The following is a 72089-nucleotide window of genomic DNA, read 5'->3' on the forward strand; positions in this document are numbered from 1 at the left end:
TTCTGGACTCCCCCACCATCGGGAACATCCTTCTGCATCTACCCTGTCTAGTCCTGTTAGAATTTTATAGTTTACTATGAGATTCCCCCTCATTCTTCTGAACTCCACCGAATATAATCCTAAACGAATCAATCTCTCCTCATATGTCAGTCCTGCCATCCCAAGAATCAGTCTGGTAAACCTTCACTGCACTCCCTTTATAGCAAGAACATCCTTCCTCAGATAAGGAGACCAAAACTGCACACAATATTCCAAGTGTGGTTTCACCAAAGCCCTGTATAATTGCAGCAAGACATCCCTGCTCCTGTACTCGAATCCTCTCGCTATGAAGGCCAACATACCATTTGCCTTCTTTACCACTTGCTGCCCTTGCATGCTTACCTTCAGTGATTGGTGTATGAGGACACCCAGGTCTCGTTTTACATTCCCCTCTCTCAATTGATAGCCATTAAGATAATAATCTGCCTTCCTGTTTTTGCTACCAAAGTGGATAACCTCACATTTATCCACATTATACTGCATCTGCCATACATTTGCCCACTCACTCAGCTTGTCCAAATCACACTGAAGCGTTGCTGCGTCCTCCTCAAGCTCACTCTCCCACCCAGCTTTGTGTCATCTGCAAATATGGAGATATTACATTTAGTTCCCTCATTTAATCAGTAATATATATTGTGAATAGCTGGGATCCCAGCACTGATCCCTATAGTACCTCACTAGTCCTTGCCTGCCATTCGGATAAAGACCCATTTATTCCTACTCTTTGTTGCCTGTCTGCCAACCAGTTTTCTATCCAAATCAATACACTACCCTCAATTCCATGTGCTTTAATTTTACACGCTAATCTCTTATGTGGGACTTTGTCAAAAGCCTTCTAAAAGCCCAAATAAACCACATCCACTGGCTCCCTCTCATCAACTCGACGAGTTACATCCTCGAAAAATTCCAGTAGATTTTTCAAGCATGATTTCCTTTTCATAAATCCATGCTGACTCTGTCCAATTCTGCCACTGTTTTCCAAGTGCTCATCTATTAAATCTTTTATAATGGACTCAAGAATTTTCCCCACTACTGACGTCAGGGTGATGAGTCTATAATTCCGTGTTTTCTCTTTACCTCCCTTTTTAAATAGTGAGGTTACATTAGCTACCCTCCAATCTGTAGGAACTGTCCAGAGTCTATAGAATCTCGGAAGGTGACCACCAATGCATCCACTATTTCTAGGGCCTGTAGGGGGTGGTGTGTGTGTGTCAGCTTCACTTCTGACTTCTGAGTGGTCCAAATCGCTCCCACTCCCTGGGTTCTAGACCTTGGACTTATTTGGGGGTTGTGACAAAGTGCAGCAGACAAATGGTTTTGGTGCAAGAAAAAAAAACTGAGTTTATTGAAGTCACAAATGAACGTATAACATTAGAATTACACTGAGATTATACAGACCTACAAAGTACACTTAGTTAAGAATGGGGAACACACGACATAACGAGGGAAAATCACGCTACTAATCCCCTTACCCTGGTCCCACCCCCAAAATCTAACTAATTTGATCCAGGAGAGGTCAGGGATCATGCTCACCAACCAGGGTCCCTTGACAGTTCGAAATCCAGCCAGGTAAGCCGATTGCAGTTTTGGGGTACGCTCTTTGTGTCCTCTGGGGCCTGCCGTCCCCACGTGGTCCTGGTCTGTGGAATCTGTGAAGGTTCTTCAGTTGGGTGGAGGGCGCGGTTGTGGGTGGTCGATCTTCGTGGAGGGCTGTGGTTGCGGCCTTGTTGTCTTCGGTTGAGCCTGCCACCCTGTGCCCCTCGCCGTGATGTTGCCTCCAGGCCTGCAAACCTATAGATCTCCTCCCTCCACTTGGCTCAGCTCCCTGCTTAAACTCTGCTTCAACCACTCCCAACTGCCCACTGCCCAAAAACTGCTCACTTCAGATCTGCTGGCCCAGTTATACTGTTTTTTTTTTAATTTCTTATCTCAATCCAAATCAAGGTTAGTCCTTTGTTTGATTTTGGTGGGCTTCCCGAGGTGATTGTTGTCTCATTATTTTTAATGGGCTCGCATGATGTTTATCATTGTCTTCCTGCCCCTGTAACTACTCTTGAACTGAAAGCCATTGTATATGTGAAGTATTGATGGGTTTGCATAATTGCATTTATTGTTGTCTTCCTGTCTTAGTAGTGAGTAGGGATTATTTATGCAAGATTTTGATGGGCTTTAGTTTCGTGTAAGATGAAGTCTTTCTTCGGGTTGATTGTTTTAAAGGGAAGAATGCGTATTCTGTCTCCTCTCGTTGTCTGGTTTCAGGTTCAAAAGTCATATCCTTGTTGATGATATGAAAAATGTGGGAATTTTGAGAACCCTTCAGGCCATTTTCTTAAGTATTCCTGAGCGTAGTCGTCCAGAAAACCATCCCATATACACTCCAGGAATTTCTCCTCTACTATATTGTTACTAATTTGATTTGCCCAATCTATATGCATATTAAAGTCACCCATAATTACAGATAAAAGCAAAAAACTGCGGATGCAGGAAATTCAAAACAAAAACAAAAATACCTGGCAAAACTCATCAGGTCTGGCCACATCTGTGGAGAGGAGCATAGTTAACATTTCGAGTCCACATGACTCTTCAACAGAACTAAGGAAAAATAGAAAAGGGGTGAAATATAAGCTGATTTAAGGGGGGGTGGTGGGACAAGAAGAGCTGGATAGAGGGCCAGTGATAGGTGGAGATAACCAAAAGATATCACAGACAAAAGGACAAAGAGGTGTTGAAGGTGGTGATATTATCTAAAGGAATGAGCTATTAAGGGTAGAAATCAGGATGAGCAAGGTACAGATAGCCCTATTTCTATAATTACAGATGTTCTTTTGTTGCATGCATCTCTAATTTCTTGTTTAGTGCGATTCCCAACATCACCACTACAGTTTGGGGGTCTATATACAACCTCCATTAATGTTTTTTGCCCCTTAATGTTTCTCAGCTCTAGCCAAACAGACTCCACATCATTGGAGCTAATATCTTTCCTCACTATTGCGTTAATTTCCTCTTTAACAAGCAATGCAACTCCACTGCCTTTTCCTTTTTGTCTGTCCTTCCTAAATGTTCAGTTCCCATCCCTGGTCACCCTGTAGCCATGTCTCCGTAATGTCGACTATATCATACTTGTTTACATCTATTTGCGTGGTTAATTCATCTACTTTATTGTGAAAGCTCCTCGCATTAAGGCACAAAGCCTTAAGGCTTGTCTTTTTAACATTACTTGTCCTGTTCCCACTATTTCCCACTGAGGCCCTGTTTGATTCTTGCCCTTGATTTCTCTGCCTATCACTTTTCTTATTCCCCTTTCTGTCGTTTGGTCTTGTCCTTGATTCCCCCTCTTCTGACTCCTTGCATAGGTTCCCATCGCCCTGCCATTTTAGTTTAAACCCTTCCCAACCACTTTAGCAAATATTCCCCCTAGGACATCAGTCCCAGTCCTGCCCAGGTGTAACCCGTCCAGTTTGTACTGGTCCCACCTCCCTCAGAACCAGTCCCAATGTCCCAGGAATCTGAAACCCTACCCCTCACACCATCTCTTCAGCCACGTATTTGTCCGACATATCCTATTTCTACTCTGACTAGCATGTGGCACTGGTAGTAATCCTGAGATCATTACCTTTGAGGTCCTACTTTTCAACTTACTTCCTAACTCTCTATATTCTGCTTTTAGTACCTCATCCCTTTTTTTACCTCTGTCGTTTGTGCCAATGTGTACCACGACCACTGGCTGTTCACCCTCCCCCTTCAGAATGTCCTCTAGCCGCTCTGAGACATCCTTGACCCTAGCAGCAGGGAGGCAACGTACCATTCTGGTTTTTCGTTTGCGGCCACAGGAACGCCTATCTATTCCCCTTACAATTGAATCCGCTATAACTATTGCATTCCCACACTTTTTACCCCTCCCCTGTGCAGCAGAGCCAACCGTGGTGCAACAAATTTGGCTGTTGCTGCTTTCCCCTGAGAGGCCATTCCCCTCAACAGTATCCAAAGCGGTATATCTGTTTTTCAAGGGAATAGCCACAGGGGATTCCTGCCCTGCCTGCCTAGTCCTCTTGCTCTGCCTGGTGGTCACTCATCTGCTTCCTGCCTGTGGACTCTTAGCCTGCCATCTGACCATCTGTCTATAGGTTCTTTCCATGCTATTCTCCGCCACATGGACGTTCCACAGTTTCCCCAGCAACCGCTCCAGCTCTGAAACCTGGGCTTTCAGGAGCTGCAGCTGGAGACACTTCCTATGCACATGCTGGCGCCGGGCACTAGAAATGTTCCCAGCTTCCCACATAAAGCAGAAGGAACACACCGCAGCTTTAAGCTCTCCTGCCATGACTTACCCCTTTAAATTAAACTTTTTGGAAGATGCTAAATATCAAATAATATCAATTACTCTAGGGCCCTTCTTCCCTGCTCCTCGTTGCTACAGAATATAGCCCTTATAAATGATGAACCACAAAATAAGACCTTAAAAACTATAAGCGATAAAAGTAGTAAATACTTACCCAACATACTCGTGGTACTCAAAGGATCACCTCATTCCCTCCTCACCAAACTCCCTCAGTCACCAAACTCCAACTTAAGCACTCTACTGTAGCCCAAAGCAGCTCTCCAGTTTAGACAAAGTCAGCACTGTGAGATGGCCTCTTTTTATACTCTCTGAATCTAGCCTCTGAAAACTTGTTTAAGCCAGTTATCTAATTAACTAGTTGTAGCTATAAGCAGTTGTATAAACCCTGTTTTAAAGCTGGCCTAAAACTCACCTTCTTCCGCTCCATGAACGTGCAGATAGTGTGTGATCACAGGATGCAGATTCTACAAGTCTGTTCAAGATGCCCTGGGAGCTCCCATGATGCTTATATCCTGAGACACTCCCAGGTGCCGAGGCTCTTCAGTGCTCCAGCCTGAATGGATGGATGGCTGCTGGGTGACAATGGCTATCTCTTGAAAAGGTGGCTTATGACGCCTCTCCGCCTCCCAAGAACAGAGGCAGAGCAGTGTTATAATAGGAGCCATGCCTCCACGAGGGCAGTGATAGAGAGGAACAATAGGTTTTCTCAAGGTGCACTTCCCATGCCTGAGCCATTCAGGGGAAGCACTACAATACTGCCCCCCCCACCAAGACCGGGTGTCACTGATAGTAGTTATATACTGTGCTCTCCACAATCTGGCACTGGCAAGGGGGGACCCATTGTAGGAAAAGGATCTTGAGGCAGCTCCACAGGCCACAGAGAATGAATCCAGTATTGGGTCAGAAGAGGAGCACGGTGAGGAGAACACCGAGGGTGTGGAGGTAGACCTCTGTATCTTTCAGATAGGCAGAGATAGCAGGGATGCCTTGATCCAACGCTTCTCCAGCTAGGCTGCCAAAGATCTGCTTCTACCTCTTGCCCAGGGTGTCGCCTCCATCCCGGATGTCTGAAATGACCTTTTCATTTGAATCCAAAGTCCACTCAGTGCTTTCTCAATAAAGTTTCGAGCCACTCACATTCAGCATTACATACTGGCGTACCCTGCACCAAAAAAAAATACACAGGTGAAACATACTCAAGGCCAGTACAACAAAAACAATATTTAAAAGCAAAATGCTGTGGAAGCTGGAAAACTGAAACAAAAACAGAAAGTGCTGGAAAAACTCAACAGGTCTGGCAGCATCAGTGGAGAGAGAAACAGAGTTAATATTATGAGTCCGTATGATCCTTCTTCAGGGCAAAATGTATCTCATTTTAACAATCCAAAAAAATTAACATAACCTCCTCTGCTCTTCATTCTCAGACCAATAAACATAAACAAAACATTACAGGACAGAAGATTACCCGTGACCAGTCTTTCTTGTGCTCATGGTGCCTTAAACTTACGTTTGCGAGTGCTACATCTTGATGCCCCACCTCACTGGCACCAGCATTGGAGGCAGCCTGCTGACTCTGCTATCTTAAACAAAAACAAAAATTGCTGGAAAAACTCAGCAGGTCTGACAGCATCTGTGGAGAGAAAGACAGAGTTAACATTTCAAGTCCATATGACTCTTCTTCAGAACTCTGCTCTGCTGTCTTGTTGGCCTTGATGACCTTGGCGGTTGTCCTCTGGCCAGTGGAGCCTGTGCTGGCCCCGCCTGCGAGGGAGCAGCCAGTGCCACACCTGGCTTCACCCCAGTTGCCACAGCCTCATCAGATGACACGGTTACTGGCAGAGGGGTGGAGGAGCTGCTGCCGTCATCCAGAGCGCCCTGAGAGGAGCCCGCAAAGACAAGCAGCTCTTGCGCCAACTTGAGATTGCTCTGGACCTCCCTGCTCGCCATTGATAGACGGGAAATTAGCTGGGATACTGGGTGCCTCATCCATCTCCCACACTGACACTGACCATCTGAGGTGATTGCCTGTGTGAGGGCTTGCAGGTCCGAGCGCAACCCCAGGAACACCTGATTCTGTCCCTGGAGCTGCCTCTCCATGAGAGTCGTGGCCCACTCCATGGAGGAGGCAGGATGCTCAGCCGCATGCACACCCTCATGGATCTCCACCAGATCCTCCCACACACCCTGCTGGACATCCAGCATCTGCCGTCTAAAGGACAACTCCAGAGGCCGATCATCTACCTTTGACTCAGCATCGTCCTGGTCTGCAGCAGCCCTCCGACTGTCAGTGCCCTGGGAGCTCTCTGACTCTACCTGCTCCTCAGGTGAGTGTGAAGTGCCCTTACCTCTGTGTTCCGACATTCTAGCCAAGGATCCAATGCCCACCGAGGTGCTGGTATCTGCACTAGTGCCTTGTTCAGCGAGTGGGTGTGACACAGGTACAGCTGAAGACCGGTGGTCCTCTGGCATCAGGGTGGCTCTTCGGGGTCCGGGAAATGAACACCTGCTGGTGAATCTAAGGGAGAACAATGACGTGTCATTAGTTAAAGTCATCACACTGTCACTGTGCATGCCAGGCACCCTGGTGATACACTGGAGATCTGCATCATGGTGTCATCTTCCTTCAATGATCAATGGGGACTCCAGTTTTGAAGCCCCATCAAGGATGAGACTACACAAGAATGTTTGCACCATCCGAAACTCTCACCTCAGAGCATTGCACTCTTACCTTCATGTGACACCCCAGCCTCTCAGCAACCGGTTGACCGAGGTGTGTGGTGCCTCTCCAGCTCCAAGGTATCCTGCTCGAATCTGGATAGGATTAGGAGGTTTGGGACCCTCCGCCTGTCTTGCAACCTTTCAATATTGTTATGGGTTGTCTTCCCCTGAAAGGACAGAGGAGCATGGATGAGTCCACTCTGTACCTGCATTGCCATGGTCAACCCCACCTAAGGAACATCTGGCAGGGCACATCCGAGTCGTGACCCTCGAGCCACAAGTCACTCAGTCCAAGCAGCCAGGGCTCACCCCCTTGGTCAGCTCCTGCATCATTGAGAGTTGGCACTCAGGGTCTAACACCCCTGACGGCCAGACCTAAACACTTCACCACACTGATCCATGCCAACATGATACTTACCCTTCCAGAGTACAGCAGGTTGTTAAACGTTTTGCGGCACTGGACCCATGTGCGCCGCACAACGTCATGTCTGCTGACCAGCACTGCCACCTCCTCACAATCTCTTTTTGTCAGGTGCAGTGGCCTCCTCCTTCCATCTCTGGGAATGAGGATGTCCCTCCTGGCAGCCACCTCCTCCAGGAGGACCGTGAGGCACTTATCCGAAAACCGGGATGCCAAATGCCCACCCAACTTGCCCTCCAGCCTGGCGTCTCCAGCCGTACTTGAGGCCATAACCTCGGTGTTCAGAACGCTGCAAATATGTTCTTCCCTGGCAGCCTTCAAGGAGCAGCCTGTGTTGTTTGGCTGACAGGCCCCAGCCCCTGCTCACCCCTTCCTGACCACTGGGAAGAGGCACTTCACGCTGGGCTGGCCTGAATTGGCCAGCCAGCATGAAATCACAGTTCGGGGGCCAATTGCAGACTGATCGGTCCCACCCGCCAAGTGTAAAATTCAGGCCTCTGTGTCTGCTTGGCTTGCAGCATACAAAGCCAGAGCAGAGTAAGAGGGGAAGAAAGGCAAAGGATGAATTGGCAGCGATACCAGAGATACAACAAACAAGATGGATGCTTCAGATACTAAGTGTAGAGGAAAAGCAACAATTATTACATCTGCCAAGTAATAATGCCCAAGCCACTAGCCCTTCATTCCCTACTCCATTCTTCAGATACTGTTCACTGGCCTCCTCAAACAATCTCTGCTTGGTCCCATCCCAACAGTGCTACAAATTTTCAGCATTCCTTCCTGCTCTGTGAAGTGCCTTTGAAAACTTCTTGTTTTAAAGGCATAAGTTGATCGCAAGTTGGCGCTAAAGAAACATGGTGATAGAACATCAGGGGAGGGAGTGAATTACATCAAGACGCCTTCATTTGATCACAGTCCAGCCGGTGGAAAACACCTTGGTGCTACACTCCTACTGAAATGACAGTGGCACATTGGGAAAAGACATCAGTAGGGCCACATAGAAGTGGTCATATTCTAAGTTAGTGTCCTTGTATGGAGTCTTGCCCAGTGGTCGTGCATTTCAGCAAATTACGGATCCGCTGTCACTGATTCTCAGTCCGTTAATCCAGGTTAAGGCCCCCAGAATTTCCCATTATGTGTGAATGGCAGACAACTCCACACCCATAGCCCAACTCATAAATAAAAACAAAAAATGCTGGAAAAACTCAGCAGGTCTGGCAGCATCTGTGGAGAGAGAAACAGTGTTATTGTTTCGAATCCAATATGACTCTTCTTAAGGAACCGAAGAGAAGCAGGAAAGTTCGAAGGCCCAAAGAAGAGTCATACAAACTCGAAACATCATCTCTGTTTCTCTCCCTACAGATGCTGCCAGACCTGCTGAGCGTTTCCAGCATTTTCTGTTTTTATTTCAGCATCCACAGTACTTGGCCTTTGTTTTGGCCAAACTCATAAAATTGGCCCTGCAGCATCCTGTGTCTAGGTATCAACACCATGCTCAGGAGAATCCATAGACACGTCAAAAATGGAGGCAGAAATACACCAGGAACTATTTCACCCACATGACAAGCAGTACCAGAGACTAAAGATTCCTAAATATAATTTTGGCACTTAAATGCTTTAAGCATTCATGTGACTGTTAATTTAAAAGGGTCAGCACCTCTGTTTAACTAGAGATCAAGAGTGCCTTCATAAGATCATAGCTACTCTGATCGCGGTCCTAACTCCATTTTCCTGCCTGCCCTTATAACTCTTGATAACCGCGTCGATCAACAATCAGGCTAACTCAGCCTTACATATATTCAATGACCCAGTCTCCATTGCTCTCTGGGGAAGAGAATTCCAAAGACTAACAACCCTCTGACAGAATAAATTCCTCCTCATCTCCTTCTTAAATGGGAGACCCCTTATTTTTAAACAGTGACCTCTAATTCTAGATTCCCCCACCGGGTAGGGGAACATCCTCCCAACATCTACCCTGTCTAGCACCACCCCCCCACCCCCACCTTCCCCCCAGAATCTTATATGTTTCAATAAGATCACACCTCATTCTTCTAAACTCCAATGAGGATGGCCCAACATACTCAACCTTTCTGCACAGGACAACCCCTTTCATCCCAGGAATCAGCCTAGTGAACCTTCTCTGAACTGTATCCCTAGGCTGCTACCATAAGCCGTATCTTCTACAAGAACAACTTGCATTTATATAGAACTGTTAACATACTAAAGTGTCTCAGGATTATAATTCGAGGAAAATTGACACCAAGCCAATGGAGGAGACAGTAGAATGTGTGACTAAAAGCTTTGTCAAAGAGATAGGTTTTAAGCAGTGGCTTAAAGTGTGAGAAAGAGGTGGAAAGGTTTCTGGAGGGAATTGCAGAAGGTAGGCCTGGGGGGGGGGGGGGGGTGTGAAAGGGCACAGCTGTCGATGGTGAGGTGAAGCTGGGGTTGCACAAGAGGTCAGAGTTGGAGTTCACAGGGAGTTTCAGGGATGGAGGAGACTACAGATATATGGAGGGATAGAGACTTAGATCAGAGACTATAAAAACGTTTAATCAATGTATCAGACCAACAGTAACTGAGCTTATCATTTATAATTAACTCATGGCCTTGCATCACCCCAATCACCTCCAGCCCAAGGTTCCAGCCTGTGTTTCTCAGTCCTAAACTGTATAGAAAATGGATTCAATCTCATGTAATTATAAAGGATTAAGACTAATCACAAGACCAATACAGCTCACCTTAAATTCATTCCTAGCACACGTTATGCAAGTGTTTGCTATATATTTTCCACCTCCTTTCCTATCCGTTTCCAGAACACAGTAACTTGGTCCATGCAACACTGGGCACACTTTATGATGGGCTTCTACGTAGGCTTTTCCGTTCATTCTGGGAACGCGGCCTGACTTAATCTGATGTGAAATCCTTCAGGGGCAGCACTTTGCCTTGGGTAGTTTTATGTGAATGGGCAGAAAGAATCCTGCAAAGTCTGCAGGAATCTGCTCTTTTTGTCACCTCGCTCGGACAATGTCCTGGCCTAATTTTGTATCTCTTCCACCTCTATTGAACACGCTCTACATGGAAGCTAGAATTCAGCTGGTCAGATCAGCTTCAGTAAATCTGCCACTGAAACCTCTTTACTCAAGTAATTAGTTTACCCAATGATTTGCCTGGATTATCTGACTTAAGTGAAAAATAAATTGCAGAAGAACACAGCGTTTCAGCAAGGTTAGGTGTACTATTAATAAAAACAGAAAGTGCTGGAAAACCCATCTGGCAGCGTCTGTGAAGAGAAATAGAGTTAATGTTTCAAGCCCAGTATGACTCTTCTTTGGAACTCAGTTAGTGCGGTTTACTTTTATTTTTGGTGTCCTGTTAAGATTGGAAACTCTGCTATAAGGAGTCAGAAAGAGGGTGCACACGTTTTATGTGGAAGTACATAGGCCGGGATTTTCCGGTCCCACCCGAAATTCCTGCTGAAAGTCAAGGGACATTTTGTTGGGTCGCCAAATTTTCTGTCCCGCCTATGACGGGTCCTGCCACAAGCACCGCCACAGAATTTACAGCACAGGCTCAACAAGTCTGTGCCGGTGTGTTTGCTCCACACAAGCCTCCTCCTCATTTACATCATCAAGCTCTATCAGCATAACCTTCTATCCTTTTCTGCCTGACGCACTTACCTAGCTTCCTGTTAAATACGTCTATGCTAGTTGCTTGAGGTAGCCAGTTCCACAACATCACTTTCTGGATGAAGAGGTAAAGTGCCTCAATATTCTCTCTCCCCAACCATGCCGGGGCCATCTGTTTGTGGCAGAAAGCAAGTAAGCTGCCTTCCTGGGCAAGGCTGATTCATTTATAGACCTCTTACAATGCACAGCCAAAAGTCAACCAGGGCTGCCAGAATCGTCTAGCAGTCTGCCCGTGAAACTCTGTAGCCCTCTAGTACACCCATTCCAGGCAAGGACTAGAAATATAGGAAAGAATCTTCTTCCCTCTCTGGTGGTGAGCTTGGAGGTGTGGGGGAAGGGCATTTACTTAGGTTGGGTGGTGGTGTAATTTTCCTGTGAAATGAGTTCCCAGACTGGTGGTTTGGAGTCACTGAACATTCACCCTAAAGTGAGACGTTCTCTTCAGGAACAATGTTGGTCATAAGTTTAATTCCTGATATTAAAAACAAAAAATGCGAGAAACGCTCAACAGGTTCAGGCAGCATCCATGGAGAGAGAAACAGAGTTAGCAGGCAAAATTTACCGATTGAGGTGTAGGCCCATTGAAGAGCCAGTGGCAACCCCATAGCAGCCATTTCCGGGAGCCCTGTCAAGATTAAATCTGTGCTCCCTCATCCCCTGACTAAAAAAGTTGGTCAAGCCCCCACTCATGATAAAGCCGGCTGCCCAGCAGCCATTTTACGCTCAGCAGGGAATTAATTGGCTCAGGGTGAGACTTCCTACCCCATCTGACAGACCCCAGAGAGGCGGGGGTGGGAACGAGCCAGGTTTGAGAGGCCAGGGGAGAGGGTTAAAGGTTGCTGGGGTTGGGCGGGAGGAGGGGGGCTGGTGGTGGGGTGGTGGTGGTGGGGGGTGGTATGATGTGGGGGGTGGGGGGGGGTGGTGGGGTAAGATGCTTCTGTTAGGTAGAGGAATCCTCAGAAAGGAGGTTCCCCCACATCTTGCCCAACACCAGCTTGCCTGGTAAAAGCTGTTAAGCTACCCACTTGTTGTAGTCTGAGGTGTAATACACCTTTAAGAAAATGTGAGCAGATTGACTGTGTGACTGTAAGACCCAATAGCTGTGTAGCGCAGGTTATCATGTTAATGTTAGAATAGAGTCTGGTTGGAGAAGAACACATCATGTTAGCACTCTGTTGTTTGTGTAAATAAATAGTATGTGCTTTATTTAATATTTGTCTCTGTGTCTGCTGTGTATTGTAATCGACTCACCTGCCAACAGATAAGCGTCAACTGGTTCACGAGCAAAGTGGCCCCACAGTGAAACATAACGACTGGCCGCGAGGCAAAACACAACACACCAAGGAAAGCTGCGAAAACTCAACTGTAGTGAATCAGCCATGCTTGCAGGCTGATTGTAAGTACATTACAATTGTAAGCCCATAGTCGGTGAAGTTAACGCCCTCCAGTGTGCCACAATTTGCCGCATCGAACCATTTGATCAAACCACCGATGACCGGTCACATTATATTGAATGCCTTGAGTTTTTCTTTTTGGCCAATGACATATCGTGGGAGGAGAAGAAGCGAGCGATCCTTTTATCGCCATGTGGCAGTAAAACATACAGCATAATTCATAGTTTAATGGCACCCACCGGCCCAGATTCCAAGAGTTGGTGGATCTAGTGAAAAGCCACTTCCAGCCAAAACCCTCGGTAAGAACGCAGTGTTGTAAATTCAATTTGGGGTGTTGCACCCCTGGATAGACAGGCGCTTGCTACATAGCAGCCTTAAAACAATTGACAGAACATTGTGAGTTCAGGATGTCAATTAATGACATGTTAAGAGACTGATTAGTATGTGGGATTAATGAAAAGGTCATTCAAAAAAGGTTGTTGTCGGAAACAAATTTAGGCTTTAGCAAGGCTGTGGAGTTGGCACTTGCAATGGAAAGCGCAGTCAGGGACTCAGAAGAAATCAAGGCAGCAAAAAATGGAAAAAATGGCACCGTTCTTCTTGTTGGGAGGGAGGTACCGGTGAGAACAAACGCGGAAGTGCAGGGCTCCATGGAAAGGTGGGAAACAGCCACCACCAACAGAGAGCAAAAAGCAATGGCTTAACAGATAGAAACCACATTAATAATAGCAGAGTTTGAACTGGACAGCCTACAAATGAACGACAATTTAAAGAAATAAAAACAGAAAATGCTGGAAAAACTCAGCAGGTCTAACAGCATCTGTGGAGAGAAAAACAGAATTAGCTTTTCGAGTCTGTATTATTCTTCTTCAGACTCTCCTTCTTCACTCTTGTTCAATTTAAAATAACTCAGTGTTTCTACTGCCATTGCAATGGGCACATTATGCAATACTGTAAAGAAAGACTGAAGCCAAATTTCAAACAAAAAGGCAGAAGTTGTGAAATTTATATGATGGAAGAACCAGAAGAAACAGCGTCAGATATTTACTCGCTGCACAACTTAAAAACGGGTAAAACAGGGCCAATCTACGTGACAGTAGAAGTCAACAGAAAACCCATTCGAATGGAGGTGAACAGAGGCGGATCCATGACAGTCATAGGGTAACACACATTTAGATATCTAAATGGAGGAGGCCACTCACTAAAGCCAGAAAACTCAGATGCCAGGCTAAAAACATACACTGGCAAAAACATGTGAGTAAAGGGTATATGCAAGATTCCAGTATAATATGGAAGCCAGTCTGCTAACCTACCTCTGATAGGGGTAGGGAGGGTGGAGAGGGGGTGTCCAACTCTATTTGGTCAGGACTAGCTTAAGGGAATAAAATTGGAGTGGACCAAGGTTTCTCAACTCAGAATGAAAGATCTGCAATAATGATGACAGAAATATGCCCCTGTGTTCAGGGAAGAGCTCGGGAAGCTTCAGGGGCTGCAAGCTAAAATCCACATGGATCCTGGAGCAACCCCCAGGTATTTGCAGGCGAGGCCTGTCTCCTGTGCATTCGGAGAAAATGTAGATATTGGATTGGAAGGGTTGGGAGTCTAACAACCTGTACAATTTTCCAAATGGACTCTGCCCGTAGTTCCAGTACTGAAGCCTGACCAGAGTGTGCGAATATGCAGGGACTACAAGTTGACTGTTAACAAAGTAGCCACACTTGACAGGCATCCTATACCAAAAATTGATGAATTGTACTCCAAGCTGGCAGGGGGATCCACATATACGAAACTCAACATGAGCCACACTTAACAGCAAGTCGAGCTAGAAAAGGCCTCTCGGGATTTTGTGACTATCAACACACATGGGGGTTATACCAGTTTACCTGGTTACCCTTCAGAGTCTCATAGGCTTGTGCCATTTTCCAACGGACTATGGAAAATTTACTCCAAGGTCTACCCCATGTGGTGGTTTATCTGGATGATGTCCTAGTAACAGGACTAGCTGATGAAGAACACCTGGCTAACTTGGAAGAGGGATTGAAGCATTTCTCACAAGCCAGAGTACGTTTGAAAAGAGGAAAATGTATCTTCCAAGCAAAATAAGTGGTTAACCCGGGTCATAGGGTTGACTCACAGGACCTTCACCCAGTAGAAAAAATGGTGAGTTATTAGCGAGGTGCCAGCACTGAAAAATACCACAGAACTCAAGTCCTTCTTGAGAATGGTTAATGATTATGGTCGTTTTCTCCCACATTTGTCAACAGTACTAACTCCATTATACAGGTTACTCAAGAAAAACTACAAGCCCCACATCAACAGGCTTTTACGACAGCAAAGCAGTTATTAAATTCATCGACCCTGTTGGTACATTCAACCCAAAGAAAGAATTAATTGTAACCTGCAGTGCCTCCCCTTACAGAGTGGGGGCAGTACTCTCCCACCAGATGATGGATGGCTCCGAATGGCCCATTGGCTAGGTCCCAAAAGCAATCAGTATGGCAGAATGAAGATACTCACAAATAGAGAAAGAAGGCTTATCCATTGTATTTGGCATTAAGAAATTCCACCAATGCATCCTTGGTCACCACTTCACTATCGTATCCAACCACAGGCCACTACTAGGCTTGTTTGGGGAAGATAAGGCAATTCTCCCAATTGCCTCAGCATGCATCGAAAGGTGGGCACTTACCCTAGTTGCTTATGAGTATACTTTTATCCACCAGCTGGGAAGCCAGATTGCCAATGCTGATGCACTGAGCCGATTACCCCTGGAGGACAGCAATGAGAACATCCCCATTCCTCAAGGTCTTGTCTAGTTATAAAACTTGCTGGATTTATCATCAGTGAATACCAAACAGATCAGAGAATGGACAGACCGCAATCCAGTTTTGTCTCATGTCAGGGAACAAGCCTTACAGGGGTGGTCTAAAGAGCCAAAGTCGAACCACATGAAGCCTTATTTTAACAGGAGATACGAGCTCACCTGCTAGGATGGTATCTTACTGTGGGGAGCGAGAGTCATTGTGCCTCCCAGAGGAAGACAGCCATTATTAATAGAACTGCATAGCGCTCAACCCCAGCATTTCCAGAATGAAGATGTTGATGTGCAGCTAGTTATAGTGGTCAGGGATGGACACTGAGATCGAAAACACGGTCATGAGCTGCATGCAGTGCCAACAGGTGCAGAAATTGTCTCCTTCTGCTCCACTGTATCCTTGGGAATGGCTAGGATGACCATGGGTCCACCTCCACATTGAGTACGTGGGGTCTTTTTTGAGCACAATTTTCCTCTTACTTATCCACACTCACTCCAAATGGATGGATGTATATGAGGTGCGATCACCCACATCTGCTGCCACCATAGACAGATTGCATCAAGAGTTTTGCGATACACGGGTTACCAGAGACAATAATGTCTGATAATGGAACGGCATTCAGTAGCGGGGAGTTCCAAAGATTTACAACTCTCAATGGCATAACACATGTCAAGACCTCGCCACACCACCCTACATCTAATGGGGTGGCTGAGCAGGTAGTCCAGCCCTTTAAAGTCGGAATGAAAAGACTAGAGGGGGACTCCATAGCAAATCAGGCTTCCTGCTCAGCTATAGGACTATGCCACATAAGACCACTGGTATTGCCCCCGCAGAGTCATTAATGAAGAGACATCTCAGGGCACGGTTAAGCCTCATAAGGCCAAATTTAAGGGGGAGGGTAGGGAGAAGTCAGGAGGCCCAGAATAATTAATACGATTACCATGGTCATGAAAGAAACTTCACTGTAGGAGAAGCAGTTTTTGCAAAGAACTTTTGAGATGGGTCCAGATGGCTGTCAAGTGAAGTCAGTGCAGTGATAAGACCCCTGCCCTGGCATATATCGGTTTAATGTCGGATTATCAGAGACATGTAGAGCACTCAGGAAACAGGAAACGGATCCACAAGAAAAGGTGCACCAAACATCCCCTTTGGAGCCTATACCACAGGTAGAAAGAACTCCTCTGGCTTTGGGAGTACCTGCAGGACCTGTTGAGCCTGAGAGAGTTGAAGAGGCAAACTTAGAGGTTCCTACTGGGGAGCCTAGTGGACAGATAACTCCTGAGAGGGAAGCCTCAGATAAACCATCCGAAGTTACAGAACAACGACGGTCAATGTGTTTGAAAAATCCTCTTGAGAGACTGAACTTGTAAATAGTTTATTATGTAAATATATTGTAAAATGTACTTTCAAGTAAAGGGGGAGGGATGTGGTAATCTGAGCTGTAGTACACCTTTAAGAGACTGTGAGCGGATTGATTGTAAGACCCAATAGCTATGTAGTGTGGAGCACCATGTTACTGTTAGTGTAGAGCAGGAGAAGCACACATCATGTTAGCGCTCTGTTGTTTGTGTAAATAAATACTATGTGCTTCATTTCATATTGGTCTCTGCACCTGCAGTGTATTGTAGTCGACTCGCCTGCCGACAGATAAGCGTCAACCGGTTCACGAGCAAAGTGGCCCCACAGTGAAACACAACACCACTTGGCCTGGGCCTCCCCAGTGCCACAGGCAAAATAGTGGAAAAGAAGGGATAAGGCACTTATGGGACCACTTAAGGACTTCAATAGGCCCAGGAGCAAGCGGGCCGGTCAACACCTCCACCATGCTCTGTAAAATGGGAGACAGGTCGGGGATAGGCGGGAAGGCGACAGGCAGGACACATGCTGCACTTTACGAGCCGCGCACCCCCCTCCCCACCACCCACCACTCCACCCCACCCCCAGTCTTCAAACGTGCTGGTGGAGGGCTGTAAAATCCATCCCTATGAGTTTGATTTCCCAAAGAATTTCAAAAATAGGTAAAGCATAAATCTTGGAATATTTTTGAGGTAGGGTGTGATAGGAAAACTATTCGTAAAACATCTTTTATAACCTCAGGGCTTCCCAAAGTGATTTACAGCCGACTAAATACTTTTGAGGCATTGCCATGGCACAAACAGCAGTCCAGATGCTGAGAGTCTGAAGGTGCAAACTGACACCGTAAACAGTATGTGCTTCATTTCATATTGGTCTCTGAGTCTGCAGTATATTATGATTGATTCGCCTGCCAACAGATAAGTGTGCATCCTCTTTGCAAGCAAACTGGCCCCATAGTGGCCCTCATAGGGAGAAGTTTCAGAGTGGAACAAGATCCGTGAAGGAGATCTGTATCACAAGACATTTCAAAGTATTTCACAAGGGGGCAGCGAGCTTGTAAATTTGGGTAATGGCTGAGTTGACAGCTGAGTGTGACTTTGCAGAGAATGGCAGGCCATAGGTTCTGGACCATGATGCTTAGTACAGAACAACAAAGGAGTGAACTTGATCTTGGGTGGCACCACAGAAGAGATGGTAGCCAACCAGCAACTTGCTTTGAACCCCACTTGATCTTATTTCCAATTGACTTCAAAGCCAGGAAAGAAATGGGAAAATAAATCAATTATGTCAGGGCACCAACAATGTCAAAGTATTACTCATACTGAAGGGACCAGGTCCCCCAATACTAGTATCATGAACTGTAAAAATAAAATGGAGAAAGCTCAAGCTGTAAGTGTAAACAAAGCTCTGCTCTACTCAGTTAAAATTCTTTATTTTGATGCACGTCTAATAAAATCTCACTTAAACCTTAGGACAATCTCAGTGTGCAGTGATTTTTTTTTTGTGTGACTTAGAAACTCCTGAACTCTTTATTTTAGTGAACGCTATCACCATGGATTTAACACATTGTTAAATCATGCAAAGAGCACAGTTACATAAGGACACTAACTTGGTTACCACTTGGTTCCAAAGCATCTACTTCACCCTTCATGCCCCCAATACTCTGTTCTTCTCATCACCCTGGAACATTTGGGGTTCCTTCATTTCCTTTAATTTCTTGCAAGCTAAACAGTTCCCTTCTTTTATAAAAGCAAAATACTGCGGGTGCTGGAAATCTGAAACAAAAGCAAAAAATGCTGGAAAAACTCAGCAGGTCTGGCAGCATCTGTAGAGAGAGAAACAGAGTTAACGCTTCAAGTCTGAATGATCCTTCTTCAGAGCTGAGTTCCCTTCCTTAGTTTTGTTTCTCTGACCCAAAGGGAGAATGAGACATATTCATGAAACACAAGGGATTCCTTTTTTTTGTCTGTCTTCTGTTGACCTTCTTAACCCTATTATAGAGTTCTTCCTATAGCCGGTTAAGGGTCCAGCCGAAGTCTCCTAGGACCTCTCAGGCTGGGAAGCAGTGTTTGGTGCACAGAAGGACTTCAGGATGAATAAAATAATAATATGATGGTGGGACAAAAAAAACCTGCAAAATAATAATCCCACATCAACAGAAACTGTTCAAATATTTACCATCTACCTGACGCAGCTTTGTAATCAAATGTCAATAGTGACTGTGTACCAGAACGGTCAGTGATGTGGTGTAACCTTGAAGTGCACATGCCTCACATTTATTGCCTAATGGCCTACTCGTTTCTCGCAAGCAAGCGAGATTTTCTTATTTCCTGTATTAAATTGCACAAATAAGAGGTGGTTCCTGCAAAGAGAATGGAGAACAGACCCATCCCCAGCTGGCCTCAGTGAAGCAATCCGTTTGTTAGTGCCCCTGCCACTGAATGCAATGTCCACCTCCTTTGGCATACTGTGGCTGCAACGTGTACCATCCACCAGATGCACCACAGCAACTCACTGATTTCGACAGTACATCCCAGCCACACCGCCATCTCTATACTCTTGTCTAAATCAAACCCCACCCCGACTTGGACACATGTTGCTGCTCCTTCATCGTCACTGGGTCAAGATCCTGGAATTACCAACTTGATGCCAACACCACCAGGGCTGCTGTTGCTAATGGAGAAAACCCAGTGGGACAGACGCAGTCACAGAACAGAGGGGGCTGAGCAATAAATATAACCTTGTTGGCATCGGGCGTCATGGCGGACACGAGCGGACAATATGGCAAGAAGGCCAAAAATCGGTTTCATGCTGTGGTGAAACCAGTTTGCGATCATCAGCTCCACCTGTCAATGGGGGGTCGAGTTTCCCAATGCAGCACTTCAGGAACATTATTTTAGTTTATTTGCATCTAATTATAAGCCTACTCACTGGAATCATACCCCCATGTCAAATTTACCACCCACATCGGAGGGAAAGCATGCCAGCCCGGAACACGTCTTGACAAGTGTGACATGCAGAAGTCAGGACCTACAGTTAGGACATTGCTCACATCATGGACAACCAACAAGCTGGAGCCCTACAGCTATTGGACTCTGGGGGTGGGGGTTGTAGGTGTGAGTTTGGGAGGGGGAGAACAAAGGTGTCGGCGAGGGCGGTATGAGTTTGGGAGGGAGGGAAACAAAGGTGTTGGAGGGGTGAGGTTTGGGATGGAGGTAGTGTGGGTGGAGTACAGGGGGAGGAGGGTGTAACAGGGAGAATGCTGAAACTAGGAGGATAGAGGTAAGTGGGGGACAAAGGTGTAAGGGAAGGAGTTCGGAGAGGGTAAGGATTTTGGGGGAGGAAGCAGTTCATGGGAAGGAAGGAGTTTTGGGGGGGGCAAGATTTCATGGGGAGGAAGGAGCTTGAAGGGGTTTAGGTCTTCATGGGGAGGAAGGAGATTGGGGCGAGGAAGGAGTAAGAGTGGAGGAGCGAGCAAGGGGTAGATTTCCAGATGAATGTGAAAGGGAAGGGTCTGTGGAATCAATGACTGCCTCCTGGGGAGTAAACTGAGGATGTGCATGTTATAAGGGAATGTTGAGTAAGAGGAGGCAGAGTGAACCAGAAGGGTGGAAGGATGAGAGTGAGATGGTAGCAGTAGAAAGGACAGCGAGGCTGATTGGTGGGGACTCGGAGGCAGACACGAATCCTGGGGGTGAGGAGGAGGAGGTCAGGGAGGGAGAAGACAGCCTCTGAGATTTCTGAGTGGCTGACCCAGGGGTGCTGCTCTTCCTCCCTATGGATGCCTGAGGGTCCCAGCCTGACTCCTTGAGAGGAAGGAGCACCTGAAGGGACGTCAAGGTGCCCCGTTTCCTCTCACGTTGACACTGCAGAAACTCACCCACTGTTACCACAGTGGATTTCAGGTCTGTATGCATCTCAGCATTCTACTGGGCCAAGGTCTCTATGGCGTCTGCCATTCTCCCCATGGTGACCTCAGTATACGTACATTTGGGTACCACTTCATCAGAGATCAGGTGGACGCACTCCTCCAACTCGCACGCCACTCTGTTGAAGGCTTCCAACATTTCTGCATGATGTTCCCCCGCCTTCTGCTGACTCTCCACAATGAATTGGAAGGCCGAATCCAGAGGCTCGTCATCTGACTCAGACCTCACAGATGCCTCTTCCTCAACAGTCATTCAAGTCCTGGGGAGCTCGGCAGAACCTGCCTCCTCCTGCTGCAGACACATGTCCGTGCAGTGGCCACCAGATCGTGAACCCGAGTCTCCTCTAGATCTATGTCCCACCAAGGTGTGTGTCTCTGCGCTGGTGCAGGGTGTGGGTAAGCACTGTGGTGGGTCTTCCAAGCTGCTTATTTCCAGTTGTTCAGTGGAGGGATTGTTCTGGAGGGAGCTGAGGGTTTGGCTGGCTGAGCGTGTCGGTCGCTTGGCAGGAATCCCTGTGAACTAAAGTAGAGATAACTACTGCATGGCAGCAGAGTCAAAAACAGTAGAGAGAACACTCACAGTTGAGTTGAGAGAGGGATGATGTGTTGCACAATCCTCAAATGGGTGTTTGCCACTGACCTCACCGTTGTCGCAGACACAGTACATGTCCTTACCAGTCAGCACAATGGCACAGTCCTCAAAGTGAGTGAGGGGTCTAATGTGGGCCACTCCACCCATGGTCTGGGACCTCTCCCTGCTGCTGTGAACCAGCTTCTCCTGCATGAAAACAGTCAGAGAGTGTGAGCAGGGCACATGGCGCTGCGTGGACTTGTGTGGTGAGCAGAACCATGGATGGGATGAGGACCCGTGCTCCAGAGGATATGGGCCTGATGGAGATGTGAAGATGTGTGTGAGATTTAGTGGTGCTGTCTCTTGAGGTATGAGATCCCTGTGGAAGTGTTTGGAGTGATTGAGTGAGTTGAGAGTGATGAGGTGGTTGACTTACCTTGGTGGTATGGATGAGATCATTCATCCTCTTCCTGCGTTGGGTGGCTGCCCTCTTTTTCAGGGTGTTGGCTCTAACCACCACTGCCACCACCTCCCATGGTGGATTGGTGACCTTGCTTGCTGATCTTCCCCCAGGGCGGGAGTAGAAGAGTTTGTGGAGGGCATCCACTGCATCCAGTAAGTGCTCAAGGGAGGCATTCCTAAGTTTGGGGCAGCAGGTTTCCTCCCTTTTGCAGCCATCAGTTCTCACCAGCTTCCCATCTTTTGAAAAGTCCTAGCGATGTATGGGGACAGCTTTAAACATGGCGCCCATTTACTGAAGGCATGAGGTGACGTAGGGGCAGGCGAATCAGAGGCTGTCCCACCAGCAACCTAGGGTGTTTCCCAGGAATGCATTATTAATGAGGTGGCACGTGCTGGAAATGGGACCATCCAGCACGAAAAGCCGCCATTGCAACCAGCAGGTAAAACGTCCTGTTTCCTGTCTGCTACTGCACCTGGTGAAAATCAGGGATGTTTCCACTCAATACCTTACAACACTGTAGTCATAAAATTGGCCCACTAATGCCAGTAAAAAATATTTCAGCAACTACGTCAGGTTGGCAATTTGTTTTTGCTTCATGCAACGTTTGCATAGAAGAGCTTATTGTGTGTTATGTCAACATTGACAGGAACTGAATGGAGTATGGCCCATTTTTCTAATTCATTAGAGGGGATTACACATGGCCTATAGAAGGACTAGGCATGGTCCCTCTACAAGCTTACTAAATTTTACCTCCACCTCTCCTACAGGCCACTTGTAAGAACATAAAAATAAGACCCAGAATAGGCCATTCAGCCCTTCAAGCCTGCTCAAAAAGATCATGATTTATTTTCTACCTCAATTCCATCTTCTCGTACTATCTCCGTATCCCTTAATTCCCTCTGTCCTGAATAGACTCAATGATTGAGGATCCACAGCTCTCTGGATTACAGGATTCCAAGGATTCACAAATCTTTTAGTCAAGAAATTTTTCCTCATCTCAGTCCTAAGTGTCTGACTCCGTATTCTGAGATTCCCAGTTCCAGTCAGGTGAAACAAAAACAGAAACAGAAATACCTGGAAAAACTTAGCAGGTCTGGCAGCATCGGTGGAGAAGAGCACAGTTGACATTTTGAGTCCTCAAGACCCTTCAACAGAACTAAGTAAAATAGGAAAGGGGGTGAAATATAAGCTGGTTTAAGGGGGAGGGGGGAGTTTTGTTGGGACAAGCAGCCAGTGATAGGTGGAGATAACCAAAAGCTGTCACAGACAAAACAACAAAGAGGTGTTGAAGGTGGTGATATTATTTAAAGGAATGTGCTAATTAAGAGTAGAAGACAGGACAGATAAAGTACAGATAGCTCTAGTGGGGGTGGCGGAATACTGAAAGGTAGAAATAAACAATGAGTGGAAATACATTTAAAAATAATGAAAATAGGTGGGAAAAGAAAAATCTATATAAATTATTGGAAAAAACAAAAAGGAGGGGGAAGAAATGGGAAGATGGTGGGGATGGAGGAGGGAGTTCATGATCTAAAATTGTAAAGCTCAATATTCAGTCCGGAAGGCTGTAAAGTGCCTAGTCGGAAGATGAGATGCTGTTCCTCCAGTTTGCGTTGAGCTTCACTGGAACAATACAGCAAGCCAAGGACAGACATGTGGGCATGAGAGGAGGTTGGAGTGTTGAAATGGCAAGCGACAGGGAGGTCTGGGTAATGCTTGCGGACAGACCGAAGGTGTTCTGCAAAGCGGTCACCCAGTCTGCATTTGGTCTCTCCAATGTAGAAGAAACCACATTGGGAGCAACGAATGCAGTAGACTAAGTTGAGGGAAGTGCAAGTGAAATGCTGCTTCACTTGAAAGGAGTGTTTGGGCCTTGGATGGTGAGGAGAGAGGAAGTGAAGGGGCAGGTGTTGCATCTTCTGCAGTTGCATGGGGACGTGCCGTGGGAGGGGGTTGAGGAGTAGGGGGTGATGGAGGAGTAGACCAGGATGTCACGAAGGGAATGATCCCAACGCAATGCCGCCGGGGGGGGGTGGTGAAGGGAAGATGTGTTTGGTGGTGGCATCATGCTGGAGTTGGCGGAAATGGCAAAAGATGATCCTTTGAATGCGGAGGCTGGTGGGGTGATAAGTGAGGACAAGGGGGACCGTATCATGTTTCTAGGAGGGAGGAGAAGGCGTGAGGGTGGATGTGTGGGAGATGGGCTGGACACGGTTGAGGGCCCTGTCAACTACCGTGGGTGGAAAACCTCGGTTAAGGAGGAAGGAGGACATGTCAGAGGAACTGTTTTTGAAAGTAGCATCATCAAAACAGATGCGACGGAGGTGAAAGAACTGAGAGAATGGGATTGACTCCTTACAGGAAGCGGGGTGTGAGGAGCTGTAGTCGAGGTAACTGTGGGAGTCGGTAGGCTTATAATGGATATTGGTGGACAGTCTATCACCAGAAATTGAGACAGAGAGGTCAAGGAAGGGAAGGGAAGTGCCAGAGACCATGTGAAAATGCTGAAGGGGTGGACATTGGAAGCAAAATTAATAAATTTTTCCAGGTCCCGACGATTATCTAAAGGAATGTATTAATTAAGAGTAGAAGACAGGACGTTATCTAAAGGAATATGCTAATTAAGAGTATTAGCTAAAGGAATGTGCTAATTAAGAGGGTAATGAGGCTAATTAATTTATCACCACCTTCAACACCTCTTTGTTCTTTTGTCTATGACAGCTTTTAATTATCTCCACCTATCACTGGCTGCTTGTCCCAACAAAACCTCCCACCCCCACCTTAAACCAGCTTATATTTCACCCCTTTCCTATTTTTACTTAGTTCTGTTGAAGGGTCATGTGGATTCGAAACGTCAACTGTGCTCTTCTCTGCTGATGCTGCCAGACCTGATGAGTTTTTCCAGGTATTTCTGTTCCCGTTTTTGTTTTGGATTTCCTGCATCCACAGTTTTTTGTTTTATTACTAGTCAGGAGAAACATCCACTGAGAATTTACCTTGACAAGCCCCTTAAGAATTTTATATGTTTCAATAAGATCTGCCCTAATTCTTTTAAACATTGCGGAACATAGCCCTAGTCTACTAAGGGGTGATGATGGCATAGTGGTTTTGTCACTGGGCTAGTATTCCAGAAACTCAGGGTAATTTTTCTGGGAACCTGGGATTGAATCCCACCACAGAAAATACAATAAATATCAGGAATTAAAAGTCTAATGAAGACCACGAAACCATTGTTGATTGATTGTCAGTAAAAATTCACCTGGTACCCTAATATCCTTATTGCTCATGAAAGCAAATTGGCTGCATGTTTACTTTCTATAATTCATCTCAGTAATCATCTCAGGACCAGGATCAAGGTAATGTAGTGTAGTGTCCTAGGCCCGACCATCTTCAGCTGCTTCATGAATGACCTTCCTTCCATCATAAGGTCAGAAGTGGGGATGTTCGCTGATGATTGTACAACATTCAGCACCATTCATGATTTTTTCTTAACTGGTTCATGGGATGTGGACATCACTGCTATTCTCTAATTGTCCTTGTTCAGAGGATATTTAAGATTCAACCACATTGCTGTGGGTCTGGAATCAGCTATGGTTAGCAAATTTCCTTTTGTAAACCAGATGAATTTTTCCAATAATCGACAGTGGTTTCTTGGTCATCACTGGACTTTTTAATTCCAAATTTTTATTAAATTCAAATTCCACCATCCGGCATGCTGGGATTCAAACCCAGGTCCCCAGAGCATTACCCTGGGTCTCTGGATTACTAGTCTAGCAATAATGCCACGACACCATCTTCAGGCTCCCCAGATAATGAGATAGTCCATGTCCAAATTCAACAAGACCAGGACAACATTCAGGCTTGGGCTGATAAACGTCAAATAACATTCACACCACATAAGTGCCAGGCAATGACCATCTCTAACAAGAGAGAATCCAACTATCTCCCCTTGACATTCAATGGCATTACCATTGCTGAATCCCCCACTATCAGCATCATGGGATCCTGGGGGTTACCACTGGCCAGAAACTTAAATGAGCCATCTATATAAACACTGTGGCTACAAGAGCAGGTCAGAGGCTGGGAATTCTGTGGCGAGTAACTCTGTTCCTGGCTCTCCAAAGTCTGTCCACCATTTACAAGGCACAAGTCAGGAGTGTGATGGGATACTCTCCACTTGACTGGATAAGTGCAGCTCCAACAACACTCAAGAAGCTCGCCACCATCCAGAACAAAGCAGCCCACTTGATTGGCATCCCACCCACAACCTTCAACATGTACTCCTTCCACCAACGTTGCACAGTAGCACAGTGTGTACCATCTACCATGTTCACTGCTGCAACTCACCAAGGTTCCTCCAACAGCACCTTCCAAACCCATGACCTCTATCACCTAGAAGGACAAGGCAGCAGATAGGTGAGAACACCATCACCTGGAAGTTCCCCTCCTAGTCACTAGTCATACACTATCCTGACTTGGAAATATATTGCCATTTTCTCACTGTTGCTGCGTCAAACTCCTGGATCTCCCTCCCTAACAGAGTGGGTATACCTACAGAACATGGTCTATAGCAGTTTAAGAAGGTAGCTCACCACCACCTTCTCAAGGGCAATTAGGGAACGGCAATAAAAGTGCTAGTCTAGCCAGTGATGCCCACATCCCATGAAAGAATTGTTTAAAAATGTACAAGGACACCCAGATCCCTCCGAATACAGCGCAAATTTCTCAGTCTCTCACCATCTAAAACATGGTTTGCCTTTTTATTCTTCATATCAGAGAGAATAACTTCACATTTCTCCATATTATATTCACTTGGCCACTTTTCCACAAATTTAACCTGGAAAAATACCAGGGGTAGAATTTTATGTCCCATGGGCAGGCGCGCGCCTGACCCGATCAGATGTAAAATGTGGGGTGAGTGTCCAGACATCATCCCGCGCTCACGAGATATTGTGCTCAGGAGGCGTGTGCAGAAGTCAGAAGTGTGCCTGCCCACAATTAAGAGGGCAATTAAGCCCATTAACAGTGCAATTGTCACTGATTTTTCGTGGTCCATCCAAACTTATAGTTAGCGGACGGGTGAATCGGCCAGGCGGACTTTGCAATTTTCATTAACCTCATCCAAGGGCAGGATGAGGTTTTCATTGTTAAATAAAATAAAACTAAAAATCTGTGGACAGCATTTTTATCATCTGTATGCTCGGATGCCAGATTGTGATGCTTGGACATTTCTTTCCTGATTTTCAAAACTTTATTTCATGGTTTTTGGGCCTCTGCATCCAGGGAGCTTTCTCTCAGCGCTTGCGCGCAGAAACATCATCGCTCACCCTCCTCCCGCCCCGTCCCCGGCAGTGCTGAGCATTTCAATACACATTTCACGCCGGCTGGCCGTTAATTGGCCAACCAGCACAAAATCGCAGTCAGGGGCCAATCACGGTTGGTGATCCTTTTCCCAACCGCACCCAGCCCCACCAATTGTGCCCGCCCACCGAGCTGAAAATTCAGGCCTAGATTTACTATTAGTGAACTGGAAGTTGAGAAAATCAGAATATGATTGGACAGAGGCAATATTGATTTATGAAAGGGAAATCGTCTTTGGCAAAACTGTTGGAGTTTATTTAAGGTTACAAATAGCGGGATAGATAAAGGTGAACAAGTGAATATAGCGTATTTGGATTTTCAAAAAAGCATTTAATAAGATGTGTTACAGCCACGTGAGGAAGGGTAAAATGACTCCCCTATTCCACCACTCCAGGTCTGACCATAACCAGATATTTTTTTGTGAATTTATAAGGATGAAGGTATTAATTCAATGCTTGTCTTAACCATTTATGTGCGGATTGCAAAGATGGCAGTATGCCAGGCATTATTGAGTTAAAAACAAAAAGGAGTTAGTTTTTTTTATTGAGCTAAAAACCTACTCAGGGAAAGATGTAAAGATAGATAAAAAGGTAAACCCATGTCCTGGCATCCGTGGCTGAAGCAGAATTTTCCCAATGTGATCTCAAAACTTCAGTGGAGTTGAAGCCCATGTAATTTGCAATTTCTGGAGACAGTCTCTTTTTAAACGGAATCGGTCTTTTCCAAAAGTGCACTTAATGTTCCTTTCGATTGAATTCTCCATCTTTGTGTTGGATTTCAAAATGTAATAGAGATACGATCTTGAACTTGGAAGAGAGCAGAGACAGATCATTACTGCTCCTTTTATGGCCTACTTTCAGACTTCTGCTTAGCAGCTTGGGGTGTTGTAATAATACATTACAAATTTGTTATTCTAGTTAAATGACCTCTCTCCCCATAATGATTTCAGAAGGTATTTCATTGGCTCATGTCTGGACAAACCATAGTTACTGATTTATGGCCTAGGCGATTAAATTCTGTAATGTCCCAGCAATTAACTCCTGAATGATCCCTCCTTCATCTTGATGATACTTTCTATATTGCTATTGAATTTCTGTCTCTGCTTGAAAGGTAGCTTTATACAAATGCAAATGGTGAGGTCTGGTACATTTTCAGTAAATCTTTTGAAGTAGTTCTTAACATCAGCAGGAGTGAAATTTCATTGGAAGTTGTCTTAATGTGGCTTAATTGTAATTCACATTGGAACCTTCCAGAAACTGGTCAACTTGTAATATCAGGTGTCAAGTGACTTGTGGCAGCCATCTTAAGTCAGTGTCTTTGCTTGCTTTTAATGTCCTTTTTAAAGCAGTTCAATATATGTTTGATCAGCCAATAATAATATTACACATCACATCATTGTGATAGGTGTCACACAAAAGGTTATTACTCATTTAACCTGTATATAACCCTTTGTCACCTCTTTGCGTCTTCCTCACAGCCTACTTTCTCACCACAATCTTGTATTGTCAGCAAAATTGAATAGTTTACACTCAGTCCCCTCACATAAGTTAATGATATAGATTTTAATTAGCAAAGGCTCAAACATTGATCCTTGCAGTACTCCACTAACTACAGCCAAAAATTACCCTTTTATTCCTACTCTTTTTATGCCCATTAACCAATCCTCAATCTGTGTTTATATATTACCCATAATCCCATAAGGCTTAATTTTAAGCACTAACCTTTTGTGTGGAAAGTTATCTTAGTTTTTTGAAAATTCAAATATGCTGGCTATCACTTATCAGTCCTGCTATTTATAACCTCAAAACCTACAATAGATTTGTCAACACATTTTCCTTTTCACAATCCATGTTAACTCTGCCAGTGATAGTATGATTTTCTCAGTGCCCTTTTTTCTAATAATAGGTTTTAGTTTTTTCCCTACCACTGATGTCAAGCTAACTGGCCTGTAGTTCCCCGTTTTCTCTTTCCCTCCTCTCTGGAGGAGCAAGGATACATTTTCCACCTTCCAAATCCTGGGATCATGCTAAAATCCAGGGAATCCTGAAAGATCAAAACCAAGAGTGTATCTTCCACTGGTTTATGAACATGGTTGGCAAGAGAACCTTCAATAATTTGTCCCCATACCTTGGAACTCTCTCACGAATCCCTTCCTACAATTCTTCAAACCTTCAAAACGTTCTTTCCACCAACACCACCACGATCCCACCTACCCCTGTCCCACCCCCCTCGAGTTATACAATCCAGCTCGAGAGGCCACTTTGGATATTCCGCTATGTTAAAATATATCAGTAAATAGAAATTACAGAATGGCAGCAGCAGCCAGCGAGAAGAAACACATCCTCACCCTATCCACAACGAACCTTGAAGAAGCAGAAGACCATTTAGCCACCAGGCCTGCACCATGAAGGAGGGGCTGGTGGCATAATGATAATGGTATAGTTATAATGTCAATGCACTAGTAATCCAGGGGCCCAGGTTAATGCTCTGGAGACATGGGTTCAAATCCATTATGGCAGCTGGTGGAATTTGAATTCAATCAATAAATCTGGAATATAAAGCTGTTCTAAGTGATGGTGACTATGACAATTATCATTAAGCCTTACCCGGTCTGGCATACATGTGACTCCAGACACACTGCAATGTGGTTGACTCTTAACTGCCCTCTGAAATGGCAGAGCAAGTGATTCGGTTCAAGAGCAGTAGGGATGGGCAACAGGTGCTGGATTTGCCAGTGATCCCCTCGTCCCATGAAAGAATAAAAGGGAAACAAAAAAAGATTACTCCACTTCATCTAATGTCACTAATGTCCATTAGGGTGGGAAATCTGCCCTCCGTACCCAGTCTGGACTATGTGTGACTCTAGATCCACAGCAATGTGACCTCTGGAATGACCTAGCAAGCCATTCAGTTGTATCAAACGGTGGGTGCACCTACACCACATGGGTTGCAGCAGTTCAAGAAGGCAGCTCACTACCAGCTTGTATCAGAGTATCTTTACAGTGAAGAAAGAGGCCATTTGGCCTATCAAGTCTGCACTGGCTCTCTGAAACAGAATTCCACCTAGTTCCACTCTCCTGCCTTATCCACGTAACCTTGCACATTCTTTTCAGGTAGCAAGTGAATTCCCTTTTGATACCTCAATCCAACCTGCCTCCACCACCCTTTCAGGAAGTTTTTTCCAGGCTCCAACCACCCTTTGGGTGAAAACATTTTTCCACATATCACATTTACTTTTTTTGCCAATTATTTTGAATCTGTGCCCTCTAGTTCTTGATGTTCTCTTGAATGGGAACGGTTTCTCACTATTTATCCTGTCCATACCCCTCAGGATCTTGAATACCTCTATCAAGTCTCCTCTCAGCCTTCTTTTCCCCAAGGAAAAAAGTCCTAATCTCTCCAGTCTATCCTCATAGCTACAGTTCTTTATCCCTGGAATCATTCTTGTGAATCTCCTCTGTACTCTCTCCAATGCCTTCACATCCTCCCTCAAGTATGGCACCTAGAACTGGACACAATACCCCAGATGAGGCCTAACTAGTGTCTTATACAAGTTCAACATGACCTCCTTACTCTTGTACTCAATGCCCCATTAATCAAGCCTAAGATACTATATGCTTTATTAACTGCTCTTTCAACATGCCCTGCCATCTTCAATGACCTATGCACATACACACTGAGATCCCTGTGTTCCTGCACCTCCTTTAGAGGCTGTCTTTTTATTTTATACTATCTCACCATATCTTTCCAACCAAAACGAATCATCTCACACTTCTCTGCACTAAACTTTGCCTGCCACTTGTCTGCCCAATCCACCAATATGTCTGTCCTTTTGTCAAGGGCAATCATGGATAAATGGATAAAAAAGTTACTCTTATTCCCCAGCTCTCTCCATATACTCTTTTTCCCTCCTTCAGTCCTTTCATAATGCAATGGAAGGGCCACATAGTGTTTGCTAGTTCCATGATTTCTTAAGCTATTATTACATTTTTTTTTTATGCACTTGTTTATGGGATGTAGGTGTTGTTGGCAAGGTGAGCAATTATTGCCCATACCTAACTGCTCTTGGAACATGGTGATGAGCTGCCTTCTAGAACCTTGCGTTCATTTACAGCGAATTCCTTGGAGAATTGGGGAATGGGAACAGAGCTATTTTGAAATGTATTTTAAAGAAAAAACTTGCATTTCTAGAGCAACTTGGATCACATTGCTGAGTAATTCACAGGAAAAAAGTGCCTCTTAGAAATGTAGTCGCTGATATAGATACGAAATTGGCTGAAACATACGAAGCAGAGAGTAAGGTTAATGGATATTTTTCGGGCTGGAGGAAGGTTTGTAGTGGAGTTTCCCAGTATTGGGATCCTTGCTTTTGCTGATATATATTAATGATCTAGATCTTGGTGTGGAGGGGACAATTTCAAAGTTTGCAGATGATACAAAGCTTCGGAGTGTTGTAAACTGTGAGGAGGAAATGTAAATCTTCAAAAGGACATAGAAAAGTTGGTGCAGTGGGCAAATAAGTGGCAGATGAAGTTCAATGTGGAGAAGTGTGAGGTGCTGCCTTTTGGTAGGGAGAACATGGACAGACAATGTAAAATAAAGGGCGAAATTTTGAAGGGGTGTAGGAGCAGAAAGACCTGGGTGTATGTGTGCATAGATAATTGAAGGTGGCAGAACAGATGGACAGAGCAGTTAATAAAGCATATAGTATCCTGGTTTAATTAATAGGGGTATAGAGTACAAGAGCAAGGAAGTTATGCTGAATTTATATAAGGCACTTGGTCGACCTCAGCTGGAGTATTGTATACAGTTCTGGGTGCCACATTATAGGAATGTGAACACATTGGAGAGAGCGCAGAAGAGGTTTACAAGAATGGTTCCAGGGATGAGAAACTTCAGTTACAAAGATAGATTGGAGAAGTTGGGATTGTTCTCCTTGGAGAGAAGAAGGCTAAGAGGAGATTTGATAGAGATGTTCAAGATCATGAGGGCTCTGGACAGTGTAGATAGGGAGAAGCTGTTCCCGCTTGTAAAAGTATCAAGAACAAAAGGGCACAGATTTAAAGTGATTTCAAAACAAGCAAATGTGACGTGAGAACATTTTTTTTCACAGAACAAGTGGTTCGGGTTTGGAATGCACGGCTTGGAGGTGTGGTGGAGGCAGGTTCAATCGAGGCATTCAAGAGGGCATTAGATGATTACTTGAATAGAAACAATGTGCAAATGTACGGAGGAAAGGCAGAGCAATGGCACGAGGTCAGAATGCTCATTTGGGGAGCTGGTGCAGACATGATGGGCCGAATGGCTTCCTCCTGTGCCATTAAAATTCTGTGATTCTGTGATTCAGTGGTATGTAATGTAAGGAATGCGGCAGCTAATATGTGCACAGCCAGCTGCTCCCACAAACAGCAATGTGAACAATGACAAGCTAATCTGTTCTGGTGGTTTTGATGGAAGGATAGCTATTGGCCAGGAAACTGAGGGGAGCTCCTCTGCTCTTCTTTGAACATACTGTTATGGGATCTTTAAAATCTAGCTGAACGGGGAGAAGGAGTTACCTTGCTGGAACAGAATGTGAGCTGCCGTCAAAGCTGAGATGCAGGATTGGAAATCTTCCTTTCGGGCTTTCCAAACCACTGCATAACTTTATTATGGTGAGATATAAGTGCACTGTGTCACTCTCACTTCAGTTAGCAGCACTCTTGTCTCTAAGCCCAAATGACATAGGTTGAAGCCTCACTTCACAGGCCCACAAACAGAATCAAGGCTGACACTCAAGCGCAGCAGTAAGGGGGAGCTGCACAGTTGGGGAAGCTGTTCCTTTGGATATGTTAAGTCAAGGCCTGGTCTGCTCTCTCAACTGGATGTAAATGATTCAATGTCACTATTTTGAAGAAGAGCAGGCGAGTTCTTCCCAATATCCTGGTCAATACTTATCCCTCAACTAACGTCTCTAAAGCAGATTGCCTGGTCATTGATCTCATTGTTGCTTCTGAGAGTTTGTGGTGCCGAAATTGGCCACCATTTTTCATAACAAAACAGTGGCTACATTTCAGGAGGACCTCATTGGATGTGAAGTGCCTTGGGATGTCATGAAATTGAATATATAAATGTATGCTCACACTTTCTCAGTATTGCAAATATGAATGCAAGTAGCATGATTCTCTCATCCCAGTGTGCTGGACACCATTGAAGATTAATAAATCAAATATCTAATTTAGTTGGTTTGCAGGATTGAGGGACTAAAAGTGAAACGAATGAGGGGAATCAGATTGTGCGCAGTAATGTTACGGAAACAAGATGATGGTGCACAGGGACACACAGCTGCATGTGTGTGAAGCCAGTGGCATTGGAAGGTGTGATGGAGTCAATCCACGTTGGAAAAGTGAAAGCTGAGACAGTGGGATTATGTAAGAGGAGACCTTCAAAGAAAAATCAGAAGAACGGAAATGTCAATCACAAAGGTGGTGATGGTATCAGATAAACTCTCCTTTTAGAGTGAAAGATGATTTGACAAGATACAACAGATTCATAATAGAGAGCAGAAGCTATGGAGTGCACAATCAGAGTTAATGACTGAAGCAGAGACCTTGTCAACATTTAAGATTAGGGGCAGAATCGTCCCAGATTTGCAGTAAGTGCGGCAGGGGACAATTAAAACAATAGCGATTTTTCACACTGTATCATCCCAAACCCGCCGCATTAATCATCCATTCCTGGGAAACACATTGTTTCAATGGCGGGCAGGCTCTCGTCTCCTCACCGTTTCATGATGCTGGGCATCATACTTAAAGTGCAGCTCTGCGCACACCTCTCAGTGTTTCCAGCCCATGACTGCTGCACAGGAGACATGGCCCCAAAAGGCAAAGAGGCTTCAACCACCAGGTTTAATGGGGCATTCCTCGAGTGCCTATTGGATGCCGTGGAGGCCCACCGCGATGTCCTCTACCCCCTTCTCTGGCTGCACGATGGGCAGCAACATCACCAATACAGCTTGGGAGGTGGTGGTCAGCGCCAACACTATGCAAGAGAGTGCCGCAAAACGATAAATGATCTCCTCCGTTCCGCCAGGGTAAGTCACTGTTCTCATCACTCTCAACTCACACACTCACAAACCCATCACACATCCTGTGATGAAAGTATAATAATTTTCATAATATTTTTTGGTTTAGTGTAAAGTTGGTTTATGGAGGGTTGTGTGTTTTTGTGTGTGTGTGTGAGAGAGAGATTTAATTACATCCTGTAACCAAGCAGACTGCAGGTTGAAGTTACCAAAAGAGGTAAGGTGTGGAAGTGTCTTTAAAACGTTAATGAGCAAACAAGGTTGGAGTCTTAGCATGTAAGATTTAAAGGGAATTTGCATTATTACATAGAAAAGGAGATTTGGTTTTCAAAGGGATTTCAGTCTGTTTACAAACAGCCAGGCAAGCAAGCTAAGGAACGTGTTTATTTTTCTCAAGGACTATTGACAATATAGTGACAACATGAAAAGAATTATGTTATGAGGAAGGTAAAGTTCTAAAGACATATGGACAATGGAATTCACACATTAAAGGGAGAACCATGTATAAAGGAGAATGAGGCTATGTGTCAGGAGGAAGGCATTGTAAGATCTAACAGAAGTTTAAGAAGCCTCCAGTACTTGCGCATTAAGCTTGCTGTCTACAGAAACCTAGGCTCGAAAAAGTCACTTTGAATTCTACTGTCCAGGCTATTGCGTTAACTGGCTGGATCTGTTTAAAATCCAATTTTTTACCATTGCCTTAATGAGGGTGTAACTGGAAGCCAGATTAATTAGGGAGTTTATGAGTTATTATAGTGGTAATTTGTAGGCCTATGTATGTGATTGAAATCTTTTCTTTTGTTAATAAATGTTTAATATAGGTTTTTTAAAAAAATCTCTGAAGTCTTGATGCATTTACTAGAACCATAGAAAAGTTACAGCACAGAAGGAGGCCATTGAGCCCATCTTGTCCATGCCGGTCCGAGGACACCCAGGTGCCCTTTCTAATCCCATCTTCCTGCACCTGACCAATAGCCCTGCAGTTTACAGCACTTTAGGTGCAGATCCAGGTACTTTTTAAAAGAGTTTAAAGTTTCTGCCTCTATTACCAACTTGGGAAGTGAATTCCAGACACCCACTACCCTCTGCATAAAAAATGTCTTCCTCATGTCCCCCCTACACCTTCTGCCACTTATCATGAATCTATGTCCCCTGGTTCTAGATTCTCCATCAAGGGAAACAATTTTATCCTATCCACTCTATCTATTCCCCTCATAATTTTGTATACATCAATCAAGTCACCTCTCAGCCTTCTTTGTTCCAGGGAAAATAACCCCAACCTATCCAATCTCTCCTTGTAGCTACACTTTTCTAATCCTGGCAACATTCTTGTAAACCTCCTCTGCACTCTATCCAGAGCTATTACATCCTTCCTGTAATGTGATGACCAGAACTGCACACAATACTCCAGTTGTGGCCTCTCCAGGGTTTTATACAATTCCAAAATTATATCCTTACTTTTATATTCTATACCTCTGCCATTGAAGGAGAGCATTCCATATGCCTTCTTTACAACCTTGCCTACTTGAACTGCTGCCTTCAGGGACCTGTGTACTTGTACGCCAAGATCTGTCACTTCATCTACCCCTCTTAGTATATTCACATTTATTTTGTACTCCCTGTAACTGTTTGACCTCCCTAAATGTATGATCTCACACTTCTCTATGTTAAAATCCATCTGCCACTTTACCACCCACTCCACCAACACATCTATCTTGTTTTGGAGATTTTGGCTATCCTCTACACTATCCACTATTCGGCCAATCTTTGTGTCATCTGCAAATTTCCCAATCGTACCCCCCACGTTCACGTCCAAATCGTTAATATATAACACAAACAGCAAGGGTCTCAACACCGAGCCCTGTAGAACACCACTTGAGACAACTTTCCATTCGCAAGGGCATCCATCGACCTTCACCCTTTGTTTCCTGTTACAAAGCCAACCTTTTATCCAGTTTGCCACATTACCCTGAATCCCATGGGCTTTTACTTTCCTAATCAATCTACCATGTGGAACCTTGTCAAATGCCTTACTAAAATCCATGTACACAACATCCACTGCACTACCTTCTTGTCACTTCCTCAAAGAACTCAACCAAATTTGTGAGGCAAGACCTTCCTTTAACAAATCCATACTGACCATCCCTGACTAGTCCATGCCTTTCCACATGACAGTTAATCCTATTTCTCAGGATTGATTCTACTAATTTGCTCACCACCGATATAACACTAACTGGCCTTTAATTGTTTGGCATTTCCTTTGATCCCTTTTTAAACAGTGGAACTACGTTTGCATTTCTCCAGTCCTCCGGTACCTCCCCTGTATCTGGTGAAGATACAGAGTATCTGCCATCTCCTCCCTGACTTCCTTCAGCAGCCTCGGAAACAATCCATCTGGCCCTGGTGACTTATTAACTTCCATGGATTTCAACCGTTCGAGTACTTCCTCTCTCTTTATGACTATCCCATCCAATACCTCACAGTGTTCCTCCTGGACTACTATATCTACATCCTCCCTTTCCTTTGTAAACACTGAGGCAAAATATTCATTCAAAACCCTTCCCACAGCCTCTGCATCTACACACAAGTTTCCATCTTCATCTCTGATAGGTCCCACTTTTTCCTTAACTAACCTTTTAGCATTAATGTATTGGTAAAATATCCTTGGGTTATCTTTAACTTTACTTGCTAATCTTTTTTCATGCCCTCTCTTTGATTTCCTTATTTCCTTTTTTACTTCGTACCTGCACTTCCTATATTTGTCTACGCTATCTGCAGCACTTAGTTCTTTGTGCCTATCGCACGCTTTATTTTTCTGTTTGATCTTCCCCTGTTTTCCTCTGGACAACCAGGGGGGGTCTAGATTTGGCAGGACCACTCCTATTTTTGCAGGGGACATGTCTACTTTGCACAATTAGGATCTCGTTTTTTAGCACTTCCCACTGGTTTTCCACTGTTTTATCCTCCAGCAGTGCTGTCCAGTCCACCTCAGCCAACTCCTTTCTCATTTCTGCAAAATTTGCCTTCCTCCAGTTCAAGACTTTTACTCCTGCCTTATCCCTGTCTTTCTCCATGGTAATGCTAAATCTGACTGAATTGTGATCACTGTTCCCAATATGTTCGCCAAATGTCACTTCACCCACTTGCCCTTCTTTGTTCCCCAAGACTAGATCTAGAATTGCACCTCCTCTCGTTAAGTTTGTCACTAATTGGTGGAAAAAATTTTCCTAGACAACTGCATGTATTTTTCTCCCTGAGTGCCCATTATCTTGTTTGAATCCCAGTTTATATTAGGATAGTTGAAGTCTCCTACTATTATTGCCCCCTTGTTCTTACTGCCAGCAGTGTGACTGCCCCTTTTTTATTTCTAAGCTCAGTCCATAAAGCCTCATTTGTTCACCCATTTAGTATATCATCCCTTCTCACAACTGGAATTGATTCTTTAACCATTAGTACTACCCCCCCTCCTTTTTTATCTCCTTCTCTATTGTGGCTGAAGACTCTATAACCAGAGATATCTAGCTGCCAGTTTTGTCCCTCCTTTAGCCAGGTCTCCATTATAGCAATGACATCCTGCTGCCATGTGTCTACCTGTGCCCTTAACTCATCTACCTTGTTTGTAATACTCATTGCATTGAAGTATAAACAGTTTAGCCCTGTCAATTTCCCTTGCTGGACACTTTGTAAACTTTGCTTCTCCTGTAACTCAATGTCTATCACAATATCCCAAACTAATGTTCTACCTCCATTTTTCTGATCTGAATCTGACCCATCTGATCCTATTCCTGGGATCCCATCCCCCTGCCACACTAGTTTAAATACTCCCCAACAGAACTAGAAAAAGCCCCCGCAAGGACACTGGTCCCAGCTCTGCCTGAGTGCAGCCCGTCCAGTTTGTACAGGTCCCACCTTCCCCAGAACTGGTCCCAGTGCCTCAAGAAACTGAATCCCTCCCGGCTACATCATCTCTCCAGCCACGTGTTCATTTGACCTATACTCTTATTACTGCTCTCGCTAGCACGTGGAACTGGGAGTAATCCTGAGATTGCTACATTTGAGGTCCTACATTTTAATTTATCTCCTAGCTCCCTGTACTAAGCTTGCAGGTCCTCATCGCTTAGTTTACCTATGTTGTTGGTACCAATGTGTACCACGACCACTGGCTGCTTACCTTCCCTCCCCAGAATGTCCTGCAGCCGTTCCGTGACATCCTGGACCCTGGCATCAGGGAGGCAACATACCATCCTTGATTCACATTTGTGGCCATAGAAGCGTCTGTCTGTGCCCCTAACTATTGAACCCCCTATCACTATAGCCCTGCCACATGTTTTCCTCCCACCCCTCTGAGCAGCAGAGCCACCCATGATGCCATGAACTTGGCCGCTGCTGCTTTCCCCTGAGAGGCCATCCCCCCCAATAGTGTCCAAAGCGTATATCTGTTAGAGAGGGGGATGACCACAGGGGTCTCCTGCACTACCTTCCTGAGTCTTTTACTGTTCCTGATGGTCACCCATTCCCTTTCTGCCTGTGTAATCTTCACCTGTGGTGTGACCACCTCGCTAAACGTGCTATCCACGACTTGCTCAGCAATGCATATGCTCCACAATGAGTCCACCCGCAGCTCCAGCTTCGAAATCCAGCTAGAAGCTGCTTTTTGACACACCTTCCGCACACATGGTCACCAGGGACGCTGGAAGTGTCCTTCATTTCCCACATCCTGCAGGAGGAGCATATCATGGGCCTGAGTTCTCCTGCCATGACGTTCCTCTCGATTAAGCAAGTTACTCCCTTAAAAAATACTCCAGCTCAGGGCCTTATTTATGTTAACTTGGAACTTTGTTTCTTGACTAATTATACTTGTACAGTACAAATCTATACTTTTTTTTAGCTTCTACCTCAGTATTAAGCAATGAATAACTTTAATAGATTGAAAAAAAACTTACCAGGATTTATTCACCAATCAGCTGCTTTTTAAAAAAATCCACTTTCAGAAGGGTGGCCCTTCCAGGTCTGGTGCACTCCTGAAGGTATTGCCTTTCCCTCTTTTTTTTTGGTTTGAGGAGGAGAGAGGGATGGAAACACTACAGCAATTTAATGTTAGGGCTATTCTGTTCTTTGACAGTGGATCCTCCTCAATCCCCTTCTGAGTCACGGTGTCTGCGGTGACCTCTCCCAGAATGCTTCAGTCACTTCTCACTACCGCCCTCTGTTGGATGCTCTTGCTCCTGTTGAGTGCAAGAGCCTTCTCCTCAATCCCCTTCTGAGTCACGGTGTCTGCGGTAACTTCTCCCAGAATGGTTCAGTCACTTTTCACTACCGCCCTCTGTTGGAATACTTCTGAATTCAGGGTATGCATCTCAAAATAAATACAAATTGCAAAACCGTTGTGACTGCATGATCAAGTTTTGCTCGTGGATTTGATCCACTTGGTACACATCATCTGCCGCATCATAACACATCCGCAGGGCCCTCACTTGCTGCTAGTTCAAGGGACATCAGCATGCACAGACATCATGATTTACTCTCTCACCCAGGCATTCATTGTCCTCATTGTCTATTGAACCACTCACCACCCACACATGCCAGGCATACATCATCTGGCCTGGCAGGCAACCTGCTTACATTCCCTCCATCTCTATTCATGCAGGAAAAGCTGGCACACAACAAGAGGAAGGGGTTACAGGCTGGTGGAGGAACGCCTGAAATCAAGATCCTCACGGGCTTTCTACATAGAGCCATCCAGCTGGCCAGTGAGGATCTGGACTGTCCTGTGCTGACAGTGAGGTCAGCGGAGCTCAACCAAGTGAGTCCAGAGTGCAATATCCATCAGGCAATCATTCTGTGAATGATGTGTCCGGTTTCATAGGGCACTGACAAGCACAAATTATCTCTCCTTGCTTTTGCAGGCACATCTGGGAAACAGCCGACAGAAGCCACAGCCAACGTCCTCAACTCAAGCTCCGAAGAAACCTCTGAGAGGAATCTGAAGGCACCCTCCTTGAAGTCCCATCACAGCATTCATCCATACTCTCCAGCAGCACATGAGATACATACCTCAGTGGGACCTGGCTTCAGAGTAGCCTGGGGATCACAATCTGGGGAGCACATCACACTTTCCTTATATTTTATTCATTCACAGGATGTGGGTTTTGCTGGCTAGGCCCATTCCTAATTTCCCTTGAGAAGGTGGTGGTGAGCTGCCTTCTTGAACCGCTGCAGTCCATGTGGTGTAGGTACACCCACAGTGCTGTTAGGAAGGGAGTTCCAGGATTATGACCCTGCAACAGTGAAGGATGGTGATATATTTCCAAATCAGGATGGTGAGTGACTTGGAGGGGAACTTCCAGGTGGTTGTGTTCCCATGTGTCTGCTGCCCTTGTCCTTCTAGATGGTAGTGGGTTTGGAAGGTGTTATCTAAGGAGCCTTGGTGAATTCCTACAGTGCATCTTGTAGGTGACACACTGCTGCTGCTGTGTGTCGATGGTGGAGAGAGTGAATGTTTGTGGATGTGGTGCCAATCAAGCGGGCTGCTTGGTCCTGGATGGTGTCAAGCTTCTTGAGTGTTGTGGGAGCTGCACTCATCCAGACAAGTGGGGAGTGTTCTATCACACTCCTGACTGTGCCTTGTAGATGGTGGGCAGGCTTTGGGGAGTCAGTAAGTGAGTTACTCATTGCAGGATTCCTAGCCTCTGACATGCTCTTGTAGCCACATTATTTAAATGGCTAGTCCAGTTGAGTTTCTGGTCAATGGTAATCCCCAGGATGTTGACAGTGCAGGATTCACTGATGGTAATGCCATTGAACGTCAAGGGGAGATGATTTGATTCTCTTTGGTTGGAGATGGTCATTGCACTTGAGTGGTGTGAATGTTATTTGCCACTTGTCAGCCCAAGTCTGGGTTTTGTCCATGTCTTGCTGCATTTGGACATGGACTGCTTCAGTATCTGAGGAATCGCAAATGGTGCTGAACCTTGTGCAGTTATCAGCGAATATTCCCACTTCTGACCTTATGATAGAAGGAAGGTCATTGATGAAGCAGCTGAAGATGGTTGGGCCGAGGACACTACCCTGAGGAACTCCTGCAGAGTTATCCTGGAACTGAGATGACTGACCTCCAAAAGCCACAACCAACTTCCTTTTTGCTAGGTATGACTCCAACCAGAGGAGACTTTTCCCTCTGATTCCCATTGACCCTAGTTTTTCTAGGGCTCCTTGATGCCACACTCAGTCAAATGAGGCCTTGATGCCAAGGGCAGTCACTCTCACCTCACCTGTGGGGTTCAGCTCTTTTGTCCATGTTTGAACCAAGGCTGTAATGAGGTCAGGAACTGTGTGGCCCTGGCAGAACCCAAACTGGGCATCAATGAGCAGGTTATTGCGAAGCAAGTGCTGCTTGATATCACTGTTAATGACCCCTTCCAGTACTTTACTGATTATCAAGAGTAGACTAATGGAGCGGTAATTAGCCGAGTTGGATTTGTCCTGCTTTTTGTGCACAGGACATACCTGGGCAATTTTCCACATAGCCAAGTAGACGCCAGTGTTGTAGCTGAACTGGAACAGCTTGGCTAGGGGCACAGCAAGTTCTGGAGCGCAAGTCTTCAATGCTATTGCCAGAATATTGTCAGGGCCCATAACCTTTGCAGTATCCAGTGCCTTCAACCATTTCTTGATATCACGTGGAGTGAATTGAATTGGCTGAAGACTGAAGACTGTGATGCTGGGGACCTCCGGAGGAGGCCGAGATGGATCATCCACTCGACGCTTCTGATGGAAAATTGGAGCAAATGCTTCAGCCTTGTCTTTTGCACTGATGTGCTGGGCTCACCCATCGTTGAGGATGGGGATATTTGTGGACCCTCCTCCTCCAGTGTTTAATTGTCCATTCACAACTGGATGTGGCAGGACTGCAGAGCTTAGATCTGAACGGTTGGCCGTGGGATCGCTTCATTCTGTCTATCACTTGCTGTTGATGCTGTTTGGCACGCAAGTAGTCCTGTGTTATAGCTTCACCAGGTTGACACCTCATTTTTAAGTATGCCTGGTGCTGCTTCTGGCATGCCCTCCTGCAGTCTTCATTGAACCAGTGTTGATCCCCTAGCTTGATGGTAATGGTAGAGTGGGGGATATGCCGGGCCATGGAGGTTACAGATTGTGTTCGAGTACAATTCTGCTGCTGTGGATGGCCCATAGTGCCTCATGGCTGCCCAGTTTTGAGTTGCTAGATCTCTTTGAAATCTATCTCATTTAGCATGGTGGTAGTGCCACACAACACGATGGAGGGTATCCTCAATGTGAAGATGAGACTTTGTCCCCACAAGGACTGTGCGGTGATCAATCCAACCAATACTGTCAATGGACAGATGCATCTGCGGCAGGCAGGTTGGTGAGGATGAGGTCAAGTATGTTTTTCCCTCTTGTTGGTTCCCTCACCACATGCCGCAGACCCAGTCTAGCAGTTATTTCCTTTAGGACTTGGCCAGCATGGTCTGTAGTGGTGCGGCCGAGACACTCTTGGTGATGGACATTGAAGTCCCCCACCCAGAGTACATTCTGCGCCCTTGCCACCCTCAGTGCTTCTTCCAAGTGGTGTTCAACATGGAGGAGCACTGATTCATCAGCTGAGGGAGGGCAATATGGTAATCAGCAGGAGGCTTCCTTGCCCATGTTTGATTTGATGTCAGTAGACTTCATGGGGTCTGGAGTCAATGTTGAGGACTCCCAGGGCAACCCCCTCCTGACGGCATACCACTGTGCCACCACCTCTGCTGGGTCATTCCTGATGGTGAGATCCGCAAAAGGCAGCGGCAGGGATTTACCCAGTGTCCTGTGCTTGGTGGACTGCTGGAGGCCAGAAATTTGCTGAGTCCAAGTCAAATGATGAGCCTCTGTGCTCGGTCATGTCTCAGTTGCTGGAGCTGCAAAGGCAAGCGAGGAAAAATCAGGAAGGGATGTCTGCTGCACTCCTCAGATTGCATGGCACGATGAAGGATTCTGTCCGGCTTCAGGCTGAGGTGATAGCGCCATCATGCCAACACACAGAGGTCAACACTGCTGGATGGCAGCCGCCATGGCGAATTTGGCCCAGGATGCTGCTCCTGCATAGCTGTGCTGGCTGAACTCCATCATTGATGCCATTATTGGCCTCCGACAATGTATGCAAGAGGGGTGCAGGGCAATTCTATCTCACTCCAGTTACTTATTCTCCTCAACGAGTCAGCCAGGGGCCCTCGGGCACCCATGGGGAAGAGGATCAGTAGGTGCACATTCCGGGGACCATCCACCCAGCTGACTCCTCGAATTTCCAGCCCGCCTAACTCCCCTCTTCCTGTGACCTCAGCAGCTCCAGCTCCAGAGACCAAGGAGGGGGCCAGTGCCACACAGCAGGGCCCTGAAAGCAGGCTGGGGCCCACCAGGTCTTAGCCCTCCCGAGGATGCCCGTCAAGGTCATCACAAATAGGGCATAGCAGTCAGTAGGCTGCCTCCACCTCTACTGTGAATGTCCAGAGAGCACCAAGATGTAGTGGCAGTGTTAGGAAAGTTAAAAAGATGTAGTTGCAAAGTCCAGGCACGGATGTTAACCGGTTGTACATAATGTTCACTATTGTAAATAAACTCCCAAGAATGTCATCCTGCCTATGGCTCCTTGTTCTGATGAGCAGTGTTTTTGTTACTCAGATGTGAAACCTTTCTGCACAAGATAAAGGCAGGAGTCTCAGTCCAGGGCCTCTTCCCTGTGCTCAGTGCAGCCTTCAGACCAAAGTGATGATCAGGTCTCATGGACACATTCTTGATGCCTGCACCTCGGCTGTGCTTGTTATTGCTGCCGGAAGGTCGTGGGCAGGCATCCCAGAGATCCGTCATTCTCTCTGTGTGTTCTCAGCAACTTTAAGGTGGGGCTGGCCCCCATCTCCTCAGCACCTGTGACCAGTGACGCTGTGCTCCTGAAGGGCTCAGGTGCTGAAGGTGGACAAAGCATCAGATCCTTCTTAAGTTTCATGGCTGTGTATCTATGATATGACCCTGATCACAGAGCACAAGTGAGCTGCCCTCGGCCAGACAGGATTCAAATATTCTCAGAGGCTATGTGAAGATTTATGGCATGTCCTCACTCCATGCCATCATCATCCACCACAAATCTAGTAACTCCCTCGCCAGCTCCCCTCCCTTGTCTGGCCAGTGCTCCTCCATCTCCTCCTCAGCCAGCTCCTCTCCTTGTTGCAGCACCAGGTTGTAAAGGATGCAGCAGACGACGTCAATGCGTGACACCCTCTGTAGACAATATTGGAGTACTCCACCAGACCCGTCTAGGCACTGGAATCTCATTTTCAGCATCTGGATGGTTTGCTCCACCAGGTTGCAGCATGAGCTTCATTATTCCTTTGCTCTGCTACAGTCTGAGGCTGCCACACAGGTGTCATCAGCCACGTCCTCTGTGGGAAGCCAGTAGTCAGAGGACTCCTGGAGACCAGGACGATGCTGAGTCCGAGGCAGGTTTTGAGCTCTGGCGTCATCCATTAGGCAACAGATGCTGGATGTCCAGAGGGTTGTGCAGGATTATCTGGTGGAGATCCACGAGGGTATGTGTGCCATGGTCTTTATTGTGGAGGAGCTCATGCGGAGTGTGAGCACTGCCTGGTTATAGGAAGGGTCCATACTGTATAAATCCTCCAGGATTTTAGCAAGGCATTTGACAAGGTCCCACATGGCAGATTGGTCAGGAAAGTAAACGCCCATGAGATTCAGGGTAATGTGGCAAACTGGATAAAAGGTTGGCTTTGTAACAGGAACAAAGGGTAATGGTCGATGGATGCCCTTGTGAATGGAAAGTTGTCTCAAGTGGTTTCCACAGGGCTCGGTGTTGGGACCCTTGCTGTTCGTGTTATATATTAACGATTTGGATGTGAGCATGGGGGGCACGATTGGGAAATTTGCAGATGACACAAAGATTGGCCAAATAGTGGATAGTGTAGAAGATAGCCATAATCTCCAAAATGATCTCGATGGGTTGGTGGAGTGGGCGGTAAAGTGGTAGATGGATTTTAACATAGAGAAGTGTGAGGTCATACATTTAGGGAGGTCAAACAGTTACAGGGATTACAAAATAAATGGAGGTATATTAAGAGGGGGTAGATGAAGTGAGATACCTTGGTGTACAAGTACACAGGTCCCTGAAAGCAGCAGTTCAAGTGGACAAGATTGTAAAGAAGGCATATGGAATGCTCTCCTTCATTGGCAGAAGTATAGAATATAAAAGTAAGGATATAATGTTGGAATTGTATAAAACACTGGTGAGGCCACAACTAGAGTATTGTGTGTAGTTCTGGTCACCACATTACAGGAAGGACGTAATAGCTCTGGAGAGCGTGCAGAGGAGGTTTACAAGAATGTTGCCAGGATTAGAAAAGTTTAGCTACAAGGAGAGATTGGATAGGTTGGGGTTATTTTCCTTGGAACAAAGAAGGCTGAGAGGTGACTTGATTGAGGTGTACAAAATTATGAGGGGAATAGATAGAGTGGACAGGATAAAATTGTTTCCCTTGATGGAGAATTCTAGAACCAGGGGACATAGGTTCAAGATAAGTGGCAGAAGGTGTAGGGGGGACATGAGGAAGAACTTTTTTACGTAGAGGGTAGTGGGTGTCTGGAATTCGCTGCCCAAGTTGGTGGTAGAGGCAGAGACTTTAAACTCTTTTAAAAAGTACCTGGATCTGCACTCAAAGTGCTGTAAGCTACAGGGCAATGGGCCGGGTGCAGGAAGGTGGGATTAGAAAGGGCACCTGGGTGTCCTTGGGCTGGCATGGACAAGATGGGCTCAATGGCCTCCTTCTGTGCTGTAACTTTTCTATGGTTCTATGGTTCTAGGGGCCTTGGAGACACCAATGAAGCCTGAAATGAAGGCTAACAATGCAAAGACTGAAGCTCAAAATAGAGATAAAACTGTTAAGTTTCACTAAGCACCCAGCAGCAAATTATCTCCTAAACTCCTCACAACTCACAGTGGCAATGCTCCAGACCCTTTTTATCCTACCCTTGGATGACGATTTGTTAAAAACAGCCCTCCGGCCTGCTCATTTTGCCTGTGCCTCAAGCGTAAAACCATGCGGGCAACGTAAAATTATGGACAATAGGCTTTTCAATGGCCTTAATTGGCCCTTTAACTGTCAGCGGGTGTGGCTCTGGCTCCCCCGCGTGCCCACCGACCTCAATATTGCTCGCGTGCATAAACTAATGTTGGGACACAGGCCCGATGTTATTTCACATGCACTCGGGTCAGGCGTGTGCCCAACCTCAGAACGTAAAATTCATGCCCGTAAGTTCTTCCAGTTATGTATTGGGACATACTATCCTGGGAGATGGCAGTGCAGTGGGAATATCACTCAACTAGTAATCTAGAGGCCCAGGCTAACGCTCTGGGGGCATGGATTCAAATCCCACAATAGCAGCTGGAGGGATTTAAATTCGATAAATCAATATGAAATATAAAGCTTGTGGTCGTGCACGATACTATCACTGAGTGTTGTTACAAACCCATCTGCTTCACTCATGTCCTTTAGAGAAGGAAGTCTGACATCCTTACCTTGCCAGCGATACCTACATCACATGAAAGAAAAACAAAATCACTGTCTTCTGTCCCCCACCACAAATTGTTCCCTAGCCATGAATTCCATTCCCCTCCATGCCTCAGATCGAACCAGTCTGTCTGCCGAAATGCCCATCCATGCTTTTGTTAGCTCTGGTTTCAACTATTTCAATGCACTCTTCAGAAACCCGCACTCACCCAAAACTCTGTTCTCCTCTCGCCTAATCACGAAAATGGCAGCACAGGAGAAAGCCTTTCAGCCTGCTGGGCCTGTGCTCACCAGCAAGAACCTGAGACAATCTGTCCCCTCTCGTGTCCTTTAGCACAGAGTGAGTGGTACTGAGCCCTGCTGTAGAGCTGTTACTGCCACCTCGGCTGAGATGAGATGACTCAGTGAAGACTAGAGACCCTCTTCATGGTCATTGTAACTTTCATGGGTCCATCACTGCTATATGGTTCCATAAAGTTGCAAGTACAGTTAATGTGGAAATAATACTTAGGGATGTCACTGTTGGTCACAGTGCTGCAGCATCCTGAACCCTACACTTTAACTACAGAAATACTTCTTGCCTCTCGACTGCAAGTTTAGTGATTTCAGCTTCATTCCGGTTGGTATAGTAGAAATCCAGGCCTAGGCTGATTCTGGAGTGGAGCATATTGAGACACCCTGCCCTCAAACTGCATTCCTTTAAATAGGCATAGGATCGACATTCTAACAGTGGCAAGTATTTGTTTTCAAGTTGCTCGGCATGGGTGGAGTCCAGCTGTCTTTGTGAACATAACTTATTTTATCCATTCACAGGGTGTGGGCATTGCTGCCAAGGTCAGCATTTATTGCACATTCCGAACTGACCTTGAGAAGGTCGTGGCAGGCTGCCTGCTTAAATGCAACCATTTGCTGAAAGAGCTCCCATTGTGTTGTTAGGTAGTAAGCTCCACATTAGCTGGCCACAACGTAAATGTACATTACGACAATAACTACACTTCATGAACTGCAAAGCCCTTTGGGACATCCTGAGGTCATGAAAGGCACTATATTAATGCAAATCCCTCCTTTCTTTCAGGCAGCACAAGCTCAAGATCTCTGTTAGAGGATGGATGTACCCACTTATAAGTTTATAAGTTACTTCCACAAAATAATGAGATAAAAGTCTCTCATAGAAATTAAGCATACAGTGATAACTATTATTGACAATTATTACACATACACTTAGGAGCACACATACCTTGTGAGTTCACCAGAGAATCCAAACCATGTTACGGTTTCTGAGTTCAAGATCCGTCATTGGCCAGGTCTTAAATGAATTCCAAAGTATCTATTCTAACATTCATTTTACAAAAACAAGACCTTTTTCTCAGTGCTCCATGAGATTTCATGTTTTTATGGCATTATCTCATTCCATCAGCTGCTCTCCCTTATCAATAATTGCAGTTTAGGCAAAAACTCCCCAAATGTTGTTCCAGCTTTACCATGACTGAAATGTCAACTGGGGACAGTTACAGAGAGATTAACAAACAAAAACACATTGTCATGACAGCAGATCACAGCCCAAATTACTTAAGGGCACATTGAACTCTTTGAGGAAGACACATGCTTTTTAAAAAAGGGCACACGAGCAAAAGCTGGCTGAGACTGTAAAGTAACCACTTGATGGAAAATTCCTATGTGGATTATACTTGACCGACTAGTCCAGAGAGGATGGAATGTTTCACCTAAAAGGTGCCAACGCCTACTTCAGACAGGGGTACTTGAAAGGGAGAGATACAATGCAAAAGGCTGAACTCTAATCTCCTGTTGTTTCAGAGACAATGAAGAATGATTATGATCTCAGCAGAAACCATCTCCTGTTGAGTTATATCTCAGAATGGGGACATGATCTGAGTTGAAAGAAGGCAGATCCTGGGTCAAAGACATGTTTGTTTTTCCCTTCCAGGAATACACAAGAACAGGGGTTAAAAAGCCAGCTGCAAATCTGGTATGTGTGTGCTAGTGTGGGTGTTCTTACCTGCGGGTGCAGGTAAAAAAAACTATTTCTCTGTTGCTGGAGGCAAGTCACACATCAGCAAAGCCACAGTCAAAAAGGAAACAGCACAGCTCTTCAGCTAACCTGCAGAACAAGTGTCTCCAAACCAACTGCTCAACCGCCAAAGTCAGCTCTACCAGAATCACACAACTTCACAGCCACAACGTTTCACTATCTAGTCCTCAAGGACAAGCCAAAGACTGATTCGTATATCTTTTTAACTTTTATTTTTGGACTCAACTTCTCATTTCTAATCTGTGTGTATGTGTGTTGCATTTTTATTATTTGTTATTGGGTTTTTAGTAACTAATAAACTCGCCCCTTTAACTCAAGAAAGCCTGGTTAAATTGGCTCCTTCTAAAAACACTTGTTTACATAGAATCAATCATAGAATGGTTACAACAGAGAAGGCGGCCAGTCTTGCCTTTGCTGGCTCGCTGAAGGAATAACTCCCCCCTGCTTTTTCCCCATTGTCCTGCACATTCTTCCTTTTCAGATAATAATTCAATTTCCTCTTGAATGCCTCCATTGCACATGCTTCCACCACATTCTCTGGCCATGCATTCCAGATCCTAACCACTCTCTGCGTTAAAACATTGTTCTTGCTGTCTCCATTGCTTCTTTTGCCAATTAACTTAAATCTGTGTCCTCTGGTTCTGAATCTTTCTACTAGGGGGAACCACTTCTCATTATCTACTCTGTCCAGACCCCTCATGATTTTTAATACCTGCATCAAATCTCATCTCAACCTTCTCCTCTCCAAGGAGAACAGTCCCAGCTTTTCCAATTTATCCACATAACAGAAGTTCCTCATCCCTTTATGAACTGCTCTCTTAAACTGTCTTGCCACTTCAATGATTTATGCGCATATTACACCCAGATCCCTCTGCTCTTGCACATCCTTTAAAATTGTACTCTTTATTTAATATTGTTGCTCAGTGTTCTTCCTATCAAAATGCATCACTGCACACTTCTATACAATAAATTTCATCTGCCACTTTTCTGCCCATTCCACCTAACTACGGCCTCTTGAAGTTCTAAGCTATCCTCGTCATGGTTCACAATACTTCCAAGTTTTGTATTGTCTGTAAATTTTGGAATTGTTCCCTGAACATGAATATCTATCGGTATATATCAGGAAGAGCAGGGGTTCTAACACTATCCCCTAGGGAACTCCACTGTAAACCCTCCTTCTGTCCGACAAACAACCCATTAACCATTACGCTCTGTTGCCCTTCCCTCAGCCAATTTAGTAGTCATGTTACAATTGTCTCTTTTATTCCATGAGCTCTAAAAAGCTCTCAAGTTTGTAGTGCAACACTTTATCAAATGCCTTTTGGATGTCCATGTACACCATATCAACGACATTACCCTCATCAACCCTCTCTGTTACTTCATCAAAAAACTCCAGCAAGTTCGCTAAACATGATTTACCCTTAAATAAATCCATGCTGGCTTTCCTTAAGTAACCCACATTTGCCCAAGTGGCTCAATTTTGTCCTGACTTATCGAGTCTAGAAGCTTCCCTCCCCAAGGTTAAAATGACTGGCTTCTTTTTTTTTAATATTTGTTCATGGGGTGTGGGTGCCGCTGGCTAGGCCAGCATTCATTGCCCATCCCTAATTGCCCTTGAGAAGGTGGTGGTGAGATGCCTTCTTGAACCGCTGCAGTCCATATGCTGTAGGAGCACCCAGAGTGCTGTTAGGGAGGGAATTCCAGGATTTTGACCCAGCGAGAGTGAAGGAGCTGTTGTGGGGCTTGAACAAGGGTGTAACATTTGCAATTCTCCAGACCTCCGGCACCATACCTGAGTCTCAGAAAGATTGGAAAATTATGGCCAGTGCATCCACAATTTCCACTCTCATATCCCTTGGTGCACTTGGATGCATCTAATCTGGTCCTACTTTCATTATTCTTTCATGGGTTGTGGGCTTCACTGGCAAGGCCAACATTTGTTGCCCATCCCTAATTGTTCTTGAACTGAGTGGCTTGCTTGGCCATTTCAGAGAGTTAAGAGTCAACCACATTGCTGTGGGCCACATGTAGGCCAGACCAGGTATAGATGGCAGATTTTCTTCCCTAAAGGGAATTAATGAACTAGGTGGATTTTCATGACATTCAATGATAGCTATCATGATCACCAGACTGAGATTAGCTTTATTTTCCAGATTTATTTGTTGAACCAACATTCCATAAACTACCATGATGAGATTTGAACCCATGTCCCCAGAGCATTAGTTTAGGCATCTGGATTACTAGTCCAGCAATGTTAAGGTTGCATCACCACCCCACTTCTCCCCTGTCCTTATCAACTTTAAGTACAGATAGCCTACTTAATACATCCTTATCAATTTTAAAGCCTTCAAGTGTCTAAGTTAGCTCCTCTTACTCTATGACCTGCACAGCAATTTTTTCCTTGGTTAAGACAGATGCAAAATATTAATTTAATACCTCAGCAATGCCCCCATGCCTCCATGGGTAAATCCTCTTTTTAGTCCTTAATTGACTGCACTCCTCCTCTTACCACCCTTTCACTATTTATGTGCCTATAGAAGACTTTTGGATTTCTTTTTACATTAGCTAGCAGTCTCTTCTCATACTCCCACTTTGTTTCTCTTATTTGCTTTATCAATTCCCCTCTGACCCTTCTAAATTCAGCCTCGTGCTTGGTTGTATTATCCACCTGACGTCTGTCTTAAGCTCACATTTTCTTCTTCATCATAATTTTTTATCTCTTTTGTCATCCAGGGAGCTCAGTTTTTGTTTGCCTGACCTTTCCCCTTCATGGTAATGTACCTTGACTGTGCCCAAATTATCCCTTCTTTATAGGTAGCCCAATGTTCAGTTATAGTCTCGTCTTTTATTCCAAAATATCTGAGTCAGAACCATTCTTTGCCTATTGAAGTTGGCTTTTCCCCAGTTAATTATTCTTACTCTGCATTGTTCCTTGTCCTTTCCCATAGCCAACCTAAACCTTATGATACATTGGTCACTGTCCACTAAATGTTCTCCTGACACTTGATCCATTTGGCCAACTCCTACCCAAGAACCTCACCTTGCAGTGCCTCCTTTCATCATACTGCTGCAGAAAATTTGCCTGACACATTCTAGGAACTCTTACTCTTTACTCTACTACCATTCCAGTCTATGGCTGGGATTTTCCAGCCCTGTTGGGGGTGGGACCCACCGCGGGCGAGGCAGCGCCCCAGCCAGAAGTCCATTGACTTGCAGCAAGACCGGAAGATCCCGGTGATGGGCGGGTGCGGGAAATCCCACCGTATATTTAGATAATGAAAGATAATTCAAATTTCATTATAACTACTCTATAATTTTTGTAAGTTTTTTCTTTTACATCCTTCCCACTTAATATACTTAATATGCTATGCTTGCGCTTCAAAGAGATGTCAACACACTCCCCTCCGCAACACTTTAATCATTTAGATTCATAATCTTAGAGAAAGGAAATATATTCCATGTTATTCAGACTTGGCTGTGTTCAGCATTATAAGGACTCAGCCTACAGAATCACTCTCCTCTGCCTCCATTCTGTAGGTGTTATTCTGTATTTCGAATGATAGAAGAGGTTAGAGCATAGAAGGAGATCGTCTGGCCTTGTATGACCATGCAGGGTCTCTCTAAGAACAACTCAACCAGCACCACCCCTTAATCTTATATGGATCAAAACCTATAGTAAAATAGCAGAAAAGAAATATCACCTATGCACCTTAAGCTTTTTTTCACTCTTCTTTCCAATGTTAAATCCCAGATTCATAATCTCCTGACCATTAGTAGATTTAGTTTGAATTGTGGGTTTTAAAGGTGGATAGAGACACCATTTTGAGGCTCTACGCTCTCAAAGTTGTTGCAGTGCTGCAGGTGAGCGAGGCAACCCAATGACAGCAAAAAGCTTGTACAAGTTTTCAGGTCAACCAGCAGCTCTTGCGCTCACCCCGAGGTGGTGCTGCTACATCAGCTCCCACTCTGCACAGCTAGGTTGCACTGTTTTTATAGCTTCCACTCCAGACCAATAAGTGGTAGTGTTGCTACATCTCCTGTTCCAAACCTTTAGGAGGCCTGGGATAGTGTAAAGCATGCAGAGAGGAAAAGTACCCTTTGAAATCCCCAATGAAGTCAATGCCTTTATTCACTGAGCAGTTGAGCCATACAGTGAAGGCTGTGAAGGAGCATGAATCTCCAGTTGGTAGTGATTTCAGCAGGGTGTCTGACACTCTGGCAGCAGAGGGTGTTATATTTGGTTGAAGTGTTCCTAGCTTATAGAGAGGAAAACCTGCTTGAGTTCCCACTCCCAACCACTATCTAATGACAGAAAGAACTTGCCTTTCCACAATACCTTACATAGAGTCTCAAAGCACTTTACAGCCAGTTAATGAGAGAGCGAGCAGAGGACCCTGAGCCAGGCAGTCAGCAGCACCTATGGGGGAGTGCGAGAGGAGGACCCTGGGGCAGGCAGTCAGCAGCACCTAGAGAGCGCGAGAGGAGGACCCCGAGCCAAGCAGTCAGCAGCTCCTAGAGGAGAGTGTGAGAGGAGGACCCTGGGACAGGCAGTCAGCAGCACCTAGAGGGGAGTGCAAGAGGAGGAGTCCAAACGAGGCAGTCAGCAGCACGTGGAGGAGAGCAGAAGAGCTATTTTAAAAAGCATGAAAAGCAGCGAGAGTTTGAGAGCAGAGGTGATTGATGGAGTTCAGTGAGGAGGGAGGAGGTGCTCCTTTCCTTTTCTATCTTTCCCCAGAAAGAAGAGCGGCAGCCTTGATGAGTAGGAACTGGTGAGTAAATTAGAAAAATATAATACTTTTAAACAAGTGGCTGTACTATATTTAACTGAGAAGCACCAGGAATAAAGTAAATTTAGGGCCAATATAATCAAGTAATATAAATGATCCAAAGTAGGATAAAATTAACATAAGGGAAGTAGAGTTAAGACATGGTGGGGCAGCTCAGTCGAGTGGAATATGTGTCCTTTAATATGTGTGAAGTCACGGATGCTACCAGTGTTCTAGATGACCACATGTGCAGGAAGTGCTACCAGCTGCAGAAACTTGAGCTCCAGGTTTCAGAGCTTGAGCAGCAGCTGGTGTCACTGTGGCACACCCAAGAGGCTGAGAACTATGTGGACAGCATGTTCAGAGAGGTGGTCACACCACAGCTTAAGGGCCAGGAGACAGAGAGTCCACCAGGCAGTCCAAGAGAAGTAGGCAGGTAGTGCAGAAGTCCCCTGGGTTCCCACTCACAAACCAGTTTTCCGTTTTGGAAGCTGGTGAGGGTCTGGCTTCTCAGAGGAGTGCAGTCAGAGCCATGTTTGTGGAACCACGAGTGGCTTGGCTGTGCAGGAGGGGAGGAAGCAGAAAGAAACAACAATAGTGTTAGGGGATTCATTTGTTAGGGGAACCGACAGGCATTTCTGTGGCTGTAGATGTGACTCTAGGATGGTATGTTGCCTCCTTGGTGCCAGGGTCAAGGATGTCACAGAGCGGCTACAGTACATTCTTCTGGGGGAGGGTGATCAGGTCGTGATCTATATTGGTGCCAATGACTCAGGTAGGAAGGGGGATGTGGTCCTGAAATCAGAATTTAGGGAGCTAGGGAGAAAATTAGCAAGCAGGACCTCAAATTTAGTAATCTCCAGATTAATCCCAGTGCCAAGTGCAAGTGAGTACAGAAATAAGAGGATAAGGTAGATGAATGCGTGGCTGGAAAGACGGTGCAGGTGGGAGGAGCTTAGATTCCTGGGACACTGGGACTGGCTCTGGGGAAGGTGGCAGCTGTACATGCCAGACGGATTGCACCTGAACAGGGCTGGGGCTGATTTCCTTGCTGGGCATTTTGCTAGTGCTGTTGGGAGGGCTTTAAACTAACTCAGCAGGGGTGTGAGAACCAGGAGAGAATATTAGAGAGGAATACCAGGCAGCACAAAATACTGGGAGGGACAGATAGCACTAGTATAGAGAATAGTAAGTTAATAGGTGAAGTTGGGATGACGGAGGAAGTAACAAAATCTAAATCAGTGTTACTATGCACGTATGTGAATGCACGGAGTTTAGTAAGTAAGATTGGGGAGTTACAGGCACAGATTGCCATATGGGAATATGATGTTGTGGCGATAACAGAGACCTGGCTCAAGGAAGGGCAGGACTGGGTGTTAAATATTCCCGGGTACAAGGTGTTCAGAAAAGATAGGGAAGGAGGAGGAGTGGCGGTATTAGTTAAGGAGAGCATTGCAGTGCTGGAGAAAGAGGATGTCCTAGAGGGTTCAAGGACAGAATCAATTTGGCTAGAACTAAGGAACAAAAAGGGTGCAATTACATTACTCATTGTAGTCTATAGACCGCCAACTAGCAAGAAGGACATAGAAGAACAAATCTGCAGGGAAATTAAAGAGAGATGCAAACATTATAGAGTAGTTATAATGGATTACTTTAATTACCCAAATGTAGACTGGGACAGTGGTAGCGTAAAAGGTGGAGAGGGGAAAAAGTTCCTAGATTGTGTTCAGGAAAATTTTCTATAGCAGTATGTGTCCAATCCGACAAGAAAAGACACACTGTTGGACCTGGTTCTTGGAAATGAGGTGGGCCAAGTAGATCAAGTGTCAATGGAGGAACATTTAGGAGACAGTGATCATCGTATTGTACGTTTTAGGATGATGATAGAAAAGGACGATAGTCAATCCAGGGTAAGAATAATTAACTGGATGAGAGCCAACTTCGATGGAGCAAGAACAGAGCTGGGTCAGACAGACTGGACCCAGACCTCCCTGTCGCTTGCCATTTCAACACCCGATCCTGCTCTCAGGCCCACATGTCTGTCCTTGGCCTGTTGCAATGTTCCAGTGAAGCCCAACGCAAACTGGAGGAACAGCAGCTTATCTTCTGATTAGGAACTTTGCAGCCTTCTGGACTAAACATTGAGTTCAACAATTTCAGATCACGAACTCTCTCCTCCATCCTCACCACCCCCCCCCCCTCCTTTTTATCCCCCTTTTTTCAATATTCATTTTATTTTTTTAATTTTTATTTTTTCATTTTTAAATTTTATTTTTCATTCACTTATTTTTATTTATTTTCATTTTATTCATTGTTTTATCTCCACCTTTTATCCTATTTTCAATATTTTTTCCCACAAACGTCCCCTCCCCTCACCCCCACCCCCACTAGGTCCATCTGTCACTTGTTCATGTTGTTCTTTCCAGAGTGCTTACCCTTGTCCTGCTATTATCACATTCTGCTTTCTGATCTTAATGCCACCAGCAGCACCTCTTTCAACCAGTACCACTACCATTAACACCCCTTTGTCCTTTAGTCATGACACCTCTGGCAATCTCTCCTTTGCCTCCACCTATCACTGGCCTTCTATCCAGCTTCACCTGCTCCACCCACCCCCCTTAAACAGTTTAAATTTCATCACATTTTTACTTCTCTTTAGCTCTAAAAAAAGAGTCATACGGACTCGAAACATTAACTCTGTTTTTTCTTTCTCTCCACAGATGCTATTAGACCTGCTGAGTTTTTCCAGCATTTCCTGTTTTTGTTTCAGATTTCCAGCATCCGCAGCATTTTGCTTTTATATTAGACTGGAACGAAAGACCGGTGGGAAAAACTGTAGCTGAACAATGGGCTACCTTCAAAAAGAATTGGCTCGGGCACAGTCAAGGTATATTCCATCAGAAGGGAAAGGTAGGGCAAACAAAATCCAGAGGTCCCTGGATGGAAAAGGAGATAGAAATTAAGATAAAGAAGAAAAAGTGCACTTATGACAGGTGCCAGGTAGAAAATACAACTGAGAACCAAGAGGAATACAGAAGGTTCAGAGGGGAGGTGAAAAAGATTATTAGAAAAGTGAAGAGGGATTATGAAAAAAAGACTGACAGCCAACATAAAGGGGAATCCCAAAGTCTTCTACAAGCATACAAATAGTAAAAGGGTGGTAAAAGGGGGAGTAGGGCCGATTAGGGGCCTAAAAGGGAATTTACACATGGACGAAGGGGCCCTAGCTGACGTATTAAATTAATACTTTGCACCCGACTTTACCAAGGAGGTAGATGCTACCCGGGCCATGGTGACAGACGAGGAAACTCAGTCATTAGAAAGGTTCAGAATTGATAAGGAGGAAGTGCTGAATAGACTGTCTGTATTTAAAATTGATAAAGCACCGAGACCAACCGAGAAGCATCCAAGGATATTGAAGGAAGTGAGAGTAGAAATTGCAGGGTCACTGCCAATAACCTTTCTGTCTTCCCTGGACTCAGGGGAGGTGCCAGAGGACTGGAGAATTGCAAACATTACACCCTTGTTCTGTGAAGTATGTTTTGAAGTGTACTCTCTGTTGTAGGAAATGCAAAAGCCAGTGTCCCCTGTTAGAATTGTTATATGCAGATGTAAAATAAAAGAAACACTCATATTTATAGACTGCATTTCATGACATTAGGATATTTAAAAGTGATTTCCAGCCAATGGAGTAATTTTTGAAGTGAATTCACTCGTAATACAGGAAATGTGAAAGCTAATGTGCTCACAGCAAGGCCCCACGAGCAATAAGGTGATAATGACCAGATAACACGGTTCAGTGGTTAAGGGATAAATATTGACACCAGAATGAACTTCCCTTCACGAGGCCCTTTACATCGACCTTAGAGGGTAGAGAGGCCCTTGAAGTAACTTTTCATCCGAAAGGCATGTAAATAAAGGAAAAGATTGGGTTTGGCTGTGCTGCATTTCATGGTGAAATAAGCCTGTCAGCCTTCACTGCCTCAGGGGTCAATGATAGCCACCAGAGGGAGGTATTGGAAAGCCTTCGATATTACGGAACCAGCACCCCAATATGGAGTCAGTGTCTGGAGGAGAAGAAGAGAGGGAAGGAAAATAAATTTAAAATGTTTTTAAGCAAGAGGCTGGATGACTTTGCATATACTTTCCCATGATAGGATGACAAATGCATTGATCAACGAAAGAGAAATTTCCAACTGTGCCCTCTGCTGTTTTATGTCAGCCTGAAGGTGGTGCAATTGATCCCCATGGAAAAGTTTCTGCAGAAAAACATCTTTGGCCACAAGTCCATCACCTCTGCGAAATGGTCTTGAAACCCGGCAGGAAAAGATGGACCCAGTTGAATGGGTTCCCAGCTGAACACACTGTCAAAGACATTTAGCGGAATATGGTTTGTGAATTTCAGTGTCAGTGTGATGCTAGGTATGTAGGCTGTACGTCCCAAAGTCTGGCGAATTGTATCAAACAGAATGTCCCGGTCACTGTTCGCATCAGGCAGGGTACAGATCGTGCCCAACCAGCCCATTCTTGCAAAACTCAAAACACAGTGTCCAACATTAGATGTGATTCTGCGATTGGACAACATTTGCTAAATAATCCTCAGTGTGCTAAGAATTACGCTGAATTTGCAGGTACTGGAAGCTACATATATTAATATACAGAGCCCTGTTCTTTGCAGACAGAAAGAACATGTACACACATTGCACCTGTTTCAACTAAACAAAATAAGTGACAGCCATTCACTGACTCATTCCTCAGGGCAATGCATTGACCAACCAGGGTCAAGCTGTCTGGCTTAAATTTCAAACAGTGCTTGGTAGTTAACTGTCAGTCACCATCACTGGTGCATTCTTCATGGCAACACCTCTATCAATCAGAGTTCACTTGCCAACCAATCAGCATTCTCTTCACGTACAGTATAAATTGTTATTTTCCCCTTTTATTTGTATTCTTGTGAAGCATCCTGATGAGTGCAAGATGAAAAGCTTCAACATGTCTCTTTTTCAGCAATACTCAAGTAAATATATGTTGTAAATATAACCTGTAATTGTCTGCATAATGATGCACCTCAAGGTGCCACACACTGTATTGAAAGAAAATGAATTGTATTGCACTTTATTTACCATCACTGTTGAAATGTTATGCAATGTATTTGTTGCAAATTTTATGAATAAAGTATATTTTTTTTAAATAAACTTGATAATTTCACCAGTCACGGCATCTCAACCAGTCATTTTATTTATTCTTTCATGGGATGTGGGCATTTCTGGCAAGGCCAACATTTGTTGCCCATCCCTAATAGGCCATTTCAGAGCAGTCAACCACATAGCTGTGCGTCTGGAGTTACAAGTAGACCAGAGAGCAGATTTCCTCCCCAAGAGAACATCAGCAGCCTAGGTCGGTTTTATGACAATTGACGATAGCTTCATGGTCACCATTGCTGAGACGAGTTTTCAATTCCAGATTTATTAATTGGATTTACATTCCACTTGATTCCATGGTGGGATTTGAGCCCATGTCTCCAGAGGCTTGGACCGGGTCACTGAATTACTAGCTCAGTGATATATACTATGTCACTGTCTACCCCATTCCTAGGGAAGCTAATACCGACCTTGAAATTCCAATCTTCCCTCCTGACAGGATTTCAAATTAAGAAAGTTACCCGATCCTGAGCTCTTCACCCACATTAGCTGCAGCACATATTAGATGTTGAGCTTAGCTTCCTATAAAATGATCAGATTGATATGTCTCAAAGTAGCTCTTTACTTCTTTTACACATTTGTGGTGTTACGATTTTGGTCCGGTAGCTCTATTTTTTTGTAAAGAAAAAGAAGAAATCTGAAATCCAAGTTATTTACTTGAAAGAATGAAGCCACAGGATTCCACAGTTAAAACAAAAAAACTTTTACTATACACGAGTCAAACAAAGTCAACACTAATTACTATAGAAACATAGAAAATAGGAGCAGAATGAGTCATTTGGCCCTTCGAGCCTGCTCCGCCATTGGTAAGATCATGGCTGATCCTCTATCTCAATTCCACACCCCTGCACTCCCCCCACATCCCATGATGCCTTTAGTGTCCAGAAATCTATCTACATCTTTCTTAAATATGTTCAGGGACTTGGCCTCCACAGCCTTCAGTGGTAAGAATTCCACAGGTTCACCACCATCTGAATGAAGAAGTTTCTCCTCATCTCAGTCCTAAATGGCCTACCCCCCCTAACCTGAGACTGTGACCCCTTGTTCTAAACCGCACTTCCCCCCACCCCACCCCACCCCTCCCATGACCCAGCCAGGGGTAATATCATCCCTGCCTCCAGTCCGTCCATCCTTGTCAGAATTTTACATGTTTCAATGAGATCCCCTCTCATTCTTCTAAACTTCAGTGAATACAGGCCTAGTCGGCCCAATCTCTCCTCATATGACAATCCTGCCATGCCAGGAATGAGTCTGGTGAACCTTCACTGCACTCACTCTTTATCTTAGATGATAGTCTATACTTTAAAATTCCGAATCAACATAGGTTAAACATCTGGCAGCATCGGTGGAGAGAAGCACAGTTGACATTTCGAGTCCTCATGACCCTTCAGCAGAGGGGTCATGAGGACTCGAAACGTCAACGGTGTTCCTCTCCACCGATGCTGCCAGACCTGCTGAGTTTTTCCAGGTATTTTTGTTTTTGTTTTTGTTTTGGATTTCCAGCATCTGCTTTTATCTCTAGGTTAAACGTCACTTAACAGCAAATTACAGTTGATTATAAAATATAAATTACTTATTAACTGGCTGATACAAGTAAATCAGATCTTCTGAATTGGCTTGACAGTCCATTCAGCACATATGTCATCAATCTCAGTCACAAAATGCTTCAAGACGCTGTTCTCCTCATATAGAATTTCAGCTTCTCTTCCTCTCGGGTGAGGCCTGATCTCCAGCCAACCTTGGGCTCTACCAACCTGAGTTCTGCGGGCATGGTCTCCACCAAAGATGGCACACTTCTGAAGAATGTCCTCAACTCAGTAGGGATGGCATAGATCCATTAAAGTTATCTTCAACAGCTGCAGCTACTGTATCTTTGTTTATTCTCAGCTTCAGTATTTAGCCTCTGTCTTCTTCAGCTGATCTGTATCATGGCTCCATCTACCTGCCTTGGTTACATAAATTTAATGTCCTTGTTAAACAAAAATCTATCCATCAACCAATACACTAAGCCTTATGTTACCATTTTGTTGTGTCATGCCTAGAATTCCTGTTTTAAATCGAACAGTTTATACGGATCTAGATGGGCCACTCGCCCCTAGATCGTGCTGATACTGCTCCTTGCAGCATCAGCTGCTCTGTTTCTCTAGGTGGCGCTGCAGCTAAGCGCTTCTATTGAATGTATCAAATGGGTACGTTTTATTTTAAGCCTTTTTTAAATCCTAGCAGCATGATTCAGTGGTAGTGCCCTTGCCTCCAAGGCTTCAGGGTAGTGCCAAGGAAGTGCTGCGTTGTTGGAGTAGCTATCTTTCGGATGAGTGAGGCTCTGTCTTATCTGTTTAGCCTGACTCCCTCCAATTGCAAGTTCCTCCCTAGCCCCGAGCAGTTGTCTGGGACCCTGGCACTGGGCAGGCAACACAATGATCTGGACTCTCGTTCTTGGCTGCAGCGAACAGTGTCTATCTCCCAACTACACAATCCCCTACTCCCACCACGTTCCACTTAACTCCCTCACCTGCCCCCCCCCACCTTTGAATGACTTCCAGTGCCAAGATCAGTTCGTTCATCCACCCAGCAGCCTCTGCTTTCATCCCCACAAGCTGAGGCTCCTCCACCTGTACCTTCTCGATCGTATTACCTGCCTCACTCACAGTCACATGTCATGTCCCTGACCATTGACTAAATCAGAAGATCCTATCCTAAGGGAAATGACCACCTTAGACTCGTGGGCCAAAATGTCCAGGTAACGTTCCTCCTCCCTGATGTATCATGGTTTTTGCAGCTCGGCTTCTAGCTCAATGACCTTGAGCTGAAGCTCCTGAAGAAGCAGACACTTAATGCAGGCATGTTTGCCCTGGATCATACTGGTATTCAGGATCTCCCACCTTCTGTAGTCACAACACATCGCCTGCCCTGCCATCTTTATAATGTATTGCTTAATTAATTATTATCAAATTCTTAATTATTATCTTAATTAAATTATAACTAATACATCCTACAACTCCCAACAAGCTTACTAATACTGCTAGCTAGAGAAACTAGTTCAAACTAGCTATCTAATGAACTAACTGCAACTGCCTCACCTGTAGAGAATTTGTTTATCGCTGACAACGACAGAAAGAAACTTAAACTTAACAGTAAATTGTAGTTAAATTGTAAATGAAAACTAGATTAGATTTTAGAAAGATATTAACCACTAAATTAACCTTAAAATTCCCTCATTTACCAAAGTCCCAAGTTCACACCCTGTGATTAGCTGCACTCAGTGACTAGCTGACTTCCCTTCCTCACACACATGGACACAGCACCAGTCCTGAAGCTGGTCCATACTATTTCCCACAGCCATGGAGCCAGCTGGCCTCAGACTTCAGCAAACCCCCAATCAGAGCCCCTCCCCTACCTCATTCCTATTCCATGCCTACCTGTGTCCCCTGATGAGCTCCCCATTCAGCAGTATCCAAAGGCTGGGAAACTGAGATAGAATGCGCAAGTTGGGAGCGGGAACAGAAATGCAACTTTAAAACCAGGCTGCTGGCAGAGGAGGGACATGTGGAAATCGGAGTTACGGATGATGCCGATAGATTGGGTCAGGAGTTAGGAAAAGTAGATAAAAGGGGATGGGGGTTGGGAGGAAAAGGATGTAGACCAAGGTAGCTGGGGAACACAGATAGTAATAGAGCTGGTTGGATAAGACCGTGGGCTTGAAGGAGAGACAAAATAGCGTCTAAGGAAGGAATTTCTGAGGTTGGAAGAGGAAATGGAATAAAGCTGCTGGAAGAAGTGAGAGGAGAACAAATGGAGGTTAGAGTGAAGGATCTTTGATGATAATAAAGGGGTAGCTGCAGGGGGTAGTTGGTGATGGGGCAGATGGTGAAGAGTAAGAGAGGAGGAAATGAACAGTTTGGCAGCAGACAGGGCTAGGAGGACTGCGAGAGATTAAGGAGGATACAAGGCATGAACAAGTAATGATAAGGTGGTAAATGTATGAGGACCAAGTGTGGGAAGAGAGAGAGGTATCAGGAAAGGAGATTGAGTATGCCTGTGACAGAGTAAAGTGATTGGGGGAAACATCTGTGAAATGGTAGGGATTTGAGAGAAGCTGTCACATTTTTGCATACTTGCCAATGTAAAATCCATCTCAAAAGGCCTCGGTTGCTGTTATATTAGAAATTTACATAACTGAAGGAAGCCATTTGTCCCACTGTGGTGATTCCTACACCAGCAACCAACTCCCACCTGAAGGAAAGAATAAAAAGCAGTTCACCGGACTGATTCCTGGGATGGCACGATTATCGTATGAGGAGAGATTGGGCCAACTAGGCCTGTCTTCACTGGAGTTTAGAAGAATGAGAGGGGATCTCATGGAAACGTATAAAATTCTGACAGGGCTGGACAGACTGGACGCAGGGATGATGTTTCCTCTGGCTGGGAGGTCTAGAACCAGGGGTCACAGTCTCAGGATAAGAGGTAGGACATTTAGGACTGAGATGAGCAGAAACTTCTTTACTCAGAGGGTAGTGGACCTGTGGAATTCTCTAGCACAGAAGGCTGTGGAGGCCGAATATATTTAACGAAATAGAGTTCTAAACTCTAAAGGGGTATGGGGAGAGAGTGGGAGTATGGTATTGAGATAGAGGATAGGCCGAATAGCCTATTCCTGCTCCTATTTTCTATGTTTCTAAACACCCTACCCCTCTACACTACTTACCTGTGGCCTGGTTCATTCCGTGACCCAAGGACTCTGGTGCCTGTCCTTCCAGCAGTAGTCCCGTCACCCCAGTGGCACTGCTAAGCACAAGAGCTGCCAGCCTCTGATTGGCCAGCAGCTCTTTGTAGGCAAGGCTTCCATCGCCAAAGTCCTGCTTCCAGGGGAAGGCCTTGCCATGCCTGATTGGCTAGAGGTGCGGCTGGCCTTCCTGAAAAGAGGCAGCGCGGGTCTCTCACCAGATCTCCAGCCGGCAGGCAAGGCCCCCAATACCTCAAAAAGATTCCACCCTCTGATTCACATTCCCCCACCATAACTCAGAGGTACTGAGGCTAACTGTTGCTTTGGATTAAATTGCCATACTGAGGATATGCCAGCGATTTGAACCTGGGTGTTCAAGTCAATACTGCCTAATTCCATATACCCAGTGAGCATCGGAAGATGTCAACTACTCAGTGTGAAGAACCTTTCTCTAATCTCTTTATTATAAAGTTACTACTTGTGGTGTTGCAATGCAAATATTCAGCCTTGAAAAGTGTAATAATGGTTGAACTATTCCTCATATCCTATCCACATCGTGCGCTCTAATCCTTGGGTTGCTGGGGAGATGTGGGAATGAATCACAAAAAAATGAAAGTCAACATGTTGCAGACCATGACAACAGTATCTCCCTCAAGGCGGAATTTTCCATGCCCACTGGCAGCGGGCGTGATTGGTGGCGTGTGGGAACAATATGGCGCGAACGGTTTCGTAACAGCGGGAAGGCTGATCGTCTGCTCAGCCCGCCAACGGAGGGCTGCATTTCCTGCCAGCGCTGGTTGGGGATCTCATTGTGATACATCACCACCGAGCTCTTGGATCCCCGCTGGATCGCCCGTCCATGTTGACAGGAAAGCAGGTCAACGCATTTCACAACAGCATACAGGCGATGTGCACTTGGTGGCCTGCACTTGGCGGCCTGCACTTTGGGGGCACTGGAGGTGAGTGAACAACATTGTTCTGCAGAGCTCACCAGGGTCACCAGCTGCTTTGCAGGCTTCAGGGGCACCAGGGGGCTGGGGTGAAGTGCCATCCTGCCACGGAGGCGAATGTTCTCAAGGGGGGTCCAAGGGCAACCGCTGCCCTGGAATTGGATCCCGCGCACAAGAAATCAAGGTGGGGGGCAGGGTAGGCGAGGGAAGGGGCCACGCAGCAGGGACACCCGTATAAACTGACCATTCCTCTGCAACCGAGACACTTCAGGTGCAGCCGCTGTGATATGATTGGGGTTGGGCTCCTAGCCTGCTCGCCCACGCAAGCAACGCAGAGGCAACAAAGGGCCACTAAGGGCTCCATATCTTTCGCCTCCCCCACCAGCCCCCCCCATTGTGAGTCTGCGATCACTTTACTGGACCACAGAGCAGGTGGACTGCGATGCTGGCCATGTAGCAGTCACTGCTGGAGGCACTCACACAACCCCTTGCAATCTCAGCATCCCAGTTAGGAGCGGCCTCCCCATGTCGCAGGCTGATAGGGCAGCTATGCAGCGCATTCACCTCTGGCCATCCAAGGGATGACCGGCGCTCTCCGGGAATCACACAGGGCCAGGAAAGCTAAGTACACCCATGCTAACCACGTCTCTCTCTCTCTCTCATGCCGCAAGGGGACCACATCAGGAGCATGGAGCCTGGTGACCTAGCTGTATGCCTGATGGCCTACAGAGGCCATAGAAGATGGAGGAGAGAGAGCGAGTGAGGGGCCTGGCTGCGCAAAGGTAGGAGTAGTAATCTCATGTGGAAGGGGCAGCAGGGGCTCCCACACACACTGTCCAGGAGCAACAATGAGCCGTGGCTGGTTGGTGCCTAGCCACACCCAGGGTCTATAGACGCTGCCTGTCATTCCTGCAGATGACAAAGGATCAGTGTCACCGAAGACTGCGCATGTCTAGGGAACTGGCCGGTCCCATCTGCCAGTCCCTGAAGGATTTGGTGCCATGAGGACATGGAGGGTATCCACTGCCAGTGGCCGTGAAATTGACAGTGGCGCTCAATTTCTACACCAGTGGCTCCTTTCAAGGCTCCACAGGTGACCTCCGTGGGGTATCACAAGCTTCCACCCACAAACGCATCCATGAGGTCACAGATGCCATCTTCACAAGGACACACAACCTCGTGCATTTCACCAGGGACCAGGACAGCCAGGATGCAAGAGTGATTGGATTTGCCCAGATCTCGGGTTTCCCATAGGTGCAGGGTGTGATTGACTGCACCCATGTGGTGCTCAGGTCTCCATTACAACACAGTGGATGATATCAACCACACGTGGTTCCATTCGCTGAATATGCAGCTAGTGTGCAGCCACCAGAAACACATCCTGCAGGTGTATGCACGGTTTCCAGGGAGTGTGCATAACGCCTACATCCTCAGTCAGTCACAGATCCCTGGAGTTTTGCAGGGTCCACAGAGGCTGCAGGATTGGCTCCTCGGGGACAAGGGCTACCCACAGAGGCCGGGGCTGATGACACCCGTGTGGCAGCCTCAAACTGCAGCAGAACAACGGTATAATGAGGCTCATGCTGCAACTCATAACTTGCTGGAGCAGACCACCGGGATGCTGAAGATGAGGTTCCGCTGACTGGACCTGTCTGGTGGAGCCCTGCAATACAGTCCGCAGAGGGTGTCACACATTGTTGTCATCTGCTGCGCCCTTTACAACCTGATCCTGCAACATGGAGAGGAGCTGGCTGAGGAGGAAATGGAGGAGCTTCATGTCTCCTCTGATGAGGAGGACGCCAACGGGGATGAGGGTGTGGGGGTCCTCGGAGATGACAATGATGGGCATGAAGCTCTCGCATTGACTAGATGAGGCAGGCATGGTCAGGAGGTCCTCATAGCTGCTAGATTTGTGGAGGATGATGACGACATACAGTGAGGAGACACCATAGATCCTCACATCGCAACTGTTAATGTTTGGCTTATGGCAGTGCAAATACCCTCTGTGATAATGCTCCTGTCATGGAGACGCAGTGGAGGCCCTAATAGTTGCTTGATTGCAGGAGGATGATGATGACATGCAGCGAGGATACTCCATAGATCTTCACATAGCCTCTGACAATGTTTGGCTCCTGTCTGGCTGAGGGCAGCTCAATTGCGCTCTGTGATCAGGGAACTATCATAGAGATGCAGCCATGAAACTTTAGAAGTTCTGATGCTTTGCCAGCCTTCAGCACCTGAGCCCTTCAGGAGCACAGCGTCACTGGTCACAGGTGCTGAGGAGATGGGGTCCAGCCCGATCTTAAAGTTGCTGAGAACACACAGAGAGAATGACAGAACTCTCTGATGCCTGTGCACAACATTCTGGCAGCAATGACAAGCACCATCGAGGTGCAGGCATCATTGATGTATCCAGGGAGTGTGAAGCTGGACCCTCACTTTGCTCTGAAAGCTGCACAAAGCACAGGGAGGGTGCCTTTATCTTGTGCAGAAAGATTTCACATCCGAGTGACAAGAACACTGCTCATCAGAACAAGGAGCCATAGGCAGGGTGACATTCTTGGGAATTTATTGACAATAGTGAACAGCATATGCGAGTGATTAAAACCCATGCCCAGGCTGTGCAACTAATTCTCCTTAACTTTCCTAACCCTGCCACTACATCTTGCTGCTCCCTGGACATCCACAGCAGGGCTGGAGGCAGCCTGCTGACTGTGAAGCCCTGTCTGTGTTGATTTTGGCAGGTGTCCTCTGGAAGGCTGAGACATGGAGGACCCCGGCCTGCTTTCAGGGCCCTGGTGTGTGGCAGTGGCATCCTGTGGAGCTGGAGCTGCTGAGATTACAGAAAGAGGGGAGTCGGATTGTCCAGACAGTCTCGGAGTCGCCTGGATGGATGGGCCCGGAGTGTACACGTGCTGATCCTCCTCCCTATGGGTGCCAAGTCTGACTCCTTGAGGTGCAGGGGTAGCTGGAGTGAGACTGAGCTGCCCAGGACCCCTCTCATGTACACACTGTTGGAATCCAACTACGGCATCAGTGATGGGGTTGAGCCCACACAGCAGTGCAGGAGCAACATCCTGGTCCAAGGTCTTCATGGCAGCTGCCATCCTACCAGTGTTAACCTCAGTGCATTGGCATGTCGGCACTGTCACCTCAGGCTGAAGGCGGACGGACTCCTCCATCATTCCTTACAAACTGAGGAGTGCAGCGGTCATCCCTTCCTGATGTTCCCGAGCCTGCCTTTGCAGCTCCAGCAAGTGTGACATGACCGAGTCCAGAGTCTCGTCATCTGACTCGGACTCAGCAACATTCTGACCTCCAGAGGTCGTCCGAGTGCCAGACACCTAGGAACTCCATGCCACTGCCTGCTGTGGATCAGTGTGATGTGCTCACCAGATTGTGGTCCTGGGGCTACTCTAAAGCTAGGTCCCACCGAGGTGTGTATCTCTGCGCCAGTGGAGGGTCAGCACTGTGATGGGAATTCAGGGAGGGTGACTCCAGATTCCTGTACAGAGGTTTCTTCGGGGTTTGATTTGAGGCCCTGGGTCATGGACTCCATTGGCTGTTTCCCAAATGTGTCTGCGAAAGCAAGGGGAGATAATTAGTGCATGGCAGTTGCCTATGGAACAGGACACCTCATTCACAACATGGTTGTCTGATGGATGTTACACTGCTGGATCCTCAATTGGTAGAGCAGCGCCAAACTCACTGTCAGCACAGGACTGGTCCAGATCAATGCCGGCCAGCTGGAAGGCTTTGTTTTCAAAGTCCGTGAGGACATTAATTTTGAGCATTCTGCCACCAGTCTGCAGCCTCTCCCTCTGTGTGTCAGCTTGCCCTGAATGGGTAGAGATGGGGAGAGTGTATCAGGATGCCTGCCAGGCCAGATGATAAGTATGCCTGGCATGTGTGGGTGGTGAGTGGTCCCATGAATGGGATGAGGACAATGTTGTGTGTGAGAGAGTGAATGGTGATGTCCCTTGCACTGGCAGTGAGTGAGGGCCCTGTGGATGTGTGATGGGTTTGTGAATGTGTGAGTTGGAAGTGACGAGAAGGCTGACTCACCCTGGCGGAACGGAGAAGATCGTTCATCCTCTTGCAGCATCAGGTGGCTGTCCTCTTTTGAAGAGCATTGGCACTGACCACCGCTGCCACCACCTCCCAAGCTAGTTTAGTCACATCGCTGCCCATCCTGCAGCCAGACAGGGGGTATAGGACATCCCGATGGGCCTCCACGGCATCCAGCAGATGCTCGAGGGGCCCGTTGTTGAAGCTGGGGGCTGCAGTCTTGTTCCCTTTGCTGGCCATGTCTCCCGGGCAGCGGTGGTGAGCTGGAATCAATGATGCTGTGCTTGCAGCTGGACTTTAAACATGGCGCCCGGAATGATGTGGTGGTGGGATGACAGAGGGTGGGCTATTGAGAGCCCGCCCACCATGGAAATGGCGCGCTTCCTGGAAGTGCATAAATAATGAGGCGGGTTTGGGACGATACGGTATGAAAGCCCGCTATCGCAGCCAACGGGTAAAACATCGTCTAACCCGCCCGCTACCACACTTAGTGCAAATCTGGGAAAATTCCGCCCTCTGTCTATAACTCTCTTTTTTACTCTGTCGCCGTGCCTCTCTCTCTCTCTCTCTCTCTCTCTCTCACATTCATATTCTTTCTCTCTTGCTATATTAATGGGTTTATTCCTATATTGCTGCCTGTAAGTTGAAGGCCACGGTTTTCCTGTTATCTGTCTCAGTCATGTTTATGCTTTCTTTCTGCCTCCCCTTTTAATCTGCTTGTCTTTCTCTTTGTCTTTGTTTTGGCTTGTCTCAGTGGTCCAATCTCTTGTTCTTTCCTTTGGTACCGGGGGTTCTGGAGCTGGTACAGGGTGTTCTGGAGCTGGTACAGGGGGATCTGGAGCTGGTACAGAGAAGCGTGCTTTAAATCCAATATGGAATTGTTCAGACATTTTGCATCATCTTTAGTGGTTTGCACCATCGCTTCCCATAGGAAGATAGAAAAAGCTAGGCAAAAAGTGAACAAGGACCATCCAGTTCACCTACGACCAATCTAGGGGTTGCATGATAAAACGATGGAGTAGTTGACTAATCATAGCAATCAATCGCTATCAGCTAGTTTACACAGACCCAGGCCATAAAGTGTGGAAAACCCACTGTCAGAGAGGACTTTGGAACCACACGTCCAGAGTAATCTGTCCCCCCGAACAAAAACAAAAACAAAAATACCTGGAAAAACTCAGCAGGTGTGGCAGCATCTGTGGAGAGGAACACAGTTAACGTTTCAAGTCCACATGACTCTTCAACAGAACTAAGTAAAAATAGAGAAGGGGTGAAATATAAGCTGGTTTAAGGGGGGTGGTGGGGGGGTGTTGGGACAAGAAGAGATAGGTAAAGGGCCAGTGATAGGTGGAGATAACCAAAAGATGTCACAGACAAAAGCATAAAGAGGTGTTGAAGGTGGTGATATTATCTAAGGAATGTGCTAATTAAGGGTAGAAAGCAGGACGAGCAAGGTACAGATAGCCCTAGTTGGGGTGGGGTGGGGCGAAGGAATCGAAATAGGCTAAAAGGTAGAGATAAAACAATGGATGGAAATACATTTAAAAATAATGGAAATAGGTGGGAAAAGAAAAATCTACATAAATTATTGGAAAAAACAAAAAGGAGGAGGAAAAATCAGAAAGGGGGTGGGGGATGGAGGAGAGAGTTCATGATCTAAAGTTGTTGAATTCAATATTCAGTCCGGAAGGCTGTAAAGTGCCGAGTCGGAAGATGAGGTGCTGTTCCTTGTTTTTGTTGTTGTTTTTGTTTTCGTTTTGGATTTCCTGCATCCGCAGTTCTTTGCTTTTATCTCTGTCTCCCCCTGAGCCTGTTCAACTTATCACATGTCATGATTCAAATTACTGTGCCACACGATGCTACTTTCAGAAAGAAATTCAAATGAATCTTTTCCCCCATATCACTGGGGGAAAAGAGAGAGAACAGGGGAGCAAGTGAGTGAGGGAAGGAATTAAGGCCCATTAGCAACCAGGTGCAGACCAGGAATGGAGAAGGGGGTTATCAGTGGGATTAAAAACGCATTGAGGCAACAGCACATTTTTTTTTTATTCTTTCATGAGATGCGAGTGTCACTGGCTAGGCCAGCATTTGTTGCCCATTCTGAATTGGCCTTGAGAAGGTGGTGGTGAGTCGCCTTCTTGAACTGCTGCCATCCATCTGGGGAGTGGGGGGGGAGGGGTGGGGGGGTGGTGGTGGTTTTTGGTGGGGGGGGGTGGGGGTGGGGGGGAGTTGTGTGGGGGGAGCGTACATCCCCAGTGCTGATAGGGAAAGAATCGCAGGTTTTTGACCCAACAACAGTGAAGGAACAGCGAGATAGATAGAATGGTGTGTGGCCTACAGGAAGTGGAGAATCTTTCTCCCCATTCGGGGTGGTGGGGGGAGGTGGTTGTGCGGGGATGGGCGTGGGCGGGCGCAAAGCCGATCGGCGCCCCCGCCATTTTATGTGGGCCGGCCAATTAAGGCCCACCCAGCGTGACGCGTGGCCGGAAGCGCTGAGCACTCCCTGTGAGGATGGTGGGGGGTTGCCTGAGTCGGGGAGCGCGATCTTTCGTACATGCGCGTGAAAGAGCGCTTAGATCTCCCTGAGGTACGGAGGTGCCTCAGGGAGGTTACTTTTACTTATAAAACATTGATTAAAGGTAAAATAAAAATTTAAGGCCATGTCTCCTCATGTGAAACTGTCACATGAGCTGGGACATATCCATTAATTTTTCAAACACTTTAAAGACGTTCATGAAACCTCATCCCGCCTGCGACTTGGTGCGCGTCCGCCGAACTGAAAATCTAAATGATGTGTGGTGATGTCAGTACAAATGCCCGACGTCACCGCACATCATTTTCCACCTTGGCGAGCGGGCCCCGCCCCCGCTCCCGCTCGCCGAGCCGAAGGTTCTGCCCATGTGTCTGCCAACCTTGTCCTTCTAGGTGGTAGAGGTGGTGGATTTGGAAGGTGCTGCCGAAGGAGCCTTGATGAGTTGCTGCAATGCGTCTTGCAGATGGCACACACTGCTGCCACTGTGTGCTGGTTGTGGAGAGAGTAAGTATTTATTGTGGTGGACAGGGTGCCGTTGGCAAGCCGGCTGCTTTGTCCTGGATGGTGTCGAGCTTCTTGAGTGTTGTCCGAGCTGCACTCATCCGTGCAAGTGGAGGGTATTCCATCATGCTTCTGACGTGTGTTTGTAGATCGTGGACAGACTTTGGGGAGACAGGAGGTGAACCTCAGAGTCTGACCTGCTCTTGTTGCCACAGTATTTTTTAATATTAATTCACGGGATGTGGGCTTCGCTGGCTGGGCCAGCATTTATTGCCCATCCCTAATTGCCGTTGAGAAGGTGGTGGTGAGCTGCCTTCTTGAACCGCTGCAGTCCATGTGGTGTAGGTACACCCACGTGCTGTTAGGGAGGGAGTTCCAGGATTTCGACCCAGCGACAATGAAGGAACGGTGATATATTTAAGATAGCAATGACACACTGACAAGTCGAGGATGGTAAGGAGACAGCAGTGCAGGCAGCCGCAGGGTCTAAACTGGTCCCTAAAATTTAACACCATCTAGTGATGGCAGCCTGCAACCAGAGGATCAATGCCTTTAGATGTTTTACTAGGT

At 46.0% G+C, this 72089-nt stretch overlaps 1 long non-coding RNA gene across 1 annotated transcript; it reads right to left on the reverse strand.

Moving 5' to 3' along the window:
- Nucleotides 1–6542: 6542 nt before the first annotated feature.
- On the reverse strand, nt 6543–48043 carry LOC121278278. Its single transcript, XR_005943089.1, has 3 exons — nt 47965–48043; nt 7107–7263; nt 6543–6893 (listed from the first exon to the last, which is right to left on the reverse strand). It is a non-coding gene; the product is annotated as an uncharacterized LOC121278278 (long non-coding RNA).
- Nucleotides 48044–72089: the final 24046 nt, after the last annotated feature.

This window comes from Carcharodon carcharias, chromosome 5, assembly GCF_017639515.1.
Source record: "Carcharodon carcharias isolate sCarCar2 chromosome 5, sCarCar2.pri, whole genome shotgun sequence".
NCBI lineage: Eukaryota > Metazoa > Chordata > Chondrichthyes > Lamniformes > Lamnidae > Carcharodon > Carcharodon carcharias.